This window comes from Saccostrea echinata, unplaced genomic scaffold, assembly GCF_033153115.1.
Source record: "Saccostrea echinata isolate AGI-Se365-2 ecotype Australia unplaced genomic scaffold, CSIRO_AGI_Sech_v1 ptg000029l, whole genome shotgun sequence".
Classification (NCBI taxonomy): Eukaryota; Metazoa; Mollusca; class Bivalvia; order Ostreida; family Ostreidae; genus Saccostrea; species Saccostrea echinata.
The window spans coordinates 9,641,680-9,713,768 of record NW_026889778.1 but is presented as its reverse complement, the minus strand read 5'-3'; the positions used below and the strand labels follow the sequence as shown (position 1 = coordinate 9,713,768).

Genomic DNA, 72,089 nt, shown 5'->3' with positions numbered 1-72,089 from the left:
ATTATCAATGTACACATCGTTGAATGTTATGTTTCTTCTTCAATAAAATAAATCATGCTAATTAACCTTGTCATTTCACTTGCATTAAAATAGAAATTCATTTAAAAAAACAGTTGCTTTGGCAACCACGTTAAGATAGTTCAGGAACAGTCCCTATTATATTGATATTATCAAAATACAAAACTAGTGACTCAGTGCTTGATCAACTTCTAATCATGTACTTACACTCACATACACATGCAAACACTTAAATTAATAAAATACAAATATATCAAAATTACTGCAACAGGAGTGGTTTTGCACTATGTTGTTTCCATGGAAACAAACAATAAATGGATTTATAAGCAATAACTGCCAATATAAAATTCAATGGAAATTCCCTTCCCCTTCCTTTTTTTTGTATGCTTGGATGGAGGGCAGAAAGGAGAATGGAACAACAAAAGATGCACATGACAAGTTATATAATTTGTCATGTGCATCTGTGGTTGTTCCATTCTCCTTTTTTTTGATGGAAGGCAGTAAGGAGAATGGAACAACCAAAGATTCACATGACAAATTACTGTAAACCAACTATTATTCGCGTCATCTTTTATTTGCGACTCTTCAGTTTGAAAACAATCTGCGACGATTATTTTTCGCGCAAGGAAATGTCATTTACAAATATATAGCAAGATAAATGGTTTGCGGCGATTAATATTGGGGAGTTAAAATAGGTCATGAAAATCGCAGATATTTTTCGCACGTGAATAGAAATTGGTTTACAGTATATAATTTGTCATGTTCATCTTTGTTGTTCCATTCTCCTTTCTGTCCTCCATCAGTTTACATTTTTGCTCATGTTAAAAGAAACTTTCGAAGATATAATTGTCTATCATCATACACTGATTAGATTAATTTTGATAATCACAATTCAAACATTATAAGATTTTGTGATGTTACCCCTCCCTATTCATTGCATTGCTATTACATTTCCTAATGTTGATTATACTCATTGACTCTGACATTGACCTTGACCTGATTTTGCATTGACCTTGCTACATGTACCTTGAATTTCATACAACTTGAAGACAGAACTTCAACCATGCTAATGTTCGACTCTGAAATCATTATTCGTGACTTTGACCTAACCTGATCTATTTTTCTACTGGCCAGAGACTACCCTCCCTGCAGGTTTAGTCAGACTTCAATATCACTTGGTACATAAGTAAACTAAATCAAGAATCATTTTATTCATAAGAATAAAATTTTGAGTCAAGGAGCTTATTTTCTATTGTTTTATTATAATAACAAACTAGTAGTCTTGTTAAAGACATTTGTACAAGTCATGTATTTTGATTTTAGGCCAAAAAATAATAGTCTTGTTTCCTGCTACCAGCCTGAAAAAAAAATAGGGTAGGTAGGAAAATTATTTTATTTTTTTCTGACGGCTTTTTTTTGGATATGAACTAATACAAGATCAAATTAAACATGTCACAGGTCAATATTGTCTTTTAAAATTAAATTTCATGTCTTTTGATGCACAACTCAAGTGGTATTTTATGAAAGTCCATTTTGAAACATAGAATTTCATGAAATGCTTATTTTGTGTTAACACGGAAACCAATTACAGCGATAGAACAATGAAATTCTGGAAATTCCCTATTTTTTCTTCCAAAACTAAAACTTTAGGGTTGGGCGCAAAAGAAAGGGTCGGACGGGTAGCAGGAAACAAGACTAATTATTTTTTTGGCCTTAGTTAAAATTATTAAAGTTATGTTAAAGAATACTACATTATCTTGCTGGCATGCCAAGAAACAAGAAACAGAACAATATGAAATTCTGACTTTAATGAAAAATTACTCTCATGAACTAGAGGGTACTCTGTCTACCCAAACATTTTTTAACTTATCATACTCAAGATCAACAACAACAAAAACCTGTATTAACATACTTGATAAATCTGACAAAATTATAAATTCATATTTTGCTCTAGATGACAAATCATGAAATTTCACAGAATAAAGATTTTGTTTATTTGACCACTTAATACCAATATGTATTTACTAAATAATACAACTAAAACAATCCTTCACTTCTAATTAGGCATCAAGTAGCATCCCTATTATGCTTATTGTCAATAATGGTTGCATAATTTCATGAAAAATTTATTTTGTGAATCTTCAATATAAAAAAATCTCTCTTTTCATCTTTCCTGATTCTGCATTTTAGATGATTTTTTCTTGGTTTTGATTATTTCTTTGTAAAATCACCATATTAAGCATACATTTCTCAGTTCCAATTAGTATTCCAGCAATTTTGTGCACTGTTTCCTAAAAAAAAAAAAAAAAAAAAAAAAAAAAAAAAACAACAACAACATATGGATCAATTTAGCATTTACATACATCATGTACATAAACACTTTAAAAAAAAAAGAAGAAAAAAACAAGAGCCATTAAATGCAAATATTGCATGAGATATGATTAAGTCCCCCAATCCCACCCCCTCATATAAAAATAATATGCAGTGAGATTTCTTCTGTTCTCCCAAAACAAAGTCGGGGGCAACAGTCGCAGCAAACATTGCCAACTGCATGCCTCAATCTGATTGCATAAAAATATAGCTTCAACCATTCCCCTTTCTTCTCCATATTTTAAACATTTGAAGTTAAAATGAACATTTCAGCTTTTGCATTGCTGAGATACAAAAATTTATATTTTGATTCCTTATATCAAATTTTATAAGGATATTTCAATAATTACAGAATTCTATTAAGTGTGAAGTAGTACTGTTTTAAAAATGAAAATTTCTTTCTATATTTTAAACTTTCTTACATAGTTGCAATTATATAATGTAATTAGAGATTATAAAACAAATTTCAAAGTTTTTCTAATTTTATATAATTAGTTCTTAAATGAAATAGCACATGACACTACCCCCACCCCTCCAAAAATAATCCAAACAAACAAATGAAATTAAGCCCTGGACACACTGAAACCTAAAAAACCTGCAATGTTGTGTTTTGTATAGCAATGTGATGGTTTTACATGTGTTTACATTCTACCTGGATCAACATGTAAAAACAGTTAATGATTGAATGAATGCAAGACAGCAACTATATATTGTTACCCTCTCCCACCCCCCCTTTATGCAAACACACGTTGAAATTTGATACAACTTTAAAACCAATGCAGATTTTATCATATACATGTATGCTGTACGGATAACATAATTTTCAACAACAGATTTTTATTATTATATGCAGTTTGAAAACTTGACGATTATTAATTAATTTTTTTAATAATTGAATTCAAATGTCATTGATGTTTTTTGGATACTTTGATGTTTCTTTCTTATAGATATTCATACACTGTTATTAATTAATTTACTTATAATTCACAAACATGCATGAGTTAAGAGTAAATATTGACGAAGGTAAATAATTTTTAAAGGTTTTTGTACTTTGATACTTACCTAGTGATCTTATTACTGCCAGGTACATGTATCTTTCACGGCCTTATCACCAAACGCAACATAACTGTAGCTCTGGAATCCATGTAACTGCTGTTGCTTTCTTATAAATATTTTGTTTCCAATGCTTCTATTGTTCATGCAGAGCATCGGTACGTATCACACTTGGAATTTCAAAAAGGTGAAATCCATTTCAGGCTTTTCACGACCAGACACATATATTTCTCAGGCACAGCAAGGCTTGACCAAACATTTAAATTCTAGTAATACGAAATACTATACAAAGTAGGTTTAAATGACTGAAAATATCCAAAACAGTGAGAATTAACTCCTCTGAATCAAGTCCTGCTCTCTACTTTCACTTTCATTTTCTTGAAATTTGGCTGAAGATTTCCGAAAAGGGAAACTACTCTTGGTGAAAAGTATGTAATTTCAGAGATTTTTACAAATTTTACAATTGATTTATTTTCTTAAATCAAATATTACCACTCCAATTTTTTGATATGTTCATAATAATTGTTTAGGGTAAAATTAGGAGCATCAAAATATTCAACCAGTGCCTGCGTTTTTTAGGTACACTGTTATGTTTTCCCCACCTTTTTAATAGCATTTTTTGACATTACTTTGCATTTCTTGGCAGGTTCAAAACTTTTTTTTGCAGTTTTCTTGTTTAGAAAATACAATTCACAAATAATTTTAAAGATAAAAATTAATAATAGTCATTTAAATTCATCAAATAAATATTAATGGGGTGAAATGACCTTTGTTGTTATTTCCCACATATGTGCAAAAATAGGTAACCCGTTACCATGAAACAATGCCAATTGATCATTTGCAATACTATTTTTTTTTAAATGGGCTTATAGTGTAATTATGTCACCAAGTTTAAACAAAATCGGTGAGAGTCTATTTCCAGACCATTTTGATGCTTACAGAGAATGACTCTTAAATTGCAAATGTTGACAAATAATACTTGTTTTATGTAATAAATATTTCAGATAGCAAATGCATACATGTATATTAAGATCTGTTTAAATGTTAAAATAGTGATTCAATATTGAATTCTTTTCTGAAGTATATAAATAGTTGAGCATTCTTAATAGTATTTAATAAATCACCTCTAATGGTCATATCTTTGAATTTGACCAAAGCATGGTATAAAATTATATAAAACTTTGGAGGGTTGTTTTGATTACAGTTGGGAGTTGAAGCGGCAACAAGGCAGGACTTAATGACAAATTAAATTTTTTTCTATTGTTTTTTTGAAAATCAAACCACAAAAAATTGAAATGTTTTCATGTCTATTCCAATCCGATGTAGAACAAAATTTTTGATAAACATTACAAACAAGTATCAATTCTTTATGTGCATTATAATTATAAAACAAACTAACATTTCTATAAACAAGCCAATATATAAAATTCATTTATTGAGCTAAAAAAAAAAAGGTTTGAGATTTTGAAAAACAAAAGAGCTTCTTTGAATAAACTTAAAATATCTGTAAAATGTGACTGTGTTGTAAATATTTTCCTATTAAATACACATAATATGTATTATGTAAAGTAATTGAAATGTAATTGAAAAGTAATTGAAAATACAGGGGATTTTTTCAATGTAATTAATTACATTCAATTACAAGTAATTGAAAAAAAATGGTCAATTACAAATTACTTCCAATTACTTTGAACAATGTAATTAATTACACTCAATTAGAATTACTTTTTTCAATTGCCCCACCACAGGTTGCAACCACTAATGAAAATTAATAATGTTCACTATAGAAACAATGATTTCAATGGAGGTTTTGAATGCTTTTCCAAACCTAAACCAGGTTGCAACTACAACTGAAATAATGTTCACCACTGAAATAATTATTTCAATAGTGATTGAAATAATGATTTCAATAGTGATTGAAATAATTATTTCAATAGTTGCTGACAATGATTTCAATATCAAAACCACATTGCAAGCCTCATTGAAATTACCCCTATTATATTGGGAAAAAAATATAAGGATAAATTCTTCATTATGTTTTCCAACATAAAAAATTAATTTATTGAGTTTCAAGTATGATACCGGTATGTAATTTTATGTTTTATTTTCTGTCTAGAAATGCTATTAATACTCGGATATCTGTGATTTAACTGATCTAGTAATTTCATGTAATTTTGTTATATAAGTTTCATCTTTTTTTATTAATTAGGGAAAGTAAAAGATTATATACACAGATAGTTGTAAAAATTGAGTATCTACATCAAAAAGAAGAAAGAAAGACATCTATGTGATATCTAATATTTCTGCAAATTTTCTCATAAAAATATGGTTATTTTTAATCAAAAGAATATAGAATAGAAGTAAATTCTCACTTATATTCATGGGCTTGCCTACACTACTAATATGGATAGTAAATCCAACGTTTCTACTCGTCAATACATGAAAATCAACTATCTGGGAAATGTAGGTACAAGTTTTATAACATTGGAGGTTGTAATTTCAATAGTAGTTACACGTATAAAACCGCTATTGTAATAATATCCACTATTGAAATAATTATTTCATGTAGCGAACATTATTTCAGTAGCTGTTTTATACGTGTGACCACTATTAAAATAACACCTACTATTGTAATATTGCTTATACTACTGTGTAACTTCCCTTTAAGTTTTGATTTTCAAATGTATTAACGAGTAGACCTTGGATTATTCATATTAGAAATGTAGGCAAGCCCATGAATATAAGAGAGAATTTATTCTTTATTCTTTTTGTCAAAAATAACCATAGTTTCAACAGAAAGTTCGTACACATAGATATCAGTCTTCTTTGTTCTTTTTCATGTAGAAATTCTAATTTCTACAGCTATCTGTATTTATGATCCTTTCCTTTCCAAATTGATGGCAAAGATGAACCTTAAATAACAAATTACTTAAAACTTGCATATATTGATTGTTTGCCTTTTGGATTTCACCAAGTCGGCCAGATTCAGCTTAAGCTTGCATATAAAATTAGTTTGTTTGAATTTAAGGTACGTCAGTTAAAGATGTCCGTTTATTAATGGTAATTTCTAGAAAAGAAGGAAAACATTAATATACACATCATATTTGAAACTCAATGAATTAATTTATTATGTTGGAAAACGTAAGGAACAATTCATTTTCATTCATAATTTTCATCCTTATATATCTTTTTCAATAGTGGGGTATTTCAATAAGGCATGCAATGTGGTATTGCAATCATTGTCATCAACTACATTGTATTGAAATAATTATTTCAATCACTATTGAAATTTTTATTTCAATAGTGAACATTTACTTCAATAGTGGTTGCAACTTGGTTTAGGTTTTGAAATGCTTTCAAAACCTCTGTTGAAATCATTGTTTCAATAGTGAATGTTATTTCATTAGTAGTTGCAACCTGTGTTTGGTTTTGAAATGCACTTTCAACCATTATTGAAATAATTATTTTAATAGTGAACTTGTTTTAATAGTAGTTACAACCTGTGTTTGGTTTTGAAATGCACTCTCAACCACTATTGAAATAATTATTTCAATAGTGGTCGTTATTTCAATAGGGTTGCAACATACCTGGTATCTGTCTGGTACGTTTCCGTCCAATACGTAAGCAATCTCCTGAGCGTCTAATGTAAAATCCTCCTCTAGACCCCGAGTGTCACACAAGCGAATCTTCAGGTTATGACCCGAGTTCTGGTCCTTGATGGTGTATTTCCGAAACTAAGAAAATGTGTATAATAAATGTTTCAATTAAATTCGGAAATTACATGTATATTCCACCCATATTATAGAATTCCACTGAAAATTATATCAAAATATTCAATTCAATTCGCAAGACTATAATATCATTTCAAGCATCGGAATGACTTCACATCACCATAACTTATAATTATTAAAATATACATGTACATGTATTTGTTTCTGTAGCACCAACCTACAATCAGGCATAACTTACACTGACATAAAAGATTTGCCTTTTTCAGAGTCATCAAATACAAATCCGTTTCTTACCACTGTTGTGAGACTGTGTTCAAAGCTCCCACTCCGAGCCTTACTCGTGATTTTTCCCCGGAAAATGGAGTTGACGGAGTTAAAGTAGCTGGATTTTCCCGCCCCAATTTGGCCAATCAGAAGGAAGTTGACGGCAGACAAGTTAGCCTCACTTTCAGGTTCGAAATCAACAATAGATTCTTTCAGTTGTTGCACTGCCTTATGTTTGCAAAAATATGTATTACAATGAATGCAGTGAAGGAAAATGATGGAGAACAAAAATGTAAAGATGACGTTTATATTGACCAAATGAACTTCATCAAAATCCTACACAAATGATTTATGGTAGGAAATATGAAAAAATACGCATGTATGACATTGTATCTATTCACAGTAGATTTATATCCCTTTTCTCTATAAAATTAATTTGTTAAATTCTTTCGTATTTGAGTTGATTTACATGTATATGCAGAATACATGTGGATTCTTGATTTACAAAGTTATCCAAAGCACTTCTTCCTAATATTAAGTTTACTTAGTGTACACACATTAAACAAGTCCTGCTCTTTATTGTTTTTATATCTTAAATACAGAAATACTAGTATCCAGAAATATATAAACCTCTTCATTAAACTCTGGAAACTTTCTCCAAGGGTTGTCAAGAATTACAGAACCCACTGCCTTTCCTGTAGATTTGTTTGGGCCAGGGCCATCTAAAATATGAAATTTGCCTAAAAATGCTGATAACATCTGGTACACATAATAGTTTGCACAATTATAATCAAAAGATACCTTTAACTTGGTATACTTCCAGATCAGTCACTTGAAGATGACCATTTGCTATGGAATTCACGTTTTGTCCATTTAGATTGTAGGAGTATCCCATATTGAAAGAACCATTCAAAGGAAAGTAATTTCCAGACTTGTTGATGTTTCCACTAAAAGAATAAATGTCATACCCACCACCAAATGTTGGCCCATAATTTGGTTGTCCATTCCCAGCATAAGTTGTGTTGGAAATGGGAAACTTAAGTGGATTTGATGACCCATTATACTGCAGTCGAAACAAGAACGCATTAGGATCATTGATGTATCCGCTGTTAGAATGCCAGCTCTGTGCCAGGTATCCTCCGTAGATCGTATTGTCTGTGTTGTAGAAAACCGTCACTGTTGCTCCTTGTCCGTTGCACTGTTGGTGAAATGTTGTAGCTGAACATCCATCTCTGCTAATCTTTTACAATAACCGGAAGTGACATGTTTTTCCTATCCAGGTGGACAACTGCTCTCTGTATTTCTGATCCAGAAGTTCCGTCATTATTCTAAGATTTGTAACAGGGAAAAGTTAACAGTCGCAAAAAGTAAAAGAAAATATCAATTTTATAATTCAAATAAATAAATTTTAAAAATTACGAAATTTTGTAATTAGTTAAAACTTAATCTTAAGCGAGACCTAAAAACCGCAATATTTACCTTTCTGTCTAATAAATATGTAAATGAATCATTATATGTAGATTTCTTTAACGTATCCATGAACTTATGCTCCAAGTTTTCAGCATTTTGATAAGTTAAAGGCACAGTGTTTATGGTTTGAACTTCAAGTCTATCTCAGAAATTACAGTCTTGTTCTACTTGTTGAAGTTATTAATTTAATATTTGAACATATTTTTGTGTATGACAATGGATTATTACGTCGAAAGCCCTGAATGCTTATTATGATGATCAATGGGGAGCTAACCCAAAACACTTGCGGCAAAAATATAAAATCAAGTTTAAAATTACACAATTTTTGTTGTTTTGGGGTCAATATGACGATTTAGACACCTTGGGAGTAGAATATTCACCGAGCTCAAAGGGCAGAAAATTTTTAAAAAGAGGAAAGTAATGGTTGACTGCGTCTATTTTTTCGGTGCATTTGAAACATGAAGTGGTGGAATACAAGAACGAGCTTTTTCCCTTAAAGTTCGGCTCCGAATCGCGGCGAGGGAGTTAAAAAGTCGACGCATTCTTGTTGTATTTAGATATATACATGTATGTGGATTAATAACATTTTGATCAATCATATACTGTAATACACAATGTAACGACTTACTGATGGAAATCCATAGGCCTGTGTTACAATATTATTATAAATAGCAAACTGTAATGAACGTTTAATTTTTTTTTTTTTAACTGAAGAGTTTCACCTATCTGATTAGTTGTCTTTAATCAACATTTGCATATTTAACGACGATATTTCAGCAAGTTTGCCCACTGGTAATGAGTAAACGACGATACACATGTACGTCAACTAATTCTTCTTTACTTCCAATTTGCTTGTTTTACGCCCCTTTTATCATTTTCACTCATAGACTGGGACGCATGAGCTTACCTTATTTTTTGTCCACGTGTGCAGTAGCCTCTCTTCAGAAGGACTCAGTATGTTTAAAGACGCTGTAGCTCTACTGCACTTCCCCTGTCATTTGTTATATTCCACATTTGTTAATCACAATTCTCGGAAACTTAGAAAACAAAACTAATTTTCACAAAATGCACAAATTCAGTATATACTCTACTTTCTTTTTCATTTCTTTGAATTTTTTCGTTGGTCGCAGGAGCGGCTGGTCTATTTGTTGATGTCTCAGAATGTGCACAAGGGGAAATGAGGAGTTGTTTTTTTTTTTTTTTTTTTTTTTTTTTTTTTTGATGGAAAAAATCCTTACGTCTGACAAAAAACATTAAAAAGTCATAAATAGGAGATTTAAAAATTTGCTCAATACTAAGTAAAACTTTTAATTTGCTTAATACTAAGTCTAAATGATTGTCATCTTTTCAACTTGTTTTTCATTAAATAGGTATTTATTTCTGATTTTATAAAAAGTTATTCAATAAACTGCTCCTCAACATGTTTGTCCATAATCTATAAGAATAAAAGGAACTGAGTTTCCGGATATTAACTACAGTGCCTAAAATAAAAAAGTTAAAGTAAATTTTGTCTTGATTACACTACAATTGCAAATGGCATAATGATTTTTTTTTCTGCACTTTATATTTAATGAGGAACATATCTCACAACAGGTACTAATAGGCATTTAGATCGCTTTAATTTGACATACAAAAATTGGGTGTATAAAGTTTGGTAAAAGTGTTGAACTCAGTGTTGAACTCCTCACTTTTATTAGTAAACAATATGGTTGTCTAAGCAGACGTTTTTATAATTTTATTTATTTTCTTTTCGGGAGGAATTGTTACAAACATAAAAATTGTTACAAACATAAAATCGTGCGATCTGGAGTAAAACAAAAATCTACTTTGAAATGTTGATACATGTAGATTGTACAAATATTTTGAAGCTGTTCGCTGCAGTTCAAACACAGTCTGTATACAAGCTCGAGGGGGACGGGGTCAATTTTGGAATTGATTTCAGCATACTAGTATCTAGGGAAGTATACAGATTTTCGGAATAAACTTTTATGTACATGTAGAACAGTCAATGATTTATATTTGAATCGGTATGATTAGATATTAAAGAATAAGGAATAATGACAAATGATTTACTAAAATTAAGAATGAATTCGATAAGCTTGATTTAAGTTATCTCCTGTTACCAAATTTTTGATACTCATAGAGAGTATGTTATAGTTAAGCAAAGATTCTTTGATGTGTATGCCAAGAAATTCTTTACAATATTAAGATATCCACTAAGGGAAAGTTGTATCAATATATTTTAGACCATTTTTGTTTACAGTATTATTTATCAAAACCTACCAAACATGTATACCAAAAATGTATCACATGCTTTAGATTGTCTAGTCATAAATTACGGGTTGAATAAGGTAGATATGTTAATGAAAATAAAAATAACAGAATATGTTTATTATGTGACATGAATGATGTAGAAGATGAATTTAATTTTATCTTAAAATGTCCTGTATATCATGTTCTTAGAATACAATATATCAAACAATATTATGTTAAAAAAGTGGTTTTAAATTAATACAATTGTTAAGTTTTCAAAATGTCAAAGAAAAGTCAAAATTGGGAAGTTTTTGTTTAGCGCTTCACAACGAAGATTAAAACTACTAAATTGTCTGTAGCATATAATATGTATGTACATATTTAAAACATAATATATTATAACAATGAAAGAATCGAATAGTTTCATATATGTAGGTCTATATATGTATATATACAATGTATATAATGTAGCAAGTCTACTGAAATTATCATGCATTACTTCCATTTTGTATATTGTTGTGTCATAGTATCTGATGTGCCATATGGCATAAGAAAAATAAAGAATAAAATAGTTCCCTACCTTTATTTTTAATACCCCTTGCTTAAGTTTTGTCAATCGAATAATAGTGAACCAAATACCTGCAGCTGTGGCGTATTATCAAGTGACAAAAATCGTCTGAAGTTTGTACGTCCATTTTGTCAGCGTTCAGACATTTATAATTTATAATTTTTTCTTACAATTGTCTTTGAATCAAATCATTTGAATGTTTTAATATATAAAAATGATTTCTATTCTTTATGTTAGTCCAATTTTCATATCCTTAAATTTGCTTATTTTGATTAATATTTTTAATTAACAATTGATAACTGAATAATATATCAAATAGTTTTTTCTACTTTAATGTTTTCTTTGATTTTTTTTTTCTTGTGGAAATTCTTTTAAATGTTTAATATACCTTGGCAGCCGATTTGATGCTTTGCATCTTGTATTTGGTGTAACGTTGTGTTTTTTGTCCCATGTGCAACCAGGCGCGTAGCTTGGGAGCCAATTGTTGTTATATCTATACACACTCAAAAGAGCAATGCTTTCAAAATTTAATAATCAATACCAAAGAAAACTCATTTGTAACACGGTAAAAATAATACCTCGCAAGCTGATTAACGGAGTAAATACACTTGTTACAATAATACAGAGACATAAATGTGGATGGATACCAAATTATTCATCAATATAATCCAACTTCATTCTGAAAAGCTTGAATGCCTTTTCAAACTTCTTTATGATTCAATTAATATACAGATTATAACACAAAAAATAATATACATGTAGCACCTTTTTTTAATTGCGTTTTTTAATATCATCATGCGATTGCAATCACAAAGTGACGAAATTCAGCACAGAATCCACCGTGCGTAATATATACATGACTGTACATGTATAACTAGTACCCTATTCATATTTGAGCTACTTTAACGGATTTATAAAATTGTCAACTTCCTTATCACATATTTATATCATATTTGTACATCATTTCTTTAAGTTTTTATGAAGAAAAGAAATTACTGATATGATAGACTTTTCTATGGCCTAAAATATAAAAAATATTAGGTGACATACTACAGCGAATGGGAAAATGAAATAAAAAAAACATTGTGTATTTAATGTTTTATGACAGCAAAAGAGAAGCTTGATGCAATCAGAAGACCTATAACCGTACCGTCTTACAACTGATATATCCTTAATGGACAGAAAGTACAGATTGTTTTTTTTTATCCCTACTATTATTAGTCAGTCAGAAAGCAATCGAATGTTTCACGTATGGAACTGTAATACACCTAAGCATATGCATTTTTTTACTTCAGGATCTGAATGACTATACCCAGCATCCTTGATGTCCAAAATGCCTTTGATATCTTTCTTAAGAGCACTGGCTCCTTGCTTTGGTACAGAATTTTCAAAAAAAAATCTTAGAGCAGGTGTAATGGTACATGTACTAAACGTGTCATAATCTAGTACATTTAACCAAGCAAGCCGCCATTTCTTTTAAGATTTCGTGAAATTAATGTTCTTACAATTTTCAATGTAGTTCTTTGCAAAATATTGATAAAAGGGACCTTACTAATTTTTCACCATAAGATTTCTCCAAAATCCTTATATTTCATGCAGTTTATATATTATACATATTACTGTATCTTCATTTCCTATGATATCTAAATATTTTAGCTTAAAATGCAAAAATAGATACATTGTACATACACACACATATCTGCACTGCTCTTTATTTTGGAGTTGATTACCTTCGTATCTATTGCTATTCATAAAGGTAAATAAAGAAAAATTAGAACTGGTTCATTGTTTCCATTACATATATATCCTTTATACTGTGTTGAAATTGAATTGTCAGAAAAATATTGGCTTTTTTTTTGTTCACAGTTACCTTCACTTGACCTAGACAACTTTTCGAGATCAGCATCTCTCACATTTTTGTCCTTTCCTGAATAACTGTGGCCAATAACAATCTGTTGACTATCTGTCCCAAAAACATAGCATTTAACAAAGCCATTACCTGCTTTCTTTCTTCGTGTAGAGATGAATCTAGCCTTTCAAGGAAGCGCACCTACTTTAAGTTTACCTTAGTAACATAGGCTTTTTTGGTTTTCACCGCTTAGAGAATTCTACATGGGAGATGACTCTCAATGACTGTTTTATAAGTGAAAAAAGCTATGTCCTGAAACTTTTTTTTCTCCGAAAAGCCTTGCCTTTCCAATGTCCTTAAATATTTATGTAGTTTATTAAATCAATTGAAGATTTCTTATTTAATAGAAAACCCTTGAAGCTGAAAAGTTATCAGCAGAAACAAGCCAGGATGTTTTGTCTTTTGACGTCAAAATCACGGGCATAACAAATATCACTTCATCACCAAAAAAACTGAATTTTCGACTCGACCCACCACAGCAAGTAAAAGACACAGTGCAAAATAATAAAACAAACAAACCACAGTATGCCAAGGTACATGTATCATTTAAGTTAAACCTCTTCACAAATTATAAAATCTAAATAGATAACTACGGAAACCGATTGGTGCCAGGTAGAAAAAATATTTTATCTGGCGGCCGCCAGATATTTATCTGGCGACCGACAAATAATTATCTGGCGGCCGCCACATAAATAACTGGTGGCCGCCAAATAATTATCTGGCGACCGCCATATAATTTTTGGCGGCTGCCAGATAATTTTCTGGCGACCGCCAGATAAGTTATTTCGCGGCCGCCAGATCTTTTTATCTGGCTGCCGCCAGAAAATTATTTGGCGGCCGCCAGTAATTTATGTGGCGACCGCCAGATAAATATCTGGCGGCCGACAGATAAAATATTTTTCTTCCTGGCACCTACCGGCTTCCGTAGATAACAAAGACATCCTTCAATTTTCTTTCAATTATTTTTTTCTAAGCTGGTAAGAAAGCAGCAGAGCTTTTGCAATTGTAAAGTGTCAGTCTGTCCGTAAACAATTTTCCAAAATGCTACTCATACATGGTGGTTTAATTTCATTATTATTTGGTACAAAAATAAACTTCAGTAAGATACTGTAAGAGTAAGAGAGGTTTTTTTAGGAAATGATCAAATCCCTTCAAAAAAACTTCTTTTCCTACAGTTTCCTCTCGTCCCATTAAATTTCAAAATGGCCCCACTTAATGTTTGACCTTCCCAGGCACTGCACAACTGGACTGTACTCGCATAACTCTGCCTATTAATTCTTGGTTTTGATGAAGGGTGTTGCCATGGTTACCAAAAAAAGGACATTTCAAAGAATTTCTTTCAAAATGCATTTCCTCCTAAATCAAAACTGTTTACTATTATGGAAATTCCATGTTTTATCTCAGATTTTTTGTATTAAATACAGATTACCGATTGGCATCTCAAAGTTGCACCTCTGTGTTTTGTCCCATATTTTTTTATTCTTTCGATGTCATTTTGATAATTTATCAGTGATAGGGATATACTTAAAAACCTTATTTATACTGATGTATAGATATTCAGATTGCCATTAATGCTGATACATCCTAACAAAACAATTATTAAGTTAACAATAAAAATCAATTTCATCTCAAAATTTTCAAATATACATGAGAAAATAAAAACAATGTATTACCAGCAATAAATATGCCTGAAAAGCTCAAATTACAGAGGGATACCATTAAAATTACTGAAAACTGTAGAATATGGTAAAGAGCTCTGCTGAAGTTCTGGTTACTAAAAATAAAATTTCTGTAAACTCTCTCTAAACACAACTCTTACTACAGTTTATGTCGAACTGCAATTTAATTTGATGCGAAAGAGACTTAACCAAGGATCATAATTTTATTATGCCCCCCTTCGAAGAAGTGAAGGCATATTGCTTTGCTGCTGTCTGTCGTTCGGTCAGTCTGTCGTCGGTCCACCAACTGTTTCCGTTCATTTTCTTCGCAGAGGTTGCAATTTGGTATACAGATTTATCATAAGAATATCTATTTCAGGTTTTGTTTTGGGTACGACCGAGGAATTTTTTACAGAGTTATGCCCACTGGACTTAGAAAAATTCCATTTACTTGCAGTTTCCGTTCGTTTTCTTCGCAGAGGTTGCACATACTGAAGTGAAATTTTGTATACAGATTTATCATATCTAGTTCAAGTTCTGTTTTGGGTATGATCGAGGATTTTTGACAGAGTTATGCCCTTTGGACTTAGAAAAATTCCAATTACATGTATTTGCAGTTTCATTATCTCTGCAAAAGTTGAACTAATTAATAACTTATATATCATGAGAAACGTGTTTTTGCCAAAAATGTGATGTTGATGCACCTCAGATAGTACCAATAGATGACCCCTATTGATTTACGTTCAAAAGGTCAGTTTCATTTCCATGTACACTGCCCATAATGTACATTGTCCATAATAAAGGCTTGTGCACACTATAAGGGATGCATAAGTGTTTCACAAACATATCTTTTTTATTGCTGTTTTCCACAGTTTCAAGTCCAAGTGCTTCTGTTCTACGTACCTTCCAAAAAAAAAAAAAGAGTCACAGTCTGATCATGATCTGGTTATTTTCTTAATTCTACAATTCAACTTCATTTACTGGTCAAAGTAGCAGATGTGGGAGAAGAAAATGTCATAGAGGGCACGAAGAAGATTTCAAAGAAAATGGATTGTGTTGTTGCTGACAAAACAGACTCTATCAAATTGACAGCTTGGGAAGAACATACACAACAAATTGAGCTTGGAAAAAATTAAGTTTTCAAAATTATTACCGTACGTATGTGAAATGATACTAAGTTTATCACAACTTCCGTTGATGCCAATATAATACCAACTGCAGATATTGGCTCAGTGGCTAATGTATAGAAGTAGGATCTTGAGGAGAAGAAAGTGAAACTTAGAGTTGCGTCTGCTGCATGTAAAGCTCTCACCAGCTGCCCACTCTGCAACGCTACTGTGGATAGCAATGAAGATCTTCCCACATTTAATGCCAAAAAATGTTCAGTGAGGCAAAAAAACCCATAAATATGAAGAAGACTTTAAAATGCGATGTTTTTGTGGGGGGGGGGGGGGGGCTCGACAAAGAAATTTTCAATCCCACAGTCCAGTTTAAAAAACAATCATATCACAAAATCCTATACCACTGTAGATGCTTATGATGATGCTCTTTTGGCAGAAAATGTTAGTGTTGAAATATAGGATAATTTTGTTTCCGACATTACAAATACTTGACCTCAAAAAAATAAATAACGAGACTTGTCTGCACAATTATATGAAAATGGATTTCTTTTTTCATAAACAACTGTTGTGGCGTGCGTCAACAAACTTTTTTTTTTTAATTTCTGAATGCTTGTCTGTAATTATGATTATGAAGTTTTTTGTTTTCCTGAGGGAAGATTGTTCGTATTTGCAGTAGCCTGTGAACAGAAAGTTTAAATTTGTGTTGCATTTCATCTACTTGATTATGGGTGAATAAAAAAAAATGACCACCAAATTGAATTTTTTTGAAAAAATTCAACTACATGTACCCATTACATATTTTTCACTTATATCATCGTATTGTAAATGCATTCTAGTTAAAATTTTCGAAGTTGCATTAGAATAGACAAGTTTCAGAATTTTAAGTGGTAAAACTTTATTTGAAAAAAGAAAATATCACTATATCCTAAAAGACTCTCTAAATTACATAATCAAAAGAAATTATAGTGTTTTATGCTTCCAAATGGTATCAGGGATATAAATGATTAGATCTTACCCTTGAGTTTCTTCTCTTGTATATGTGGAAAAAACTTAGCGTTTTGATTGTTATTTTACATTATTTTTTTCAATTCTGGTTAGAAAAGTTTTAATATGAAAGAAATATGAAACAATAAAAAAAAAACCCAAAAAACTCCCAAATCATTTTTTTGTCCATTTTGGTCATTTCTTTGAATTTAAGCCAAAAGAGAATTTTGACATACAAGTTTTCTTACAAAAAATACAAGATTTTGAAGTAACTCTCTGTTACATTATTGTGTTGCACTCTTGACCTCTGATATTCGATTTTATTTAACATTGTTTTAAAAATTATAACACACAATAACCTATTCTTAGTTTGTAAATCAGTGCGTCGTTTTGATATTTATCATTAACGGCAAGTTTTTCATATTTTCAAGATTTCAAGACATGATAACTTGCAATGTGTAATATATATACATTGTATTTAAAAATATACATTAAGTGATGAAGACTATTCTCTGAATTGACTGTAAAATGTATGTAATTAGTTGATAGACATAGTGTTTTGAACATCAAATAGCATCAAACATTTTTTTCAATTTATTTTTAGTAAAGATATATGAAGATCATTGATAATTATAAAACAGTTTTGTTGCACTCCGGACTGCAGTAGAATTTAAAAGTAAAACCACAGAACACAAAAAATGTTGGCAACATCAAGTGGTAACGAAATTGTTCAATATTTAAAGTCCAATAATTGATGATTAAAACACATGAAAGTATAATAAACTTGACTTTATATCTTGGAGTATTCTCTACTTATGTCATAACACTAGCTAAAATATATATTTAGAGGATAAAATATATTTTATAGCATATTTTCCTTCACAGGACAAACACTGTAAGCAACTGAGTTCAACCAGAAACATTCTATCATCATTTTTTTCTTTATATTTATACATATTTGATCAGCAATAATTCTATCATATTTGTTGCACTCCTGACCAAGAGCATTGGAGTCTTTAAAGTAGAATTGTGAAGCAAAAATTATATCAGAACTTGTTCTGTTGTTTCAGTGAAGTTGAGGTGGAATTACTTGAACTTTATAACAATTTTCCAGTGTGTTTTTTTTTTTTCACATTCTTAATAAAATCAAAGAAAAGATAAAAACACATCTGAATTAATAAAATTGAAAAAGAGAAGGATTTTAATAATAAAATTGTCAATAATTTAGTCCTAAATTATTAAAATAGATCATTATTAATTAAAGAATATTTCTTAAATTAGCATGAGTAGAAATCTTCTCATCATATAACTTGAAACTTTAAAAAATATGTGTGCACTCCTGGCCATGGACATATAAATCTGAAACACAGACATACCCTGTAATTGATAAATCTATTCATTAAAGATGTTCTTTGTGTCTATATTTTCCAAAATAAAAATTGGAGAATCATATACTGATAAAAGATTGTTCATGCTGGGGAGCAAAACATCAAATATTGCACTCCTGACATTATTGGGTATGCGCAGATACTTGACTCTCACTAATGCTGCTAGTGATTTATATACCAGTTTTAAATTTTTAATTGTATATCAGCTACTGTTTTAGACTTTGGAAATTCTTTTTAGACTTAATTGTCTTTCAGATTTTTAAAATGGATTTTTTTTTTTTTTTGGCAACACTATATTTTTTCTCTTGCACTCCTGACATGGTATAACATTTTTTTCAACAACAGCCATGACCACAACTTGGTCAAACAAAAGTTGCTACAGTCTACATTTAAAGCTCAATACTTTGAATATTATCAGGAAAGTCTTTATTTCCACCATTAACTATTAAAGATTTCACAGATCTTTAAATATTGAATTTTCAATATATATACATGTATATATACGAGGGGTTATCAAAAAGTTCGTGGACTGACGCGATAAAATTAATAATATGTAGTCTTTGCTTACAAAATTTATGCGGAACATAAAACAACAGAAGTTTAAGAAATGTTGAAAATTTTAGCTTGATACGTTGATAATTTGCCAAATTATTCTAAAATTAAAAAGACTTTATGTGATCACCCGGCGCTGTCGCCGTTTAGTGTCATGACGTCCGCTTAACGTCATTGTTTCTTAATGTCCGCTCTCTCTACCTCATACAATTATCTTGATGAGATTACCTGGAGTTAAGTATGGACTTAAACCCGTCTTATTTATATGAATTTATAATGTCATGAGCAGCTGTTTTCAATGCATATAATTTTGTAAATGGATCTTTATATTGGGAAAGATCCTCACCTGATTATGCCAGAATACTTAGCTTGTTGGAGTTCAATTTCTACCACACATGATCAACGTCACTTTTCGATGTGACTGACTTTTGACACCCTGACTACAAATCGACACTAACTGTGCATATTTCATCTCTCTGAATCTTTTTGGGCATTAAAAACAAGTACTCTGGATGCATTTTATTTTTCTGTAGCCAGTTTAAACATTCCTTAGGTCAATACCAGTTTTTCCAGGAGCGAAACTCTATAGAGTGTTTGAAAAAGAAACCCCTCCCCCTTTTTGACGTTATTTTCAAGCCCATAATTGTTTGGACACTCCATATAAAATTTACGATAAAATTTCATAGAAATTACAGAATGGGGTAAAAATTGCAAAATTTTACTGAACAAATGTGTCGTACCACATGCCTGAATTAACGAGATTTTTTGATGACAAATACTCATATCTAAAGAGTTTTTCTCAGTTACACTCAGGTAGAAAAAAACGTCATATTAGAGGTTGCGCCGCCTGGACATACCTTTGCTTACAAAAACACTAACAATTTATTAAAAAATAAAAATTATGATTTATGGTTTATTCTGTAGATAGAAAAGATGATGCTAACTAAATGTGTAAAAATTCATTGATGTACCTAAAGCGGTTTTAATTTTATGACGCTAGTCCACGAACTTTTTGATAACCCCTCGTATATATATATATATATATATATATATATATATATATATATATATATATATATATATATATATATATATATATATATATATATATATATATATATATATATTGAAAATTCATATATATATATATATATATATATATAACTCTGATTTAAGGACTAGGGAGACCAGACCATTATATATGGCTTAAGGAGACAATATACAAATTTTTTAAATTTGCTTTTTTCTAAAAAGAAATACCAGATCAAAGATCTATAGAACACCATTTAGTCGACTCTTGGTTTATTTTTTCATAATAAATGCCTCCTAAAAATATATGAAAAAAATGGTCTCCTTAATATTTTATGTTTCTCTCATATGACTTAAGGAGACCAGTGTATATTTTTTATAAATATAACTTGTGGTTTAAGTAGACCATTTTTCTTTCATAGTAATTTCACTTATTATGCATTAATTAACATATTGTTTCCAACCAGAATAGTTGCGGATGGTCATTAGTCAAGGTCAGCAGAAAGATATTTGTGCTAATGTGACTCAACATGATCAGTACAAAACTTTGAATTAAACTAAAGTCATTGCACAAGTGACTTAAATAGAGAGTAGTTGCCCCAGTGGCGCAGTGGTTAGAGCGTCTGCTCTAGAGTAGCGAAGTAAGGAGTTGATCCTTACGTCGCAGGTTCAAATCCCACTGTGGGATGGGGAGACCGGTCCTTCAGATGAGACCGTATAAATCGAGGTCCTGTGTCACAGTAGGTGCTGGCACGAAAAAAATCCCTCGATGCTCAATGGCCGTAAGTGCCGATATAGGACAAAATTTGGAGATCTCCACCGGCATGTGGTGGTGTCTCCATTTGAGTGAAAAAATCTTGAGAGGAATGTTAAACAACATTCAATCAATCAATATATAGAGAGTATAAGCCCAGAGTAGCTTGTTCTGATATCCACATTTAACTCTCAATGCTGTCGGTGCAGTGGAAAGAGCCAATGCTCTAGAGTCGTGAAGTTAGTTGATCCTTTTCTCACATGTTTGAATCCCACTGTGGGATGTAGAGACCGGTCCTTCGTACAAACAGAGGTCCAGTGTCGCAGTAGATGCTGGCATGAAAAAGATCCCTCACTGCCCATTGGCCCTGAGTGCCGAGCATAGCTCATTTGCAGCTCTCCATCGGGAAGTGTTGGCATCTCCATATGAGTGAAAAATTCTCCAGAGGGACGTTAAACAACAAACAAACTCTCAATGCCCAAAACAGTTTAACCTAAAAGTGAATGCAGACATAGATTATTCTTAAGACCAAGTATAGTATAGTATACTCCATATTGTTTTGTTGAGGACACAAAGTTCACAGTGGACATCAAGTAGTTTTTCCTGCTATTTATACCAAGCTTCTTTTAAACCATATAGTCACTGAGTGCATTCACTTTCCAACTAATTGATGAAGTTCTGACCTATGCCTATATTTGTTTAAATTCTTTCTGATTTAAGAATACATTTGACCAGTTGAAACCAAGAGTACATGTACTACATAAAATTTCAAGGTTGTGATTAAGATTCAGTAAATGTTATGCCCCATCCAGTATAGCAATATGTGGATGCCATGTTCAATATACATATTTGCTATCATTAAACTTGCAGAGACCATGAATCAAAATAATTCAAATGCTTAAAAATCATTTTATTTTTACTGCTAGTCAAAATACAGTCACTCAAGCATATCCTTTGTTAATTTGAAAAAAAATGATAGTTTAACATTTATTATTAATACCATACCAAAGCACAAGATAGTGCACTTCTTACATAATCCAATGATTCATGCCGCGATTTTACCTATTTAGATGTTTCTTATTTACAGTTCAGTATACATGATATACCAGTACAATGTGACACTAACTTAGTATCAGTTAAATGGATCATTACTATTCTGTTTTTAAGAAGTTTGCAGGGTAAAAAGTATAATAAAATAAAAATGTTGATACATTTATTGATTGCATATGCTAAAAACTTTTATAAAATATCAAACATTGTATCATAACAGCTTTTACAAATGAATTCAATACATTCAAAGGTACAAAAATCAAATTATTTTCATCCACAATTTTATCATATTCAGTTGAACAACAGCTACATCTATTATATAAAATGTATGGTAGTTGGCACTGATGGTATATATATCCTGAGCAAAGAAAAAACATACCTAATCAAAGAATACAAAGCTCACTTCTATAAATGTTATCTACTAGTAAGGCAAAGTCTCACTCAACAAACACTCTGGTAATGTATATCACCTGGATCCAAAATCTATGCAAGTTGGTCTGGGTTAGATTTAACTGCTCAATAACCCTGAAAATGTATGTTACATCCAGCATCAGAAGCAGGATACATCATCTATGTTTACTGATCACCAAAGAGTATATTGTTACTTTGAATGAACCTTCTCTAAAAAACTTGTCATTAATCCAGAAAATCTAAGTCAAATCAAGGATTGGTACCCTGAAACATTTACATGTACATACGTCATCTTTGCAGGTTTGTTCAACATAGAGTTTATAATTACATGAGAATAGGACTGCTCAAAACACTTAATCTTGTGGAGTCCCCCATGTGGCGCAAAGGATAGAGTTTGTAATCTAGAGTCGCGAGTAAGGATTTAATCCTTAAGTCTCAGGTTCAAATCCACTGGGGATGTGGGGACCAGTCCTTCAGATTAGACCATATAAACCGAGGTCCCCCCTAGCAGTTGATGTGGGCACAAAAAAGATCCCTTACTGCTCAAGGCCCTGAGTGCAAAGTATAGGTCAAATTTTGCAGCTCTCCACCAGCAAGTAGTGGCATCTCCATATGGATGAAAAATTCTTGAGAGGGATGTTAAACAACAATCAAACAAAAACAAAAAAAAAAAACACATGAGGAAAATGTAGATCAGGTCAAGCATCTGAAGTAAATCTGTTAATGTGCTTTAATCCATACAAATTTGTCCAGGTAGAGCTTAGGAATGAACCTTGCTCCTTAAATTTTAACTGGGATGACAATGCTAGGTATATAATAAGAACTCATCTAGACTGTACAGAAAAGCTAAAAAATATTTAGCAATTTCTTACTTGCATGATTTAAAAAAATCTGCAATCTAACAATGTTTCAAAAAAAAATTCAACACATTTTCTAATTTTCAACAAATTCAATGCACTATGAAACGATTTAACATTTCTTAACCACATACACTGTACTTAAAGTGCAATATACATGCATTATACTGTATGTTAAATCTTTACAGTTTTCTTCAAGTACTCTAATAGTATATGAAATATGAAGATTACCAACAGTGATCAAGCTTTAAAGTCCATTGAAATAATACATAATTAGAGCAGAGCAAACACAGACCTCTAAAAACACCAGGTGCAATGGAGGAGAAAGCATTTCCTGCCATGTGCTCCTTGACATGACTGGGCAAATGGAAAAATCCACAAACAATTCAGTGTAAACAATTTTGATGAAAAACATTAGTCAACATTCAACTTAATGATCGATTGAATTTGCTATAACAATTAATTTACACGTAAGTGTACACACATGTATGCATACTAGATGAATTATTTCATAATATCCAAAATTGGACAATAATAGTTTCTAATCTAGCTAGACAACAGGAAATTTTCATTATTACTTACATTACATGAAACTATTGAAGTCTGTGAGCTACAAATTATATCTAAAAATTATACACATTTTAACAAGTGTTTACAGTTTAGTGTATTTATTATACACAAATGATGACTTAGTAATTATGACATACTAGTAAAGTCCACAGATTGACTTCCAGATTTCAGCTCAAAGGCTTGAAGATTTTTAGTGGCTCTTTCATCATTTTTTTTTTCACTGAATATTTTCATTTTTATTTTCAAGACGCTGTTTTTGTTGAGGTCTTTTAGCAGCTTGATGCAATCCAAGAACTCCAAGGGCAATTTAAGAACTCCTGAATTTCTTTCTTACCTGGAAAAAATAAAAATTTAAAAGTTTAAAATATATTCAACTTACATGAAGAAAACTAGTAAAACTAGTGATAATGTAATAGACCTTTCAGATGTTCCAAAGCAGCTACATGTATCTAATTAAAAAATATAAAGTTTGAAGTATTTAGAGTCACCTGTACTCTGAACATGGGATATATGTATTTGACAGACAGATGAATGAATAGACTGATCACTATAGAGCACCTTAGTCTTTTTTCAATAATCTTTATATTAGTGAAAATCAAATAGGAACTAGAGTGTTTCAAGGAATGTATATGTCACCTGCTAGGTATCCTCATTAAAGAGGTAAATAAATCTAAGAGTGGTCAGCTATTAATTTAATATTAGCATGGAGGTTCATGCATTTGCCTGCAAGGTAAAAAAGGATCCAAAGTAAAAGACTGGGATAGAATCTGGCAATCAAAGAAAATATGGTTCCCCAGTCCTCAAATGAATAATTTAATTGAAATTATGAGGAATAACTATTTATCATTTTATTAATACACATGTAGGTGCTTCCAACAATCCTCGGAGGAAAGGAATTTCAGACTGTCTTTACTTTAATTGTCACTTTGTCAGTCAACACGATTCATTGTGGAATACTGATCCCAATGTATTTTCATAGTATTTAAATATAAGTTTGTGTGGTAACTGAATTTCATACAGTTTCAAAGTATAGTATCATGAGCTCAAAAACATATATAAATGCTAATTATCAAAACCCTGCCTCTCAAAATTTTGGAGATATAAGGTGTGACAGACGGACAGACAGACACCAGGTAAAGTGATCTCTAAGTGTCGTTCTGCTCTGCAGTTGACACAAAAATGAAAGTTAGTCAATTTTTGACCATGTATATCACTTCAGTGATGAAAGGAATGCTGAAGTGGTAAGTCTATCCTAATTATTTGAAAATACGGCAACCCTATTGGTCAGAATATAATACATATCCTGTCCAGCCTCAATTTCATTGACATAAAGCAGCACAAAACACGATTTGATTGGATGGTGCAACTTGTTTTTCTAGGGGGCGCTGTTGCAACCCAGGAAAAGAAAACAGGACTGGGGCTTGCCCCTAGGGGGCACTTACTGACCGGAAGTAAACAAACAACAGAAATAGCAATACACTAGAAATATGTCCATAGGACATGTATGCCTGCTGAGTGTATAGTAATGCAACATGAAATTTTGTGTTAGTGTATGAAGTTTGATGAGAATATCTTGAAAAGTTTCTTTAAAATTGAAATTGAAATCTTAAAAAAATGGATATAGATGATAAATTCTCACCAAATTATGTATAGATGCATAGCCTTAGATATCAATATTTTAAATGGTTTTAAAACCATGCAAAATGCAAATTGAAGGAAAGTGAGGTCAAGGTCACAGGAAAGGTCAAAAGTTTTTGAAATAGTTGAATAGGTCTTACTAATTATATATGTATCAGCATATTAAGTTTGATAAAAAATATCTTGAATGATTTCTTTAAAACTGAGCTAGTCACAAGCGTGGCGCCATGGTTAGAGCGTCTGCTCTAGAGTCGCGAAGTAAGGAGTTGATCCTTATGTCGCAGGTTTGAATCCCACTGTGGGACGTGGAGACCAGTCCTTCTGATGAGACCTTATAAACCAAGGTCCCGTGTCACAGTAGGTGCTGGCATGAAAAAGATCCCTCACTGCTCAATGGCCATGAGTGCAGAGTATAGCACAGAATTTGCAGCTTTCCACTGGCAAGTGGTGGCGTCTCCATACGAGTGTAAAATTCTCGAGAGGGCCTGCAGATTACCTGTTATGATTGCGCAGCTATGTTTAGGCTTCCCGAAGCTTTAAAATGGGCTCAAAACATAATATGTCATTGCGAGGTTGGTTTTAGTTTTAATTTAAAAGTATTGAACTTAAGTATTAACATATTTGTTATGATATCACATGACTTTGCTGATCACGTGACGGTCATTTATAATTTTTTGAAGTGTTTCATATAAATCGCTTCGGCGCAGTTGATTTACACAATAATTATTAACATTTTGTTATAAAAATAAGCTCATCGTATCCTTGTGTATCCGAAATGTGCTTGGGAAAAGTCATAGTATTACTTAGATACAAAATATTTCCAGAGAAATTCAACTTACCTACAAATTTGAGGGTATTTTCCACACAATATCGTAATCTGTATTAAAACAAAGCCAACACACATTTTTCCCAAGCAAGATTCAGTTAGAGAACAACCTCTTCTTACAGATTTCAACAAAAATTCTCAGATTAATCCTCATTCTTCACCTGCGCCAGACTCTTTTATACACACTAAATAAATTCTACCTCCAACCACGGGTATAAAACAGAGTACATTTCAAAAGTATATTTTTCATAAGCATTTTGAACATGCTGATCGAATTTCAATCAAGGGTAGGTAAGCAGTGTATTTTTAAAATATTCTGACATATACGACTTAAAAAAAACCTTTAACGACCCGTGAATTTTGCAATAGCTACCTAGCATTTTACATGCAGTTTCAAATAAAGTGTAAAGTTCATGACACTCTCCCCGTCATAACACCTCAAGATTTCAGTGACTTGACGTCATTTTCCATTATGACGTCATATTTTGGTAGTTCAGAGATGTGAAGGCACAGAGTGCACCTTGATATTCTACGGGAAGCCTAACCTACCTGCGTGACCAAAATCCCTACTAGGCTTTAAACTCTTCATTTTTGACCTGTATTTCGTCAAATAAGATTTTTCCAGTTAATTAAGGTAAAATTACTAATTGTTAAAACTGTAAATGATTTTTTTTTTTTTTAACCTGAGCCAGATTTTTACTTTTCTAAAAAGTGTCTGTATTTGACTGTTGGTTCCACCTATCTCAAGGAAATGATCTGTAAAAGCTGGTAAATGTTAGAAATCATAATCTGTTCTCTATCTACTATAATCATGAGAAAAGGTATTGAAAATTAACAGATGGAGATAAAATCAGCAGTCATATTAAAGGCTTTTTTCAATAATCAATTTATTAGTGAAAATCATAAAAGTATTAGGCAAAAAGGAAAAATAAATGTTGTCATTAATTAACCTTGCATATCTCTACAATTTTCTGATAAGAAAATTATACCCGATGGATGCAATATAATCACCCTTTGCCTGCCCCTAAATTAAATTATGAAATTTTGATAGATTTTGATCTAGTAAGCAATTATTTAAAACAAGGTTCTTTTAGAGGTGCCTAGGGTCGAAATTCATAGAAAAAAAACTACAAAAAACGTGAAAACCTATTTCTATCATACTGGTTTATATTTATTACAAATGTCCTCATAGTCAGCATAGCCCAGAACGATAGACCGCAGACTCTCACCATGAACATTTTTAGTGTCCTGGTTCGAAACCATTTGTTGGCACATTTTTATTTTTTCAAACTTTTTACCTGTATAAACACTAAAGAACGAGTGCACTTATGGGCCCCGGTAAAATGTGACAAAATGAAGAATTAAATTAAGCATAATTTTCCATCTCAGATCATTAATTGATATCTAAACCATAAGATTCTACAAATTTTATCGCTGAAATTCATGAATATACAAAGAGCATAGCCATACAATGTGGTAGGGGTCAGCCGACATTCGTGATTTTTTATGGTAAATCGAGGACGGTCATTCATTTCAAAGCTTTTGTTTATTGTCAGCCTAACATTGTACAAACTTGTGCGATTGACAAAAAATGAATTATACATTTATAAAACTTGTGTGAAAGTAGGAAATTTGTACATGATTAGGCTTGTACTTAAAATATTAAAAATGTATGAAAAGTTCAATGTTTTTCCTATAACAAGCAAGAGCTGTTTACCTGTATGACCTATGTTGAACCCATCCGTGGAATAAATTATTTAAAATACTGGTAGTCACGTGAGTTCTACCCAGGTAAACATTCCTCAAAGATGCTCACTGTAAAACATAACCACGTTTTGTATCATTATATCGAAGTCAAGCCGCATAGAGAAGTTTGTATGTATTTGGTTTTAGGAACACGGGATGGTTAGGAGAGTTTAGTGTCGTTAAAATGTCATCATAAATAAAAGTGTCAAACATTTTTAACATTCATGCAAGACAATGGTACTGGTATTGAAAGCCACCTAAATACACTTTTTTTCATTTTAAAATTTAAAGGAACTAATGTTAATAGTTATTGTATGATTTCAAACGCAAGCATGCAAATTTCTTAGTTTGATCACTATGGATACAGGTATCTATACAACTTCATTCGATTTTTTTCTCGGGTAAAATAGCACAAGAAGTATCATTCGGCAAAAGTGGATGCTCTTGTGTATCGAATCAACTGAGAGATATAAACCCCGTATGCAGGTGATGAAGGTATATTGCTGAATAAGTAAGGGAAGTTGACGATTGAAAAGTTAAAGTCATCACGTTTATCATAAAGCTTGGTTGTTAGATTACCATTAATGTAGAACTAAAGCAATACATGAGAAACAAGAAACTACACACATGTGACCTAAAGTCAGTGACCGGAACATATATCGGTAAGCTTTTTCTAAAGACTGAAACCAATATTGGTCCTATAGGTCATCTCATATTTTTAACTAGAAGTGTTCCTTTGATATACTATATTTTACTTAATTTCTATAGACATACTATACCCTGAAAAAAAGGAGGAAAACAGGAACTACCTGTTTAAATGACCCCGACCACCGAGGTTAATCTAAAGTTTGTCCCTGCCTACCTGAAAAACAGACTGCCTCGGGCAGTCTACTCTGGTTATGAGATGCTAAATGTTTAATATTTACAATTAAATGCTTATATTTACATTTTTAAATTCATGATAGATTGAGAAAGTCGATAAAATCATTTCTATATTAAGGCTGTATACTGTATAGGGGGAAAATAACTTGCGGTGTTAATATTTGCTATATTCACGGTGTGAATAAATCCGTGAATTCAAGAAACAGTGAATAAGTTTTCAATAACCTACATGTTATATTTGGAAATTTGAGAATAGACTACGATATCATAGGTAAATATACGTGCAGTGCATGGTCATTTCAGTAATTACGAATCGTACTTGTCATTCAATTATTTTAATTAAAATGCTTGAAATTAATTTAGATCACCCAGCAGATAATAACCTGTATTTGTTTAAAAAAAAAAAAACTGTTTTAATAGCCAACGCTACATGTTTCATCAATCAAAACACTAGGGTCATGGGTTTTGAATACCCGTACGTAACTATGTTACGACGTGTATTTGTTACCTGCATTATCATGTTTTTATCGACATTTTGGTTTTAAAAAATCATTCAAATAACTATTGAACTTGCTGATGTATATATAAATCTACCCTGTTGTTCGTGAAGTGAATACATAACGCAGATTAATGCCTTCTAGCTATGCTATGGATTAAACGGATATAGACATTGAAGGGAGGTACATGTAACCTTAGTTATATACCGATTCTGCGAATTCAACAAACCGCGATCGTGTCAGAGGAGAGAAAAACATGAAAATTACAACCCCTGAAATTAATCCCCTATACAGTACTTCAACCGAGAAATTAGTTGAAACTGGTTCCAGAAAAGAAGCTGAAAATGTTCAATAGTTTACAGACAATACTTGACACATGATGACTGAACAAGAACAGATAGCAATAAGTAATTTAAATGACTCAGGTGAATTATAACCTGTTCTTAGATCCATCTTTTTTCTAATACGAGGGTTGATCCAAAAGTTCATGGAATTTAATTATTTCTAAAATTTTATTGTGATTTGATGAAAGCAAACAATAGGCATATTTATAATATAGAGTCATTATGCAACAATACTGGAAAATTTCACCACGTTCCAATTACCAATAAGGTCACATGAGCTTTCTGAACACTGATAGTTGTAAAATCCGGGGAAGACTTCGACGTAACGTCAAGTATGTCATGTCATGTTATAGGAGCATCTCACCCTCATGTTCAATTCAACTAAGTAATTCTACAGAATATTCTGCCTTTTTCTCTTTTTTTCTCTCAAGAAAAGCTTGGGTATCCACCAATCGACTTATCTTTATATTACACTCATATTTCAAAAATACTCCCCATCTTTCCATATGATGTTCCAATTTCAGTAGCAAAGTCAAGCACAGTACGTCAGTGGTCAACATCCATCAACGCTTAATTTGTCTACGAGAAAAACAGACCCTCCAAAAGCAGCCACACCTTTAATCGACCTCCATGGAAGTTCTATTGTTCTTAAATTTCTCACACCACTGGAAAATCAGTTGCTAAATGCATTTTTCTCCAGCCTGTATCAGTAGTATACCCCTTTAAGTCAGAGTCTTCCTAAGATTTTAACAAAACTTATAACTTGACTGAAATGTGACGTTCTCTAACAATTAAAAGATGAACAAGAAATCATCAACTAATAATCTAAATATCAAGTTAAATCAGTAAAACTCTCACAGACAGGTATATTAGTGGCCAAGCAATCGTAATAATGACAAAATTCTCATTTTATTTGCCACTTAGTGCAGGTTTTTTCTTATATCACGTATTAAGAATTAAAATGATAATGAACAAGTAAATGTCTCCCCTGCATTTTAAAACATCCTTTGCTATGGCAACTGCCATAGAGTTACTATCATTAATATTTAAAATATTTTTTTATTAAAAAAATTCTACAACATGTACAAGTGTCTATATTTTTATTTGTAATTTTCAACCACTTTCACTAATAAATAAATAAAATAAGAAGAAATTCCACGAACTTTCGGATCAATCCTCGTACATGTCAGTCATTAAATTTATATTATATACAGTATGCATAAGGGAGACCAAATGTATTATTACTGCATTAAGGAGACCAACCACTATCCATATGTAAATCAGTATTCAACCACTTTCACTAATAAAAAAATAAAATATGAAGAAATTCCATAAGCATTTGGATCAACCCTCGTACATGTCAGTCATTAAATTTATATAATATACAGTATGCATAAGGGAGACCAAATGTATTATTACTGCATTAAGGTGACCAACTACTCTCCACATGTAAATCAGTATTCAACCGCTTTCACTAATAAATAAAAAAAAATATGAAGAAATTAGTGATGAGACATCGGTTAATTTTCATAATCGATCATCGGTTGGAATTAGTTACTGCTTCTGATGCGATTTCATGATTATAATTGGATTTCTTCATAGTTTTGTATACAAAAAGCAGACTATTACAATAATTTCATTTATTTCATTAACATGAATATATAAAATACATAATATATTATTTTCTTTGTTGTTTTGCTTCTTTTACACTTTCTAGACCTAAAAATATTTACAGTGGACACCCAACATGGCTGCCAAGAGGCAGAAAACGAACTTCAAAAAGTTGTGGGGGGAATTGATCACTCTATATTTAAGGTAAATGTTGACTAAGTTGCATATTTTATATCTCAAATAAAAGATACAATTAATATTTTCTGAATAAAAAGAATCAGCTGATTGATCAAACCAAAGAGCAAACACAGATTTGGCAGAAAAAAAATTCACCCGGGGGTAAATTGAATGGGTCGGTCGGGTTATTACAGGAAACAAAAATAATTTTATTTAGGCCCTATATATGCATCTTCGGTTCTTAATCACCTCTGCTTCGTGCTAGTTGGCTAGTATCAGATGCAGATGCCATTTTCTTTCATTAAGAAGAAATAAATTTTAAACCAGAAATGGATAATTCCGGAATGTATTGTATTAGAAGTATGTTTCCGATGATCGATTATGAAAAACTATAATCGATCATCGGAATCAGTAGCATTTTTTTTGTCGACAATCGATGTTTTCTGATTATCGGTACAACACTAGAAGAAATTCCACGAACTTTTGGATCAACCCTCGTACATGTCAGTCATTAAATTTATATAATATACAGTATGCATAAGGGAGACCAAATGTATTATTACTGCATTAAGGAGACCAACTACTATCCACATGTAAATCAGTATTCAACCACTTTCACTAATGAATAGATAAAATATGAAGAAATTCCATGAACTTTTGGATCAACCCTCGTACATGTCAGTCATTAAATTTATATAATATACAGTATGCATAAGGGAGACCAAATGTATTATTACTGCATTAAGGAGACCAACTACTCTCCACATGTAAATCAGTATTCAAAACTTGAGATTTTAATACCCTAATAATTTACATGTTTAGTTACATGAACTAAATCTATTTACCTTTGTCATAACGCAAGAACTGTTTTACATTCAGCCAACTTTAACATTACACATGCATACAGTGTATGCCATGCATTAGGAAGACCAGATGCATTACTTCAACATTAAAGAAACCAACTACAATGGAACAATTAGACAGTATTCCAAAAAGTTCATTCCAATACCATAGTAATTTCCCTTAATTTGTTTGTATTTAGATGACTTAAATCAATTTATCTCAGCCAGAATTGGAACAAAAAAACTAATCATAAAAGTGGCCAAACACATGAACAGACAGATGGACATGATGATTCCTATGCTTATATACTCCCAAAGTTGCCAAAGTAGAGCAGATGCAGTGGTTAGAGCGTCTACTCTAGAGTTGCGGAGAAAAAAGCTGATCCTTACATTGCGAGTTTGAATCCCGCTGTGGGACGTGGAGACCCGTTCTTCAGATGAGACAGAGGTATTAACCGAGGTCCCATGTCACAGTAGGTGCTGGCTCGATAAAGATCCCTCAATGCTCAATGGCCGTAAGTGCTGAGTATAGGACAAAAATTTGCAGCTCTCCACTGACAAGTGGTGGCGTCTCCATATGAGTGAAAAATTCTCAAGAGGGACGTTAAACAACAAACACTCTACACCCAAAACTTTGTTTGCAGAAGATTTTGTGATACATGCTTTACAAGTATACATATTGTTCATAAGGGAATAAAAATGCTATAATATATCATTAAGGAAAGCAACTGAAATTAAATGTGCACTTCTAATTGAACTAAACAAAATTACCCTTTGTCAGAATGTAGATTTATAAACAGAAAGGCTGTTTTTCTTCATTTTTTCCATGTCAGATTCAGACTGTTCTTGAAAAAATTCTGGCATTCACCCTGTAAAAGTGAACAGTGCAGATAATAAAGAGATTCTAAATAAACTGCATAATATTTAAATGATCCACTTAAAAGGGATAACAAATGCATTTAACTCCATCAAGGAGACCAACTGATATCCATATATATATATAAATCAGTACATGTATTTTAATTGTGATATTTTAATATCCTAGTAATTTACATGTTTAGTTTCATGAAATAAATCTAGTTACCTTTGTCCAATGACCAATGAGCACAAGCACTGATTTTTCCTCTTTTTTCTTAACGGAATCACCAGGGCCAGTCTGCGGTCCATATGATTCTGGCATATGTACACTCTGTAAAATGCATATTTGTACCATGTACAGGCATATGAACAATATTTCTATACTACATACAGGCATCATTAAACTTAATAATCTTTTTTTTCCAAAATTCATTATTCATAGTGTTTTGCTGTTAGCAAAATTCAACAAAAACTATACCGTATATATACTTGCCTATAAGGTGGTCCACCTATAAGTCAGTTGTATTTTTTGAGGTTATTTTGGAGGGATTTGCTATTGACCCGCTTATAAATTGGTACAACTTTTTGCCAGAATCAATTGACAATTTCAAATCAATGCTCTGATGTTTTAACCTGGTTTCAAAATACTAATCTTTTTATGACTCACCTATAAGCTGGACATAGAATATATACAGTACCTGCATTATACAAGCATTAGGAAGACCAAATGCATTATTGCAATATTAAAGAGACCATTGTGGCAAATGAAATCAATGTATGAATTGTATTCAAAACTACGGGTGTACTAATTTGTCTGAAGTATATCATGATATAATGTGATACACAAAGACTTTAACAGGATATGTACATATACATGTACCCACATGCCTAAATGTAACAACAGGAATTATCGTTCTACAATAATTTATTGAAATTGCCAATATGAATAAACAAAAGCAAACTTTGTTTCGATTGTATGAACTTTAAGTTTTCTTTTTCCACTACGGTCAGATAATCTAACTATCCCCCCTGGTTGGCTACCGGGTCCTTCGTTAGACTGCCTTATCGGACATGATATTTACTGAAGATTTGATTTTTGGTACTGACTTTTATACTCAAAATAATGTCTTTAATTGTTTAATTTCTTGAGGTCAATATCACTTTGATGTGTTCAGTGTTTACTTTGATATGTAATGATGTGTATAAGCGTGTATTTTCGATAATTTAAATTTCTAGTACAGTAATCGTCCCCAAGCTGCTGTTTCATTATCGTGTCATAGTATCTCTGAGAGTGCATTTTATTAACACCTCCAAATCACCTGGCCTGTGTAATTAAATTTAACTACCAAAAACAACAGCTTGGGACTAATAAGGTGTGATTATCAGCAATGGTCCCATGAAGCCTGTGCTAGACCTAACGGAAACGTTCAACAGACCGTAAAATTAGCATAATGGGATTATTGTGTACTAAGGTGTGAATTCAGTGGAGCGAGAATTTGTTGAATTTCGAGATAACGCATGTGTTTATAGCACTTGGGACCGTAAATCTACTTCGAGATAAGCGAGGTATTCGAGATTTCCGTGTTCGAGATACCGGGGTTTTAAAATCATAAATATAAAAAAAACGGCTGGGACCGTTGATTCACTTCGAGATATCCGTGGTATTCGACATACCGGTGTTCGAGATACCGAAGTTTACCTGTATATCGATACATATCTAGATTAATGAATATATCGTATCAAAAACAAGAGGCCCATGGGCAACAATGCTCACCTGAGCACATTGGCTAGGAAAAAGCACAAATCACTTCAGTATTGAAAAGTTTAAAGGGGAGGGGGCTTGGATTTTGAACTACCTGAGGATGCTTCCATATCAATATAACAAATGGCTTTACTGTTCTTGAGCAGAAGATTTTTAAAGATTTTTTTCCTATATATTCCCTTGTTAAAAATTTGATTCCCCACTGTGGACCCTCCCTAACCCCCCCCCCCCCCCCCCTCCATCATTTGAACAAACTTGAATCTACACTACCTGTGGATGCTTCCATATCAATATGACTAAACATGGCTTTTCTGTTGATGAAAAGATTTTTTCCTATATATTCCTATGTAAAAATTTGATCCCACATTGTGGCCCCACCCTACCCCTGGGGTTTATGATTTGAACAAACTTGAATCTACACTACCTGAAGATGCTTCCATATCAGTATGACAAAACATGACTTTGCTGTTCTTGAGAAGAAGATTTTTGAAGTTTTTTCCTATGTATTCCTATGGAAAACTATGATCCCCCATTGTGGTCCCACCCTACCCCCAGGGGTCATGATTTGAACAAACTTGAATCTACACTACCTGAGAAAGCTTCCATATCAATATGACAAAACATGGCTTTGCTGTTCCTGAGAAGAAGATTTTTCAAGTTTTTTTTCCCTATATATCTTTATGTAAAACTATGATCCCCCATTGTGGCCCCACCCTACCCCCAGGGGTCATGATTTGAAAAAACTTGAATCTACACTACCTGAGGAAGCTTCCATATCAGTATGACAAAACATGACTTTGCTGTTCTTGAGAAGAAGATTTTTGAAGTTTTTTCCTATGTATTCCAATGTAAAACTTTGATCCTCAATTGTGGCACCACCCTAACCCTGGGGGTCATGATTTGAACAAAGTTAAATCTACACTATCTGAGAATGCTTCCATATCAATATGACTTAACGAGGCTTTGCTGTTCTTGAGAAGAAGATTTTTCATTTTTTTTTTTCTGTATATTCCTATGTAAAATTTTGATCCCCCATTGTGGCCCCACCCTACCCCTGGGGGTCATGATTTGTATAAAATTTAATCTACACTACCTGAGAATGATTCCATAAAAAAATGACTAATTGTGGCTTTGTTGTTCTTGAGAGAAAGGTTTTTAAAGATTTTTTTCTATAAATTCCTATGTAAAATTTTGATCCCCCATTGTGCCCCCCCCCCCCCCCCCCCCCGCCCGGGGGTCATGATTTTGTACAAACTTGAATCTACACTACCTGAGGATGCTTCCATATAAATTATGACTAATTGTGGCTTTGTTGTTTTTAAGAAAAACAATTTCAAGATTTGTCCTACATATTTCTATGTAAAACTTTGATCCCCCATTGTGGCCCCACCCTACCCCTGGGGGTCATGATTTGAACAAACTTGAATCTGCACTACCTGAGGATAATTCCATATCAATATGCCTAATTGTGGCTTTGTTGTTCTTGAGAAAAAGATTTTTAAAGATTTTTTTCTATATATTCCTATGTAAAACTTTGATCCCCCCTTGTGGCCCCATCCTACCCCTGGGAGTCATGATTTGAACAAACTTGAATCTACACTACCTGAGGATGATTCCATATCAATATGACTAATCGTGGCTTTGTTTTTCTTGAGGAGAAGATTTTTAAAGATTTATTCCTATATATTCCTATGTAAAACTTTGATCCCCCATTGTGGCTCCACCCTACCCCAGGGGGTCATGATTTGAACAAACTTGAATCTACACTATGTAATGAAGGTCTCACCTAAGTTTCAACTTTTACAGCCCAGTGGTTCTTGAGAAGAAGATTTTTAAAAGATACCACTAAATTTTCACTTATTCTTAATTATCTCCCCTTGAAAGAGGGTGTGGCCCTTCATTTGAACAAACTTGAATCCCCTCTACCCAAGGATGCTTTGTGACAAGTTTGGTTGAAATTGGCCCGGTGGTTCTTGAGAAGAAGATGAAAATGTGAAAAGTTTACGACAACGACGACAGACAACGGACAAATTTTGATCAGAAAAGCTCACTTGAGCCTTTGGCTCAGGTGAGCTAAAAATAACTTAATTCCAATACATTTTGGGCAGGCAGTTTTTTTTATGTAATTCTGTGAAAAACTTGGGAATTTCAATCACCAAAGATGATCAAAAATGACATAATCATTAAGGAGGTAGCACATCTTAAATGATTATTACAAAATCATAAAAATACATAGACAACTTTACTTAACATGTTGATTTTACAGTCAAGAAAAGTTTGAAATTGAAGTGTAATTTTTAAAGACGGTGAGACAAAAATTAAAAATGAGAAAAAAACAATTATTATTTTTATAAAATTCATGCATAATGATTTATAAGACTTTTTTGATAGAATTGTTAAAGAATTCAATATATTGCATATCGCATTAAAAAATGTCTTTCTTTCTTTCTTTTTTTTTTGCTCAATACACAGCCCTAGCAAAAATGATATACAACAAGGACTTTGATTGGATTATTAACATTCATTCGATTGATCATAATTATTAACTGTTATTGCACTTTCATTTTCAAAATGTTGTTAGGTACATTGTTTGTTCACTCTTTTGCATTGATATTATAATTTTATAAAAGAGTATTTTAGCAGAAAAAATTATCAATTTACCTTTCTTGGAATAAAGACATGTTGACCCTTGAGCTGAGATTTTCTCTCTTTCCATAGATTTGTTACACTGGGGTCCACATGATTCTAGCAGAGACCCTGTAAAAAAGGACTTAACTATGGAAAAGCATGAAGAATATATGCCTATTATACATATCTTAAATTCTAATGAAAACAATGTTTTTTAATTAAGATCCATATATTTCTAATGATTGACATAATACAAATTCAAAATAAAATATGCATGTCTATATTATACACTGTACCTTAAGCAGACCAATTGCATTATTACATCCTTCAGGAGACCAACTTAAATCAATGTTTGAGAACTACTTGTGAGAACAATAAATTTGTCTACTTTACAGTACTAAATGTACATGGAATCTATAGGATCATGTTACTTTAATTCACCTGCCTTAGTTCAACACAGTAATCTAACAAAGAAATTGAGCCAAAACAACATTTTAAGACTTTTTGAACAGTGCATGTTCCTATCATTTCAAAACCATTACCAGTAAAAATGCTAATACATGTATAGGAAAATGATGACAATTAATTAATATTGTACTTTCAGGTATATTAGATGAATTAATCTGATTCGTTAAGAAACATTTGTTAAAAAGCACTATTATCCGCTGAATAATGAAGCCACGCCCAGTGTCGCAACAGTCAACATTGCTTGACGACGGGTGATATTCCAAAAAATAGTGACTGCGCAGATTTATGCGCTCAAGGTTCACTATTATTTGTATTTGTATAAAACATTCAGTATAATATAATAAATATTGCATGTAGTAAAATTTTCACCCCTCGAAAACCAAATACGTCAAAAAGGGGATGGGTTTCTTTTCCAACTTCTACATAGTTTCGCCCCTGCAAAAACTGGTATAGACCTTGGAAATGTTTAAACGGGCTAAGAGAAATCAAATGCATCAAGAGTACTTAATTGTTTTTACCCAAGTTACATGCCAAAAAAGATTCAGAGAGACGTCACATAAAGTTAACGTTGATTTGAACTGAAGTTAGGGTGTCAAAAGTCATTCACGTCCAAAAGTGACATTGATCATGTGTGGTAGATAATAAACTCCTACGGGCTAAATATGCTGCCATAATCAAGTGAGGATCTTTCCCTAATCCTATATATAAATCCATTTAGTACAATATTATATGCACTTAAGCAGCTGTTTATGACATTGTAAAATTATATAAACAAGACCGGTTTATATAATTTATATCAATTTATATAATTAATAATATAATTTATGTAATTTTATCAAGATAAGTGTATGGGGTAGAGGGAGCAGACATTGAGAATCAATGTTGTCGGACCTCATGAAACTAAACTAACAGTCTTCCAAATAACCCGGGAGTCCAATGCCAGGGACCTGTTAAATTTGCAGCCGGGCATGTAAAAATTGCCAAATTACATGTCCGAAGAGGGCATATGTGAATCTTCTTTCATTGTACGATCTTTACTTGCCATTTACTCTGTCCTACCCCCATTATTCGCTTAAACGTTGCTATATGTAATGTCGATGGATTGCCTGTCTACATTCTCGATACGACCTGTCAAATGATTGTCAATCTAATCATTGAAGTGTTTAGTTTAACCTATTTGTTTTCTCGAAGTTGCTTGCTAAATTATGAGATGTTCATCAATGCCACATACTGTGGCACTACTCATGATCCCATTTCTGAAATTCAGTTCAGCTAAACCGGCCAACAAATGACCAGCATGCAACTCAAAAGTTATTTATGAACAAAAACGCTTTAGAAAATGGCAATCACAGGCCATGGTTGGTTTACGACGCTGAAAAAATTAATACAAAACCTTTATACCTAATGGGTTTTTTTTGTTGCGCAATACTGGTAAATGTAAGAATTTTGAGTAGGACATGTACAAATTTGAATGGGCTGGGTAAAAATGATAGGTCTACATGCCCGAAGGGCATGTGCTGAAAAAGAATTGTTGTGAAGACTGAACTAAAGCGACAGCACCAGGTGATCATATAAAGTCCCCTTTATTACATAATAATTTTGGCAAATTATGAACACATCAAGCTAAAATTTCCAACATATCTTAACGGTGAGAATTTTTATTTTTTAAGTTGAAACCTCGTGACCTGTGAAAAAAATGAAATTTGTATCCCATCTAAAGTCTTAAAATGTGTCAAGGTAATTTTCGATACAAATTTGCGGTTGGGGTTATAAATGAAGGATAAAACCAGAGACCTCGGAATGGAATACTCGGAAGTCTCTGGTTTTATTCTACCCCCAACTGGAAGTTGTATCCCATCTAAAGTCTTAAAATGTATCGAGGTAATTTTCGTGGAATCAATGAGTGCTTTACAATAAAGAGACTCGACCAGAGATGTCTGAAACGATTTATTTGACAAGAAAAAAGTCTCTTGAAGCGAACGATGTCATTTTAAAGTAGGTTAATGATTGATAATGATACATGAACAAAATACGAGCTTGAAGCGGGGGTGCCTGAAATTGAGTTAGATACCTTGTGGTAAAAATAAGTAGGGGTGCACCGTATATGAAACAAGTGCCTGTGATTGATAGTCTGAAATTTCTCTTCACCTAAATATTAAAAGCTTGCAGTGATCGCTATAAATCTATACAACAGTCAAGTTACATATGGTAAACTAACATAAAAACAAGATTACAACAGCCATGATTACAGAAGGTATATTTTGAAGACTCCAGGTCAGTTGGTGAATGTAAACAGGTAAACACACGTGGGACAGTCACCGCAAATATGAACCACAAAACGACTTATAACATTAAAATGTAAATATTCATCTGCACACAGATTTTTGCATAATAATAATAATTTTTAAAAGTGTAAATTAAAATATAAAATAAACAAACCTCAAACCTTGTAACAAGGCTTGTTTCCCTACAATCTTATTCTGGTTCTCTGTGGTTAACTGAAAATGCAGGGAACCAGGCTGCGTTATTAGCTCGTACACAGATTTGTTGATACGAATAAACCTATAAACATATATACGAAATAAAATATTATCATAAAAAATGAAGAATTTCAAATTGCTTGAAAAATTATCTTTATGTAGTTTATAATAAATGGTTGTAATTGTTTATTAATTTCTATCTATCCATTAAAATTTGATACGTATATCAGCTTAATATGTATCCGTCTGAACAATTATTGTTATTAAACTCCCTGTCACATCTTCATACTTAAGCCTGTAAGCATGGTAAGTAAGAATCAATTTCAGTTGAAGGGGACCAAAACCAAACATTTTTCAGTTTCATTTGGTGGGGAGGGGGGATATAAACCTCAAATGATTATTTTATCTCTGTCACTGAACTGCTGAAAATAATGAAGGGAACTAGGCTGCGACAATGATTTGTTGACAGAATTAAAATACGAAATAAATTATGATCATACATACGAAATAAAATAATTTCATGAAAAAATGAAGAATTTCCAATTGCTTAAAAAAAAGAAGCTTTTCATGTATGTGATTTATAATAAATGGTTGTACTTTTATATTTTCTATATATCCATTAAAATTTCACAGTATCAGTATTTCACTATTTGTAAACATTAACAATAATATTAAATAAATGTTACACTCACTGTGGCCTTGACTGAGTTACTGTCACATATTCATAATTAAATGAGAATATTCCCTTCCGTAAATATTGCTATATATATCTGAACTGTTACCAATTCATCTTTCTTTGGTGAAAGAAAACCTCAGGGATGGAGAATAGGCCCGTACGTAATTTAGTTGGAAGGGGGGGGGGGAGCACAACCAAACAACATTTTTCAGTTTCAGGTTGGGGGAGGCTACAAACCAAAAAAATTTTTAATAAGCAAAAGAAAAATACATTATCAGAGGTTATTATTGAGGGGGCCCAAAAGCAAAAGAAAAATAGATCATCAGAGGTTATTATTGAGGGGGCCCAAGCATAAAGGAGCAATGTTTTCTATAGTATACCTAAATTTCAGCAAAATTACAGGGGGCCTGCCCCCCCCCCCCCCCGTTCCTTCAGCCATGTATTGTATCAAATCTGCTTCACCCTGATTCAGATTTTTTTTACAGCATATATATTCTATTAGCAGAGGACCACATTATATTAATAAACAATTATTAAATTACAGCTATTTTTTTCTTACAGGGTCTGTTTCATTTATACTATATCATGATGAACATGTCCTGCATGATGTTTACAGAAAGTTTAATTTAAATTTTTAAGCTCGAAATAGCTGCGTCAACTTGCGAGACTATTTTTTTCAACCTTCGGCCTAATCTTTAAATATTTAATTTGTTTGTGGACTTGCATAAAAGAATTAAAAAAATATAGGGGCCTATCATTTAACTTTATTTCGAATTTTCTTCAGGATTTTATATACCGAACTATAGTCTAACGATTATTTAAAATCATACCTTTTCTCTTGAAAGCTAAATTACTAGGCAAAAAAAAAAAACAACAAAAAAACCAAACGAATGTTTGTCTTGTGTATTCTTAATTACAACTTATTACTGTATCATTTTAGTTACTTACCCAAATTTCTCAACATCCATGGTGTTCAGAGGTCATTTTCTGAAAACTGAAGGGGCATTCCGATGGCATTCGGAACAAATGACGGAAAGCACTTGCTAAGAATTCAAAACATGGTTCATAAATTTACAATATTTTTCCTTTTTAGGTTTTTAACATAAAACATGGAAAAATAAGTTAAAGAAACACTCATTTGAACAAATCAAAAGCGGAAAAAATATATATGCTAGATTTTTTGTTTAATTGCATGTTTTTCATGGTCTCCAAAATGCAGAAAAATTATCCTTTGAAATTATACGTAGGTTATAAATTCTTTTCTTTTTTAGGGAAGATGACAGAAATTAGACAACTTTTGAATGTTAAATAACAGAGTTAAAGATTAATAATATTTAATGGCAGACTGTTTATTTATCTATAAAAAGACATTTGCAATACTGATGAGGTCAAAATAATAGGGAGACCGAAAAAGGTCGCCTTAATCCAGTGGTCTCCCTAAGCCAGAAAATATATCCTCCTTGGTCTCCTAAAGCCATATGTCATATATATATATATATATATATATATATATATATTTATATATATATATATATATATATATATATATATATATATATATATATATATATATATATATATCTCAAAGTGTACACATATTTTGCTTTCTATTCTGTCAAAAATGAAATATAAACTCAGAGGATCAATACATTATTGTATTAAGAAATATATACCAAATAGTCACCAGCCCACCAATTGATACGACACAACTTCATTATGAAATTACTACAATTGATGCATAAAAAAGAAAGGTGGACGATAAAAAGCATCTTATAGTAACATAATTGTCTATAGTCCAAAGACTGTGTACTAGTCAACACGGATTATATGCCGTGCAGATAATTTAAGTATATATACAAATATTAAATCAATTTAAGACAGAATATAATGTATAATTATATTTGTGTTCTTACCACGAACTTACTAGTAATTGCAAGGTGACAAAAGTCTGCAAATATTTCATGTACCTCTGAACTCGAATTTAGCCTATTGTACATAAAATAGTATTATCATTCTTTCATTCTTAGACTATTTGAAAAGATTGTGTAAAAAGAAACTCTCCCTCCTTATCACTTAACTGTTTAATTACTGATTTTCTGCAGAGAACCTCTAAAAAATATTCTTGACAAATTTCGTAAAAACAGATATTTTTTTTTCAAATAAATGTTTTTCTTTCAGATTCCGATCCTAAATAATTCAGTGCATAACACAACTGCCTTTCATGTAACATTTAAAGCTTAAATTTCACTCAAACTTTCCCAGTCCCCGTCAATCATTTTAGTCTTTTTCCTCTCGTCTTCCTTCGGCAGCCAATTTATCTACTTGTTCCTCCAAGTAGTCGTCTGCAAAATCTGCCGTCTGCTTCAAGGCCTTCAGGATTAAAACATCAATATTAGGATCCAAACTTGTTTCATTCTCGTAGTTTTTGATAGGCAAGATATGGCCACGTGGAAGTCCCATGACGTCAGCAACCTTGTTGACGGTGTCACGGACAGCTGGACTGTAGAACATATTGGATGCGTCCTCATTGACCTTTGGGCAGACTTTGTCCAGTTTAGTCAAATACACGACCTGAGGTATATCTGTTCAGTGAAACAAATAGTTTGCAGGTTTAAATTAAATCGAATAGTTTGAGGAAAATTTGACAGGATATATGATATAATTCACTTATCAAGAAATGAGAGTGTACTTCAGTGGATCGTTCAGTAATAGCCTAACAGTAGTATTATATTCATAATTTAGAAATTTTGAACACACTTACTTCTCTGATTCATCCTCCCCTGTAAATCTTTAAGCTGTTTGAGAATTTTTTGGGGCATAACATCAATTGTACTTCCGTCCACCACAAACGCCACACAGTGAATTTTGTCTCCAAGTCTTGGGTTCCGAATGAATCCAAACGTCTCCGAGGTAAACGGTGACGACGGATTAAACTGGAAACAAATTGCACTGCATAATGTAATCTTTACTTCGTAATCTTTACAAAGCAAATTTTTAACACGTCTGCTAATGTGAATTTTACAACCATAAAGACCAGAGTTCCCTTTGAAACAACTCTCACGTCGAGACAACATGCAGTTTATCTATCTGATTTACACGAAATCTTCGTACATGTATGTTTACATTTCTGTAGGCAGTGATTATAAGAAACTTTAAACTGTCATCTTGGCGGAAAATACAAAGGAAAATATAAATTACTTCGAATAGTAAAATATGATAAACCAGACTTTATGCAGATAACCATTTTACAGAAACAATCTATATTAGATCTCAGATATGCAAATCGTAGTTCTTTCTCGGTTATCCTATAAACTAACCTACAAGTAAACCTTCGGCATTTTTTACATTTAAGGAGACCACTTTAATGTAGCCAAGCGACCTGTGCAAAGCATACCGTTTTCTATTGACAATTAACGTGCATGTATGGAGGAAATATGAGGTGAAATTTAGGCAATGTTGAAGAATATTTTGAAGAGTGTGTGAAAAAAAACCTATTTGCATGCATGGCAATGACTTACTTTAAAGTTAAAAAAGAATGAAATAGAATCTCTTTAAAATATGGCAAAATACAGAATTTTTTTTACCCCTGTCATCTTCTGCCTGTCTGTCCGTCATTCTGCACTTACCGTACGTCTTTAACAATTTCATTTCCAGATGATAACTCTGAAAGTACTGAGGCTTTTACAGCGAAATTTCCCTCTATAACTTTTATGACTTTACAAGGATTTATTTTGATTTTGAGGTCATATGTTCAAAGGCAGAAATGTATACAAATTATGAGATAGTACACTTTAGTTACCGGACGATATCTCTAATAATATTTATTAAGCTTTTGCAGTGAAATTTCATACTAAAATTTCCAATGACATATATCAAAGGGGTTTCTGGAAAATTAAGTAATCAGTGTCACGGCATTAATGACAGTTGGTAGTGTGGGATTATTTGCATAATGAGCTAATTAATTTGTATTAATTAACCCATGTATGTTTCCAACTGTCGTTAATGTCCGTAGATATTCAACAAACTAGACAGTAATTCCTTATATTTACATTTAAATGTGAAAAAAATCAAAAGTGCTGTCTAATAGAATTGAAATATACCAACCATTCCATTCCCCACCCACTGAAGTCAGAAACATTGACAGTCCGGGGAATTGACACGCATATTAAGCACTTCACCTTTCACTTGGCGACATTTACATTCAGTTGTAAATATCGAGTAATTAACACAAATAACTTTAAAGAGTTATCAGAAAGAAAACTGTTGGAAATGTAACTTTATCTCCATATACTTCTATCCTTAAGTAGGAGACATCAATTCCTTGAATTTGCGTATTGCATTATTGGCAGAGATGACTGCACTCGCCCAAACCTTTCTGTCATAATGACATGTTACAGAATAATCAGTTACAGGTAAACAACCAACACACTTTAATTGAATTACATAAGAAAGAAATAAAAATTTCAGAAATAGCATCTTATACTTTTATTCTACCTGGTATCTGTCTGGTACGTTTCCGTCCAGTATGTAAACAATCTCCTGAGCGTCTATTGTAAAATCCTCCTCCAGACCCCGAGTGTCACACAGGCGAATCTTCAGGTTATGACCCGAGTTCTGGTCCTTTATGGTGTATCTTCGAAACTAAAACAATGTGTCATTTATATGCGGAAGTTATGTACCACAAATATTAAAGAATTCCATTGAAAATTATATCATCCAGTTCGCAAAACTATAACATTTCAAGTATGATATCTCATTGCCATAATTTATGATCAGTAAAACAAGCATGTATCTGTTGCATTAGCACCAAACTACAACCATGCTTATCATTACACTGACATAAGAGATTTGCAATTCTCATCAAATACAATTACGTTTCTTACCACTGTTGTTAGACTGTGCTCAAAACTCCCACTGCGAGCCTTACTGGTGATTTTTCCCCGGAAAATAGAGTTCACCGAGTTAAAGAAGCTGGATTTTCCCGCCCCAATCTGACCAATCAGAAGAACGTTGACGGCAGACAACTTAGCCTCATTCTCAGGTTCAAAATCAACAATTGATTCTTTCAGTTGTTGCACTACCTTATAATTATTTGCAAAATAAACTTCATCAAAATACATATATTTCAACGAATGCAGTAGAGGAAATATATAGAGAACAAATATGTAAAAATGACGTTTATTAATTGATCAAATAAATTTACATGAATGTAGTCTAAGAAAGTATGGAGAAAAAATATGCACGCATGACGATTAATCTTTTAGCAATTTAAATTCATTAAATGTACGTATAATGAGCAAATCATGCACTTGTTTTATCTCTTAGATAAAGAATTATTCAGAAATAAATATGTATGAACCTCCACATTAAACTCTGGAAACTTTCTCCAAGGGTTGTCCAGAAGTGCAGAACCCACTGCCTTTTCTGTTGATTTGTTTGGGTCAGGGCCATCTAGATCATTAAAATAGACTATTTGCATCAAAACGATTAAGCGAAATGATTAAGGCAAGTACTTAATTTAACAGCTTAAACTGTTTGTTTACAAAATCAAGTTACCTTTCACTTGGTATACTTCTAGATCCGTCACTTGAAGATGACCATTTGCTATGGAATTCACGTTTTGTCCATTTAAAGTGTATGAGTGTCCCATATTGAAAGAACCATTCAAAGGAAAGTAATTTCCAGACTTGTTGATGTTTCCACTAAAAGAATAAATGTCAAAGCCATCACCAAATGTTGGCCCATAATTTGATTGTCCATACCCAGCATAAGTTGTATCGGAAATGGGAAACTTAAGTGGATTTGATGACCCATTATACTGCAGTCGAAACAAAAACGCATTAGGATCAATGATGTTTTTGCCGTTAGAATTCCAGCTCTGTGACAGGTATCCCCCGTATATTGTATTGTTTGTGTTGTAGAAAACAGTCACCGTTTCTCCCTTACTGTTACATTTCTGGTGAAATGTTTTAGCTGAACATCCGTCTCTGCTAATCTTGTACAGCAACTGGAAATGAGAGGTCTTTCCTATCCAGGTGGCCAACTGCTGTCTGTATTTCTGATCTAGAAGTTCCGTCATTATTCTAAGATTTGTAACAGACAAAAGTTAACGGTCGCGAAAAGGATACGAAATTATCAATTTCATTATGCAATTATATGTAAAATTGTTAAATCTTATAATTAGTTTAAAAATCTTAATTAAGAGACCTAAAATTCTCAGTTACTTTTCTGTCAAATGTAGATGAATGAGTATATGTACATGATTGATTTCCTTTTGGTGTCCATGAACTGATGAAGTTCAATGATTTCAGCATTTTTACAAGGTATATTGATTTTGAATATCTCAGAAATTGTAGCCTTGCCCTACTTGCAGAAGTTATTTTAAGAATATTTCAATATATTTCTGTGTATAACAATAGGATATTAAGTCAAAAAGCCCTGAATGAACATGTATGATATGCAGTTGGTAACTAACCCAGGTCACCTGTGCCAAAAATGAAATCAAGTTTTACATTAAATTACCTTTTTCTAACCTAAATGAATCGTTTTAAAAAGTTAAAAAGGTAATATGCGAACCATCTATCCTTTCGTTTTCTCTTCGGAGGTGATAAAGGAATTATAAAGAGTACATGCACAATGTATTTTGGTTCCAGCAAGCGAGGCTTAAAACAATATCGTCTTTGTTTGTAAGGCTCATTATTATAAATGTTTTATAGAAGAACTTGGTTTTAATTTACATTTGAAAATCTTAACATATTCTCACACTCCACCTTCTAAGGATGAAATTCTTCAAAATCACATTACAATCTTTAATACTTTTACCATTCAAGTCAACGAAGGTGAGTTCGATCTACCCTACCTATTCTGGATTCCTTAATTTCATAAAACCGCACAAAGATACATTGCCGAGTCCAGCAAGAGCCCTACCAAACACCTATCTTTATACCTCACAAAAATATTAATTGCTGTAAAGGAGAAACTCCTGACTTACTGTGCTACAGCCTATACTAGAAGTTGTGTAAATCAAATGTGGATTCTCAAAAACACCGAAAAATCCAGAAAATATAAAATCATTTTTTTTAAAGTAGGTAACATGAAAAACGTGTCTTCTCTACCCTTTATACAACCATTTCTCATGATACATTAAAGAGCTGGATTTTGGACATCATAGACAACTGCTTCCTCAATAAAAATGAAATGTTCGTATCTTGTGATTGGTCTTCAACAAAATAACTTTGATAAAATTACTCTGATTCTACACGCAAGTACTAGTTGATACTAAAAGGATGCTGGACTTTCCCATTGACAACATCTATGTAGGCTTTGGAGACCAGTTCTTCCAACAAATTGTTGAAATTCCGATTGTCTCCCAACTTATTCAATACGCAAGAACATGCGCCGAGTAAGGAAAATTTTTAAAACCGAGACAGGCTACTGACAGAGAAGTTGATGTTACAGGAATTTCAACAACCTCGTTTAAAGTCAGCGTTTCGTAAATTCTATGGTATTTATAATGACCTTGCTAGCAAATATAACATACATTGGGTCGTATTTTTACTGACATATTTCATATCAATTGTTAAGCGTTTGTTCCTTCTAATTTTGACTACTGAATATTCCGTCTACCTGATCCATTCATAGGACTCGTAGTGGGTGTGTCCGGTCGACAGCGGATGCTTACTCCTCCTAAGCACCTGATCCCACCTCTGGAATTTCCAGGGGTCCGTTTTATGCCCTGTTCAAAGATTTGAAGTGTTTGTACTTTTTCTTAGAATCGGTCACTGTTCATTATCTTCATTTTTCACATATTGTATTGGGACATTACTGGAAAGCAATTAAGGATATCCGCTCCTCAGCCAGGAAGGATAACTCTTGAAAATACTTGTTTCATTTTAAAAGTCTCCAAATGAAGCTTGAAATTGAAATTTTTTTGTGTAACAATTTTCATTTCATTCATCTCAAAACGATTCAAGTTTCTCTGATGTCTTATAAACTGTATTGTAAAAAGTTGACATTTGTATCCCATAAAAATACAAAAATTAATACATTTTTATAGAAATAAATTTCCTTAAATCTAACCTTAGATACCGATGCGTATAAGCATGATATGAAATTAGAAGTGATCTTTGATGTATTCCAAAGATAGCACAAGCTTTTTACACGTGTTATAAAAGAATTCATGTAAATAAAAGAACTAAAGTACCATATAAAAACATGCAGTTTTCTCCGAATGCCTGGTAACCTATATTTTTTTATACTAAAATATATTTGTTGATCAATTTGCAATTAGAAAATGCATAGCTGGTGATTTCGTTCGCATTTCCTGAAAATATATTTGAATTTTCATAATTTCCACTATATGATATGATTGACTATAATGATGAACTTTGAAATACTATGGGTAAATCCTCATTACTTTGTGAATTTAGATACATTTTTTGACCGTTCACGGTAGCTCAGTCGGTAGAGCGCTCGCTTCGTGACGGGAGGTCGTGAGTTCGAATCTCGGCCGCTACTGACCTAAGTCGATAGAAAATGGGTAGCAAATGTTCCTTCGCTATGCGCTCAGTACTTTGAAGTGAAAGTTGCGGGTCCTTCGGATGCAACCTTAAAAACCGAGGCCCCGGGTCACGGCAGGTGTTGGCACGATAAAGATCCCTCACAGCTCAATGGCCCTGGGTGCCGAGTAAAGGTCAAAATTTGAAGCACTTCACCGGTATTTGGTGACGTCTCTATATGAGTGAAAAATTCTCGAATGGGTCGTAAAAACAATATACAACCAATCAATCATAGATACATTTTTTGAGAATTTTCAATTTCTTAACTGTTTATTTTCAGAACCTGAGGATCGGACTACCTTACAATGCATTAATATAAAGAAAGATAGAGAAAAATAGTTGATGAAAATTACTCTGTAGCAATTGTTTAATTATTCATCTTTTCTTTTGGGTGTTTCTTACATGTAAACATGAAAGGAAAATTAGAAAGAAAATGTGCAAAGTTGTATTTGACACATACATAGGGTCAGAGCCAATCAGAGACAAGAAGATATTTTTGTCCCTTTTATTTATTTATTATTTACAAGTCTATCTTACCATTAAAAACTATTAAAGTGCATTTTGCATTTTACCTTTAAAAACAAAATATATTGTATATTCTTTTATTAAATGACATTAATTACAGTGATAAATTATCATAGGTGAGTAGTAAAAGGAGCATAACGTCTATCAAAGTAGAGTAAAAATATCCGCACATGTTCACTGGATCCCTGTCGTAGCACCAGAACCCTTTACACAGTGGTCATGAATTTCGAAAAGCTGTAAAACACACCCTTGTTCTTTCAAGCTATATACTAGATGTCCCTTTTGGTTGCTCAATAGCAGAGAAAATTATTCGTTTTTACTGCATGATAAATAAAACCATATCCTAACAACAGAACCCCTGAGACTGGGGCCACCGATTTCACAATTTAGGTAGAAGCGACCCTACTTATCATAACCATGCATTTAGTGTGTCTGCTAGAGAAAAAGAATTTCCAAAAATAAAAGCATTTTCACATGAAGATCAATGGAGCCCCGTCCTAATACCATAGGCCATATACACTGTACAGGGCTATGAATTTCACAAGTATTGGCTAGGCATCCTCGCTTATCATTACTATTCACTAAGCTAAAAATCATGAGCAGAAAAAAATTTAAAAAATTAATACATTTTCAAATAAGATCAATAGAAATCGACTTACATGTAACACCAGAACCCTGACAAAGGGCCACAAATTTTACATTTTTAAACTGGTACCCCTGCACATCATAACAATACCCTAAGTTTGTTTGCTAAATATACAGGGACATCCTCAAAATGTCAAGGTTTTTCCAAACAAACCCTTGGTTTGTCATTATTTAAAAGTTGGGCTAGAAAGCTACTATTTCATTTGTTCCTGATCTAGGACTGGAAATAATCAGAAAACAGCTTTTATTGTAGGTAAGTTTTGTAACCAAATATGACCTGTCTTTAAAATGGAGTGTCAATATTGTAGGATTTGTGACTAGTTACTTTAAATAAAACATCGGAGATTAATTTTTTGAAGACGTCCTCCTTACAATCACAAAAGATATGCTCTGAAGTTGGGCAATTTGATAACGACGGATTTAAAAATATATTCTCATTGGTTAGTTAATTACGTCATGTGTAACCACAAGTCCAATTTTTAAATAACGACTTATGTCAAGGGTTTGTGTGGAGTTCCGAAATCACAAAACCTTGATATTGTAAAGATGATACAGGGGGAGAGAATATTGTTAAAGAACTGATAAATCTCACTGTATGATCATCATTATCAAAACCCCGTCCTAACACTAACCCCCCTGATCCTAAGGACATGAATTTTACACTTTTAATATAGGGCTAATAGCCTACCACAGTTTGATTTCTTTGTGTGTAGAAGTAAAAAAGGAAGATTTTCGAAGACTGTATTGATTTTGATGGTTCTGGTAATTTAATTGGTCTAGCGGTTCCAGAGAAGAAGCTGAATATATTCAAAAATTTACGACCGATGCACGATGGACGACGACGGAAAAAAACAGTTAACAATGGGTCACCTGAGTGACTCAGATTACCTAAAATCAAAAACTAATTTTCACAAAACTTACAGTTGGTGAGACTCAATACAGTCTACTTTCTTTTTCGTTTCTTTAATTAAATATACATTTCATGTATGTTTCCCTCATCGTTAACCAGGCGCCTAGGACAGCCAATTTGATGAGACGCCTCCGGGCTAAACTGACACTTGAAGGCAATATAAGGACATGAACCAATTTAATCACTTGAAGTTTACAAACATGTTCGAATTTTATTCCATTGAAAATCGTATTTTAATTATTGTGTTTAATTCTATGAACTTCTTACTAGGTGGTTATTATGGTCTGAGGTTGACCAGAGAATAACAATTATAATGTTCGAGATTATATGCTCTTGCGTCGTATATCCTTTACATACTTGTTTATGACATATGTCTTTCTTCAATCAATACTTCGTTAATTGGAGGAAATGAAACTGAAAAACACGCGTATTCATTTAATTTGTATGATTCTGATATTGTGATAAAACCGGTTGAAACTGAACCAAAGACTCTAGAGTGGAAATCTAACTTATGATATAAAATGTTACCTGGATAACTAAACAGAAAGACTCGGAATTTGTAAATTGATATTGTTCTACTACGCATATTATTCTTAATACAGCACGTTTCAAAGAAATGTTGAAATCAAAACTATATACGACACCCAAAAAACATGATATTCTTTTCACCTGCACCATACTAAATCTTCATTTATAACAGCAATCTCTTTTAAATAGACATGATGACTGAATAAATTTATCCTGACGTAATTTGCACGAATTGATGAGTGGATCAATCCGATTGTTTGATTTGTTTGTTTGCTTGCTTGACGTTCCTTCCAGAATTTTTCACTCATATCGGGACGCCATCAATTGCCGCTGGAATGCTGCTATTTTTTACTTTTGATCGGCACTTACTGACATTGAGCATTAAGGGATCTTTTTTTCCTGCCAGAACCTACTGCAAGACTGGACTAAATTTATATGGTCTCACTCGAAGGACCGACCGAGAGTTTAACAGGCAATAAATAAATTTTGACAGCAGTAGATATTCTAAAGCTTTCACAAAGTATAAAGTATCAGCGTGTATAAGCATACCTTATTTTGTCCTACGAGTATGTCAGTTTAACATACCTCCGACAGACTTAGACTTAGTTAAAAGATCTCCATCCTCTGTTACATGTCACATTTGATTACTCACGATTCAGGGAAATTAAGAAAACAAAACTAGTTTTCTCAAAACTAATTCTCTCAAAATCTACAGTAAAGTAAACAAATAATGTAGTGTTTCACTTTATACTTTCTTTTTTGATTCTTTGAATCTCATGTTTGGTGTAAACGCTGTGTCTTTTGTCCCATCTTCAACCAGGCGTGCAGCTCCTATCAATTTGGCCTTGTATCCAAAAATATTTTTTTTCGTTATTGTGCAGTTGATCTTTGACTTTAAAAAGACACATATTTTCACTCAGCATGAAATCTACATTGTTAAATATGAAATCCACATTAAAAAAAACGATGCATTCAAGAGTTATTAACCAAATACCATGGAGAACCCGTCTGTTAAAAAAAATATATACCACACCTCGGAAATAGGAGAATTACACTTTGTTTACGAACAGACAATGACAATAAAATAGAGACAGACAGGAGAACGGATATCAAACACTGTACCATAAGATCTGACTTCGATCTGAAAAGCCAAAAATACTAACAACGTTTTAATAGAGCACCAATATATTTGCGTTCCTTTCCTACATGCTTTCTAGCAATTCTGAACAGAATCAATGTACTTCTAAGCTCGCATTAAGATTATGCTTTTTAAAAGAGTATATTACCCTTTTCGGATTCGAACTATTTGTACAGATTTGTAAAGTCTCATAAGTGAACTGCCTACTGATTTTCTGCATATACCCTCTTGAAATATTACTACAAGTTAGTGTTAACAACTTCATGACGAAATTCTTCAACGGAATACTGTTTTATCTAAAAGAGCCATAGCTGCCTTACCGACAACACTGCCGACTCAAGAATTTAAAGGAAATCACCTGTTTCTATTTATAGATATACTGTACCTTTTCAATTCATGAGCAAACTATGTAATATGATTTGAGGACGAGTGTTATATTTTCATAATTGCAAGTATGTCAAATGACAATCATTTTACTTGTTCAATACTCTAATTCTGAAACAAAAGATTTACGCAGAAAATCAATAACAATAAAACAAGTTGCTATCAATTTGCAAACTTTAATAAAATAGTTGACTGTCTTTTTCCAAGATACTTTCAAAGTGTAATGTGTATATTATAACTTTCTGAAATTGTTTATATTATAAAACATAATTAAGAAAAACGTAGAAAAGATACACAAAGAAAAAAAAATTTAAAAAAAATATGAATGGAAAAATGTGGGGCTCGAACTCGCAATCACCATATTCACATTCCAGCAATCATACCGCTGAGCCAACGAAGTCAATGATGTCAAGTTGATAAATTTAAGACAGATTGCGAAATCTTACGATTACATGAGAAGAAAAATTTAATATACATTTTCATCATTTTCAATATGAAGACCACCTTTAACCAAAATTATCTAAAGGGAATGAAGTGCAGACATATCCAAATAAAATTATTCAAAAGTTGTTTTTCTGGTTAAGGGTGGTCTTTGGCAACAGTTTGTCATCGTTAGGTGGATACCTCAATATTAACTATATATTCTATATAAACTGGATAATTTTCAAATTTATCATATGAGGGAACTATTAACATTTCAATATCATTATTGTGTGATTTAGTTTAAAGCATGCATAAACTAAGACTGTATGACAAAATTTTGGTTAAAAAATGTATTTAAGAAATCACTAGTAGAGTAGGCGAAAATGCCTATCAAATGCGCTATGGCTCTTTCACCATCCACGCCCTTTCCTGATTAACTCAGTGCATATCTTTCTGTCCACTCATGTAATATTTTTCAGGCGTCTTTAAAAACTTTCCTCAACTTCTGATTTCTCCTTCAATCACTTTTAGTCTTTTTCCTCTCTTCTTCCTTCGGCAGCCATTTTATCCACTTGTTCCTCCATGTAGTCGTCTGCAAAATCTGCCGTCTGCTTCAAAGCGTTCAGTATCAAGATGTCAATGTTGGGTTCCAAACTCGTTTTTGATAGGCAAATTGTAGCCACGTGGAAGTCCCATGACGTCAGCAACCTTGTTGACATTGTCACGGATAGCTGAACTGTAAAACATTTTGGATGCGTCCTCATTTACCTTTGGGCAGATCATGTCCAGCTTAGTCAAATACACGACCAGGGGTATATCTGTTTAATGAAACAAAATCACAACTTTAGAGGAAGCTGAATAGCTTTAGTAAAAACTCTGAAAAAACGTCAAACACAAAGGTATATTATTACTTCACTAGTAATTGGGGTGCACTTCTCTGATTTGAACAGGGCATCACCTGTAACACTGTATTTCATATCTTTTTCATTTTGGTAAAGACGCTTATAGCCTTATATACAAAGGAGCACCCATAATCAAGAGGCCCATAGGCCCCAACATTCACCTGAGTAACTGTTCTGTTCTTCATCAGATTTTTTCCCCCTATATTTTCTTCTGTAAAACTTTGATCACATATTATGGCCCAACCCTATCCCAGGGGGTCGTGACTTTAACAAACTTGAATCTACACGGAACGAACTTGAATCTACACTACTTGAGGATGCTTCTGTATGAATATAACTAATTATGGCTTTGCTGTTCTTGAAAAGATTTTTTTAAAGTTTGTTTCCTATATAAGTATATTTTCTCACGTATAACTTTGATCCCATGTTGTGGCCCCGCCCTACCACTGGGGGTTATGATTTGAACACACTTCAAGCTACACTACCTGAGGATGCTTTTGTATGACTATTAATGGCTTTGCTGTTTATGAGAAGAAAATTTTAAAAGATGATTCCTATATATCCCTATAATAAATTTTGATTCCTTGTTGTGTCCCAATCCTACCCCGGGGTCATGATTTGAACAAATTTGAATCTACAGTACATAATGAAACTTGCACACGTTTCATCTTTTCTGGCCAAGTAGTTCTTGAGAAGAATTTTTAAAAGATGCCATCAAATTTTCAAGAATCTTAAATTACCTCCCCTTGAAAGAGGGTGTACATTTCCTGTGAACAAACTAAAATCCCCTTCAACCAAAGAGTTTGCTTGAAATTGGTGAAGATGAAATAATTATTGTAAAAAGTTTAGGACCACAACAAATCCAACAACAGACAAAGACAGAAAACGGACAAATTTTGATAAGAAAAGCTTATTTGCACCTTCGGCTCAGATGAGCTATAAATGTGGAGATTACATACAATGAATGATTTCATCAATCTTATAAACAATACAAATTGTGAACAGTACATAAAACATGGTCCCCTGGAAACTCCAGAGGTGGCATCAGATGTCTAGGAGGAGTAGGCCTCCCCTGTAGACCGGTCCCATCCGCCGTGAGCCCTATATATGTATTGCTCAGGTAAACCAAATATCCGTAGACAAATTTATAATCAAAACAATAGCCTTACAGTTGGTATAAAATATCTTAGTCAAAATATGACCCAACAATAGGCTGTGTTTGCAAACAAGGACATTATAAAGACCATAAAATTTAAGAAATTCTGTCTTTAAACGAAGTTTTTGAAATTCCTGTAACATCAACTTATTTGTCAGTAGCCTTCCTCGTATAATTGAATGTACTCAAAGCATGCTGTTGCGCAATGAGTCATTTGGGCCACATAAATACAATATGAGAATACTTATATCTACTACTGAGAATGGTTCCTTCTACACTTGTTGAAAGACAGCAATAATAAACATGGGAATTGTTGCTCAGTACGTTTCGCTAATTTCTGTAACTCCTATTTCACTACTTGATAACAAACTCTATGTTAACATCTTTTAAAGATATCAATAGCAATAAACAAGTGTTATAATATAGCCTGACCAAAATTTCACTAAAAGTCAAATAAATCTAGACTGAGAGTAAAGTTTAGCATCACAAAAATAATCAGAAACTTCTGTGGGTGATTACTGCTTTTTGAAACATCGTATATCATACGGTTATTGAACTTATATTGGTGAATATGGGCACGAGTTGGCTGTACAAATGCATGAGCTTGTGAGTTCCGATATTCACTAGTTTAAGTTCTATAACTCCTTTATGTAATTGCTAAACCGTTTTCTTGTAAGTGTTTAATATTGAAGAAGGCCATAAGTGTCGAGTACAGGTCTAAATTTGCAGCCCTCCACTGGCAAGTGGTGGCGTCTCAATATGAGTGAAATAATCTTGAAGGGAGAGTAAGCAAACAAACAAACAGACTATTAAAATGATTGATATGTAGATATTTGTTACTGTTGTTAAGATAGCAGCTACCCGGATAAAATGCCTGCAACATTTCACTCAAGTGATAGGATGTAAAGCCTCACCAGTCGTAGATGAGTAAAGACAACAGCTAAGGATGCCTAGAAATTAATACATGTAGTTGAAATCTTTTGAAATGATTAAATCAACATAAGGTCAAAAAGTTTTACTTAAACTTGTTTTCCAACAGCAGCATGCTAAGAAACCATGATGAACAATTACATGTACATGTATACACCTCAAGCATGTTTATAGATACAGGTATTTCAAAAAGGTGTTGAAACATAATTCCATTGACTTTTTCATCAATAATATTGTAAAGGTGTGTTATGTAGGACATGTATACCAAGAGTCTTTCCACATGAACTGATTATTTACTATTTAGTAGTATAGAAGGAGTGTTATTGTGGTCAATTTTCTGCCCAAAAAAACAATTTCATATAAAACTTAGCTTGATGAGTACACTTTCTGAAAATTGTATCAATGTTTACTTTAAAATGCAAAAAGGTCTGATTTTCATGTACAAAACCTATTATATAGCCTCTGTTTCCATGGAAACGGTGTTGGGGACATATATATATATATTAGTCCATTGTAATGAAAATTATCCATTGAACAATTGCTTGGATTTTTGTGGAATCGGTAGATATAGATAATGGTGATTTTTACTTGTTTGTTGCCTTGGCAACGGTTTCACTTTATTATGGAAAATTGAAAAAACCTCTTTTTTAACCCAAATTTTTACATTTTCAGTAACAGAAATAAAAAAAAATAAGATAAATTAAGCATAAAATAAAATAATTCATGCCATTTAAATTATTTTAATATGATAATATATTAAATTAAGCAATTTTTTTCATTGAAAATAATTAAACATGTAAAGCGTCAAATACCTCAAATTTGGCGTCTTTTACTCAAAAAACGGGACGGGCAATATCTTTTAAGATGGTGTTAAATGATGAAGCTATTCTTCCCAAACAAATTGATGTATGACATATGTACAATTTCAAAAAAAATAAAATTTGGAGGGGGTCGCAAACCTTACCTTAAATTAAAAAAAAAAAAAAATCATATTTCAAGTATCGGTATATACAGTAGAAGTGTGCAACATCGGCGTCTATTGTATATTGTAAATATTTTATGTCTTCTGAAAAATGCTTTCTTTTTTTCCAAGAAAAATGTTAAAAGATCATTATCCAAAAATGATAATATCAAGAACTTGAGATTAATGCACGTTACATATATTCAGAACCAAGCACGAAAAATATCTACAAGGCAATACTCAAAACTGACCACAGTCAGATAGGGATATGCTTCAGTCATACAGTGCCGTGTCTAAATATTTATAAATACTACCACCACTGTCGTTTAGTGCATTCTCCCATTTCCTCTCTCTCTGTATTTTCTCTATGTCTGATGACTCTATTTTTAACTATTGCTTTTTATTTTATGGTAAACTTAAAGAGACTGTAATGCGTTTGTGAGTAGTCATTTCTTGTTCAAAAAAAATATCAGGACAAAAACATGTCAGATAAACTAAATTTACCAAATTAAGCATTATCATGGTATTATCAAGGAGCAATTTTATTGTGTTATTTATTGTTCTTACCTGTTTTCGAGAAATTTTCAACAAAAGAGAAAAAAAGATTTTATAGAAACGTTCCTGTACTATGCACGTTTGTTTTTTTTCCAAGTCGATGTTTTGCATTCCAATTTTACAAACAAATGAAAAACATATAATGAACAATACTTCAGTGTGATTATCTTAAAGTTTATCTGTTAACTTTGTATAGGAACATCTTTACGTACTTCTCAAGTTCATCCTGCCCTGAAGTTCCTTTAGTTGTTTGAGGATATTTTTGGACATGACGTCAATTGTATTTCCGTCCACCACAAATGCCACACAGTGAATTTTATCACCAAGTCTTGGGTTCCGAATGAAGCCAAATGTCTCGGTTGTAAACGGTGCTGATGGATTAAACTGAGGACAAATTATACAAGTTACTAGCATCCTTTATAAATAGATATTAAAAAATTAATGATATCATTATTTAGCCAATTTATCTGACTCTGCCAGAAAAATTACATAATGGAAGTTAATGTCTCAAAAACCTCTTAAGAAGATCCAAAAACGTAATGCAGAAATACAGAAATTTAACTTCATCAAAGATGTGTCAAAACTATTCATCAAGAAATCGTTTAAAATGGAAAGCATCAATTTTAATTATGATTTATAAAGTGAGGCAGTTTACTCTCAATTTACGGTCGGTATGCTGCAAAAGATAATTCAGATATTAGGCGGTAAGTACCATATTTAACTCCCACACATCAGGCATAGCAAAACGAAATTCTGGCTCCAGGATCATGAAACAGACTTAGACTTAAGTCAAATTTTCAAACATCTGTAAAATGTTTATTTATTGTTGAATTAATCTCTAAATTTGCAGATAACAACACTTTTGTGAAGCAATATAGAACAATATTTTAATTTTGGTCTGTTTGGCTCCTACAAAATTTAAGCACAATATAAAAATTTTGACTTAAGCTTAAGATGTTTCATGATCCTTGGGCCTGGTCTTCGGAATCAATAGCTAATTTCCATTCCTTGGTTATCATTATAGGTGTTTCAACGGAAGCGTTATAGCATGTATGTTCTTTGCATTGTATTTAAATAAAAAAATGACAAGGTCAAAGCCAGTAAGATTTCGAATACCGTGGTTGCAGTAGCTATACCTGGTACCTGTCCGGTACATTACCGTCCAGTATGTAAGCAATCTCCTGAGCGTCTATTGTAAAATCCTTCTCCAGACCTCGAGTGTCACACAAGCGAATCTTCAGCTTATGACCCGAGTTCTGGTCCTTGATGGTGTATTTCCGAAACTTCAAATTAAAAAAGGTGATATTTTTACCTGTTGTCTTTCACACTAGTACTGTAAGGAACATATCTACTACCCTATATAACTTTCTAAAATCGTCAACCCCTCTTCTCCTTGGGGGTGGGGGAGGGGGCAATATGCCTATGTAAATATATATGGACTTGAATATTTAAATCTCAGTAATTCCTTGTGTATATATAGATGTTCGGCAAAGTTTCAGTTTCGTGTGTTACATGTAACTGTAGACAACAAAATCTTGTCTATCATGTAAAATTACAATGAATCTTACCACTGTTGTGAGACTGTGTTCAAAACTCCCACTGCGAGCCTTACTGGTGATTTTCCCGCGGAAAATGGAGTTGACCGAGTTAAAGAAGCTCGATTTACCTGCGCCAATCTGTCCAATCAAATGGATTTTTGCTGCAGTCACATTAGCCTCGCTTTCAGGTTCATATTCCACAACTGCTTCTTTAAGCTGCTGCATTGCCTATAAATCAAACAAGTAATAGATTTTCAAAAAGCTTGCCTGGCTAAAGCAATCAATATCTATAAAACATATAAGCATTGTTACAACGCAATTTGAAAAAAAAATTCAAAGAAAGTTAAATTTGGGACCAAGTTAACGCACTTTGCAAAAAAAATTTAAAGCGTGTTAATATCGACCACAGTAACGCACTTTGAAAAAAAAATGTGCACGACCACAGTAACGCACTTTGAAAAAAAATGTGCAAGACTTGGTAAATGATGACGTCACCAGGATTTTAAAGATTTTTAGAGGTTTATCTTGTTCCAAAAGGTTTCGTTAACATTATAAAAGGGAAATGAGTCTTTTAGAAATAATGGAGGAATGTTTGCATAATAGCACAATTTCGTTTCGTTTCTCCATTTTTTTTTTAATTTTATCCAGTCTGTAATAAGTTCCAAGTTTGTATTCTCATTGAAAATAAATTTCGCGCACAATATGATGGTGTTTTTATAGTCATTTGATTAGTATTGTAATGGCTATTGGAAACTGAAAAGACAAAGGAGACCCAGATGTAAGGTTAGAATGGAATAACCTGTCCTCCCTTAAGCTTAAAGTAGACTAGTCCAAAGGGCATATATAAGACTGCATTGAGAGTTTCAGTTAGTTCTGATGCTGAACAGCTGTTGGTAAACCGGAAGCATTAAAAAGTGTTAGAGAGAATTGGAGAAAGGGTAAATAGGTTTGCACAAGTGACAAGAATCCCGGGGAATTGAGGAGAGATACTGGGGGCTGTAGATCTGAATAAGAACGAGACACCTAGTATCCGCTATCAATAGGAACCTGGGGCAAGGTACACGGTGCCAAGTCCAAGAATTACCTAGTTATTAGAATTCAGCCCACCTCATATATTCTACAATTAAAGATAGTAGAAAAACCCAGATAGGTTTAAGAAAAATTATTATACTATACATAGTCCAAATTATAAGATCTTAAACTCGGGTAGGATAAGAGAAAAATTCATCCCCTGAGAACCCTACGCAGGGGTACACGTTACATTTTGGTGGCAGTCGGTCAGGGGATAGAAGTTAATAAGACAAAATTACTAAGTACCAGGTCCAGTTTACCAAGTGCTATTTACCAGGTTCAGTGGTACCAGGTACGCAGAGTCCGGTCTGGCGTTACCAAGGACATTTTATCAAGTAAAGTTTACTAGGTCCAGAATAACCAGGTAAGGAGAGCCAAGTGCGCTGTTACCAAGTACTACTTACCAGGTCCAGTGTTTCTGGGGGCAGAGCGCCAAGTATAGTGTAACAAGGTTATACTGAGTTCAGTGTACTTTTCATTCACAACAGAAGGAGGAATCCGTAGGTCCATTATAGAAAAATAGGATGTCTGATAAAGAAGCGGACCTTTTGGCCGACCTAAGTGCTATAGACGTCATGCGAGAGAAACTAAGAGATTCTCTAGACAGAATAAAGTCTACACCAAAGACATCTACAAATCCAGCAAGGATACCAGATTAGGGAGTAGATATTAGATTCAGGCCAATTGAATCCAGTTTAGATGAATTGATCTAAATACTCGAACACTTTGGACAGGGAAAAAGGTGCAACAGGTGGCAAAGAGGACTATAGGTACTTGATGTCCCCTAAGCCAAGTTATACATTGTATAAGGAAGAAGAAAATGAAGATAGAGGAACGTCTTCTTCTGGGAAACCAAATAAGTATAATGTATCAGGACAAGTTAAGCAAACAACTCTCCCTAGATTGATACCAACAACAGGATTGCCTTGGAATACTAGTGGATATTCTGCTCCATCAACAACGACAAATGTGACTTGGTCAGAGAGCCGGAAGGCGGGAACTGGCTCATAATCTGTTCAACAGCCAAAACCCAGTATAGAGAATGCAACAAATAAAAGCACGGAATATGCTATGGGTAAAACAGTGATGAAACCAGCAACATATGATGGAGTAGGATCTTAGATTGACTACAAGGCACACTTTGAGGCCTGTTGTGATATCAATATGTGGAGCGCTCAACAGAAAAGTTTGTACTTGGCAACTACGTTAAGAGGACAGGCTCAAACTGTCCTAGGAAATATAAGCCCAGGTACAGTGTGTACATATGAGGATTTGTGCGATGCCTTAGAGGCCCTGTTCGCACCGGCAAACCAAACTGAGTTGTATAGAGCAATGCTGAAGGAGAAAAGACTGAAACCAACAGAAACTTTGCCAGAGTTAGGTGAAAGTATTCGCCGATAAACTCACTTAGCCTACCGAACTTCTCCCCGTGAAGTAACAAAAATGATCGCCAAAGACCAGTTTGTCGATGCACTGACAGACTTTGACATGAGACTCCGAATTCAACAATCTCGACCAAAGTCACATAATGATGCGGTGAGGCTAGCAGTCGAAATTGCAGCATTTTGCAGAGCAGAAAGGCAGCGAAGACATGACGTTGGGTTTGCAAGAAATGTACAAGTGGATCATGGTGAAAATTGAATCAGAGAAGAATTTAAAAAGCTTAGGGATGAGTTGCATGTGTCATTAAGAAACATAGAAAGCAAAATTGAGAAACTGTCGAAAGAAGAGTCAAAGAACCAATCACATGCTTTTCCCTACAAGTGCCATCATTGTGGAAAACGTGGATATAAAATCAGAGATTGCTTTTTGAGAAACAGACCTAACTCAGTCCAGGTACCAAGAAGCAGACTTAAGGTCAAGACCAGTGGAAATAAGGAATGGTCACCGCAAGAGAAAGGTGGTGTAATCAAGTCTAGCACAGCCACTGTAAAACATGCAAAACCAAGTCTAGAATCAGGTCTCTTTATAAAAGGTCATGTAAACCTCATACCGTGTAATCTACTGGTTGATACCGAGACAAAGTTGACTATTTTTGCAAATAAATTGTTTGAGAAATTGACAAAGTCTGGTAATATTCCCTTAGAAACGGTATCGCAGAACATAGTAGCGGCGGATGGAACTCCCCTTAGAGTGAAAGGACAAGGTAGCTTTTCTGTTCGGTTAGGAGAGTATGATACTCAGTGTCAAGCTGTTGTGGCAAACATAAAAGCAGATGGAATCTTAGGTTTGGATTTCCTTCAATCAAATAAATGTTTGGTGAACATTTCTCAAGCTAAAATGTATGCTTTTGGAATTGAAACTGCATTGACAGGGGCACATAGGTTGCTTTAATGTCAGTCTTGAGGAAACTAAAACAATTCTCCCAAGAAGTGAAATGATTCATAATTGGCAACTTCTGTCACTCCCAGAAATAAAGAAAGAAGAATCTCTTTTTATAGAGCTAAACAATAAAATTGATTCCGGTGGTGTGGCTGATAATAACAAATGTAATTTCAAATGTTACCAGTGTAAACAGCTGTTTTGGAAAAAGACTATTTTAACAAGACACATGAAAAGAATTCATCACAAAGAAGATAGATCAGAATTTCCAGAGATGAAGCAGATAGTAAAGTCTTCTTATGAATCACCTGTAGACGAGGGTTGGCAAGAAAATGCAGGTAATCTTAACAATTTTGGGGAAACCAACTTCAAGTTGGGTAGAACTCAGCGAAAAAAAACAAACCCGCAATTGCGAGGTGTCAAACGAAAAGTAACAGTTAAAAGGAACCAAGTTGCTGAGGAAGTAATAATAACAGAGAAGAACACGAAGAATAAAGACAAAGGTAAATGTAATAGATTAGGCTAGCATGCGCCTATAGAGGATATACACTACTCCTGTAATGAGAAACAAGTTGAAACCGTCAAAATTACGACGTAGGCCAACATTCATGCTGAGAAGTCAAATAAGGGAAGGAATAAGAAAATCACTAGAGTGATAAGAAAATATCACAAGAATGAATAAACCATTGACAAATGTGAAGAGGACATTTGGTCTGGAATGATACGCGTTTAAATCATGTGGAATATGTGTTTGTGTTTCTTTTATTTTGTAACCAGGTGTTACTTATACCTTTAAATAAATAAAAAAAATTAATAAAACATATAAATATCTAAAATGACAACATGCGGGACGCATGTAATCAGAGGCGTGGGTAATGTAATGGTTATTGGAAACTGAAAACACAAAGAAGACCCAGATGTAAGGTAAGAATAGAATAACCGCTCATCTCTTAAGCTTAAAGTAGACTAGTCCAAAGGGTATATATTAGACTGCATTGAGAGTTTCAGTTAGTTCTAATGCTGAACGTTAAATTGATTTATGTAACAAGCCGTTCACAATAATTTTGTTTTCACTTGTGCAGATACGATTTTTGTGCAACATTTGAGAAAAATTATAAGTGTCCGTCACGTGATCAACACAGTCATGTGACATCACAAAAATTCTTTTTATAATACTTTATTCAACTCTCTTTACAACTTAAGGCCCTTTCACAATTGGCGCACGAGCAGACGCGACAAAATATTCGTGCAACCGAAAAAAAATTATTTGGATCGTAAACTGTTGCCGAAATAATCGCAAATGAAAAAGTGTTCGTACGAAATTCGCAAGATCTAAAGCGACCGTTGTGCGATGCAAACGCATTAAATCTCACGATATATCTTGCGTCTATATGCGATTGACATACAATGAAGGCGAGTGTTGTAAGATAATGCGATAGGATCGCGCGAGTGATCAGGTGATCAGACGATTGAACGTGCGCCAATGCGATTGGACGTGCGGCGCTCGTGCGATCATGCGTTCCATGGTACAAATGCTCGTTCGAGTGCATTTAGGCAACACCCATCAGCCACGCAATTCTAAATTTAGAGAACCCGACACAGTCCTGTGATATTTCTTATTTCTCCTAATATTGTTAGGTTTTAGAATGCGCTAATTAATCATTGACTGTATTATTATGACAGCAAAGTGCTTCGGCAGTTTGATATCGTATTGGTGTATAAATATAATATATATGGTGTATATATATAATATTTGCATGGCAAATTGAAGCCGATAAATCGTGCAATGATAGTAAAACGTTGCAAGATTACATGAGACACGTTGAGCAATAGTCTCATGGTCGCAAAACACTGCTGCGATTCATCTTATGAGCATTAAAAATCGTACATCACTCTTACGAGTACACAAAACGTTGTAGGACGTTCGTACTAATGTTCGTGCGTTGCAATGCGATAATTTGGATCGCATTTGGTCGCGTCTGAATAGTGTGCATGTCCATTATTTTGAGGAGACTTGATGCGACCACTAAAACGCATGCAACGAATGCGAGACATTGTGCAACGTATGCGAGAGCTCGTGCGAAGCTAAAAAATTCCGATCGCAAAGTGTTGTAAAGTGCTCGTGCGCCAATTGTGAAAGGGCCTTTAAATGTGTATGTATACAAAGATTACAAATTGAAACCAAAACATAGCTCAAAATAAAATAGTATATATCTAATGCACATTAAGCCTTCGGACAGCCTTAACATAGCTGCGATCGTAAGAACGATAAAAACACAATTAATGGCAAATGTACCTCGCACATCATTTTAAAAGATGTACTGTAGACAGCGTGCGTTAACATTTTTCAATATATAAAAATATGTCCAATAATCACGCTGTTGATGCAATATCCAGGAAATTCCATGGAGTCATTTCAGTTTAGTTGTTTCAAGTCAAATCTGTGCCACTAATAAGCAGAACAAATAATGAAACGAAATGCGTATGGAAAAATTAAGTTATTTAAAATAATAGTATTTTACTTTTTAAGACATCGCCACTAAATAATAACATTATGTATGTAATTATGTCTTGGTAATTTTAGATCTCAATAGCAAGGAAAACAATTTAATTCTGCATGCATTTAAAATAATACACATTTACTTTCTGACATTCTCTCCCTCCTTCTGTTACATTGTACTTCCATTTTATAAGACCAAAAATGTATATATATACACAAGTCATTCCAGGATTCGAACCTATTCTCAGGTAAAAGAATCTTTACATAGAGTCCAAACGCTTTACCACTAGACCAGCTCCGACACTGAAGTATCATGTGCTATTTTATGTGCACATTTTCCATTTCGGATGGATAATAATTTTTATTCGATTTTTGTGATTTTCAAAAATATGCCTCTTTAAAACAAAAATCAGAAATGACACTTTTTAAGAAAAATCATGTCTCTTTATGCGCATATCAAATTCATTCTGTTTCAATGAGGCAAGTTTTCAGAACAATAGGGATTCCCTATTTGAAAAATAGAAAACTTGACTTACTTTGCTATGTGACTAATTTACACTTCATTTAATGGCAAATTGGAAGTTGATATGCAGTTTCTAAATATTGTTCTACATTGTGCTGTATATACCTTTGTATGTGGAAAAATTTTAGTCCGTTTTCTGTTACTTAATTTTTTTTTTTTAAACTGCTACAACTTTAGGGGAAATAACAAAAGAACTGCAACACCCTCTTTAGACTTCGAGCAAGCATGGTAGTCTTGTAACTCACTCTCAAAACGAATCACCCTGTACAGCATGAGCATGACATTAATATTGTCATTCAGGTACACTGGACTTGTTAGTAGACGATGATTGTCATATTGAATCAAAACGCAGGACGAATGTCTCTTTTGTTTTTGTGTCTCACTTTTCCCTTATCTGTAATAAGGCTCAGCTGACATAAATAAGAAACACTTTACACTCTAACTGATTCACCTCCAAACAGATTTGTTTTAGCAATGTTTCATTTAATATATATCACCTGACAGCATTCGTTTACATGTATCTGAGATATGTTCTAAAATGCAACTTTCATCTGGTCACAGATGAATTCCTCGGAGTGCCAGATTGCAAAAACAGATAGGAAGATGCCTTTAGTCGAGTTGTTCTCCTTTGAAAGCAAACGTTGTAGTTTCCATTTTTCACAACGGAGTTCTCAGAAAAAAAACAAAGTTTTTTCCTAGCTGAAAGATGGACTTTATTCGAGGAGAGCAAACAATAACACAGAAGTTCACTGAGGAGCACAATCATACACAGTAACACAACAACACAGAAGTTCTGAATTAGTCATTAGAGGGCCCATAGATCTTTCAACATTCGCTGAGGAGCTGCCCATCTTCATATTCCTCCCATGTCTGGTGAAGCCGGCATTCAATCCTTCGTTGTTTTTGACGCTGGTCTCGGAGGATTTGATCTTCATTTACCAATTTGTGGGTAAGCTCGACATTAATTGTCCCTCCCCGTAGAGATGGAACCACGGTGTAATAGGATTTGTGGCCTCGTCCCATATCGGCATTGATCCTTGTGTGGTAGCCTAAAAGTCCGAGTTATTTATACATGTAGCCCGACTCTGTTAGAGTCCGACATCTCACATAATCCTATTATGTTATTCACAATGTTTTCTTTCATCTACAGACAAACAAACATTTTACAGGCTCATGGTTTCTTGACCAGTCTGTATCTATGAGACAAATATTTATAAAACTAGATAAATATTACTTAGAAAGAAATAAATCCTTGGACTCAGTTGTTTAAAAGATTTTCTGCTTTAATGTATACGACGATATTGCATGTTAATGTATAACAATTGAAATAAAACTTAGCTCAATAAATCGTAAAGAAAATCATGCGACAATTTTGATTTCACAATTGTTTAGAATGGTTTAAAGAAGTTTATGAAATAAATTGTAATGGAATCGTGCATTGCTATATTACCCAGGGTCCAGGGGACACACCGGAAATGATGAAATTATGTCCGCCACAGTCACCCCCACCCATGCAGGTAGTCAAGGTCAGTCAGTCAATAGTGACTAGTAGCCAGGGGAGTCCTTGGGTCCCTAGCTCACTATCCGGACATACATGTAATATGCCTGCAGTGACAACAGTAGTGACCGCACCTAGCGGAGGGTCTACACCTGTTTCTATGGGGGGACCGCGTGTTAGTTTGTCTCAGGGTCATTCCCTATCATCGATTGGCTGTGACAGTTTAGGCTCCGGACTCCCGAGTACTATTACTTTAATTGGGTTCATTCGCGTCAGAGGGGACTGCCGATTACCCAGTGCTTCCCAGCACGGGCACACCGATCCCGGGTCATGTTGCATGGTGCACCCTAGTGGGTACTTCCGCGACCGTGCCCTTAGCGTCCGCGCATCCTAGTGTGGCTATCTCGAGTGGTCAGGGCTCTGATCACTATGGGGGGTTGGCTTGGCAGTCAGCTGCATTAGAGGGTAGTCCGTCGCTCGTACCTAGCAATGGGGGTGGTCTGGTTCAGTTCAAGGTCACACGTTGATGACCACCGCAAATGGGAGTGAATTAACGAATTTGCTTCCCCCGGGAACTAGAAGATGTGTCAGTAAAAATATTCCAGTCGAAGTTGAAGGAGTTAGATATAACGGAGACGTAGAATGGGGTCCGTTTTATGCCGAATTCTCCACTATCGCAGAATACCATCAGTGGAGCGATCCCGACTCTGTTTGCCCTAAGTCTACACTCGAGGGGGCAGCCCTGAAGTACTTTGATATCCTCAGACGACGAGGCGCGATGTTAAGTTTCCGGAAGTCGTTTTCCGGATGGAGAGAAGGTTGGGCAGAACTCTGCGAGCCGCCTCACACCTAGAATTGAACTCTATTTACCATCGGTCGGACGACGCTATTCAACGATGGGGGGACCGAGTTATGGACACTGCCCAGAAAGCGTTTGGGGGAGGGACTTCGCCGGAAATTTTTCAGAAGCAAGTAGTTGTTTGTTTCGCTCTTGGGTGTACTAATGGCCAGACAGGGCAGCAACTGATAAATAATCCCCCGGGTAATCCCCCGGGGACTCTTGAAGAGGCGATTAAGCGAGTCAAAACATATCAGCCTAGTCGTAGAGCTGTATCCCGTCGTCCGCGAGCGGTAATGACCTCAGTTTTTCGCCATCTCGAGGTCATTTCCAAGAAAACTTAGACCCCGGGTCTCGGGAACCCTATGCTGAGTACAGGGAACGCACCTTTAGGAGAAAACCGTCATCCAATGCCGAAGGAGCGAAGATCCGTGCCGAGTCACAGGCCCGGCCTTTTGGAGGCAGCATCATTACTCCAGTGACTCGGGGGACAGTAGAAAGGGCTATAGTCCCAGACGCCGCTCATCCAAAGAGCAGTCAGAGGGTCGAAGTCGTCCTCGCGCTTAAAGGCCAGTGGTCTGCTTAGAGTGCCAAGAGCTTGGCCATTTGCGACGGGACTGTCCAATCCGCAAACGAAGGTGTAGACGGTGACTCCTCATCCCTGTTTTAAGAGTACCGACATGAAGAATACAGAAAAGCGTCGTGCGTCAGACTCGGACACCAGAGCCAAGTTCTACGAACCGAACGTGAATGTGACTTACGTAATACCGTCTGTCAGATCAGGTAGTCAGGGAATTGGTTCTAGGGCTTGGCGTATTCCCGTACAGTTGGGAGGCCAGCACGTGAAGGCAACTATTGATGCTGCAGCTGACATCACGATAATCTCGGGGGAGGTAAACAAGTCATTGAGGTCACAGCCCGAGATTGTTAGGGACACTAATGTTAGGCTCCCAGGCAAGGGGGCTAGAATGACCGCCCAGTACCTCGGAAGTTTAAATATTCGTATCGGGGAATATGATTTTGTTCACCCGATTTATGTTGGCCCCTTGCAAGACGAAATGTTTCTGGAGATTGATTTCATGCGTGTACATGGTGCAGATGTTTCATGCGAAGCAGGAAAGCTAAGGGTCAACTGCATAGATACGATTTTTGCCCTGAGTGCTGATGAGACAGTGCCAGTACTCGATGCGGTTTCAGTCCACAGAGTGCGGGTTCCTCTGCATACTGCCCAAGTTATCGAGTGCGCCCTTAGTGCGGACATGCCAGAGTTTGTACTGGAGCCTGCCAGTATTTTTCCGTCTGGTATAGTCGTACCACGGACGTAAAATGCCACAGGAAATAAGGTCAAACAAATATTATAACTGACTGACAGAAGTCATGTAATCAAGACTGGTACTAATGTAATGGAAGCGGCCCCTGCTATGTCTGTTAAGAGTACCGATCCCACATGTACAGTGCGCCGCATGTCAACAGAGGGGGAGAGTAATTATAAATATATAGCCCACTTCTAGACCAGTTAGGGAAGAGTGCGCATATGGAAGTAAAGTCTCGGGCTGTGGAGCTAGTTAAAGAATTTGCGGATGTCTTTGCTGTAGATAACCTTGACCTCGGAATTTATTTCTTAGTTAGGAAGAAGGATGGTAGTGTCCGCTGGTGCGTGGACTAAAGAGCCCTGAATAAGGTGGCAGTCAAGGACACGTACCCTCAACTGCTCATCGAAGAGTGCATGGTCACGCTAGCGGGAAACCGCTGGTTTTCTAAATTGGATGCCAATGCGGCCTATTGGCAAATTAAAATAGCTCCGGAAGACCAGAAAAAGACAGTCTTTATTACTAAATACGGACAATTAAAATTCATGAAAATGGCGTTCGGTCTGTGCAATGCCTTTGCGACCTTCGCTAGGGCCATCGATTTGGTATTACACAGACTTAAGTGGAAAATTGCATTAGCTTTTCTCGATGATGTATTAGTGCTGGGGCTTCAGCACATGCTCACCTTGATAACCTGAGACAAGTGTTCGAGCGATTCCGAGCATATAGTCTTAAGTTAGCCTCGGAAATGTGAGTTATTTAAAACTAAAGCTGAGTTCCTAGGTAGAACCGAGAGCGAGCACGGAGTCGAGATGGGGGACCAGTACATTGAGGCAGTACGTGACTGGCCTGTTCCTTGCGACGTGAAGGGCGTTGAGCGTTTCTTAGGATTCGCCAACTATTACTGTAGTCTCATTCCCCAGCTCTTGAGAATTGCGGCCCCGCTGTACACTCCTGTTACCGGAAAGAGCTGGTTTCCGGTGGGGGGCTGAACAACAAAGCACCTTCGAGGAACTCCTCAAATTAATGACCAAACCCCCAGTACTTGCTATTCCGAACAGTGCAGGTCACTTCATTCTGGATACTGACGTCTCGGATCATGCCGTGGGCGGGGATTGCGAGATGAAAGAGAGAAAACAATTGTGTATGGCAGCGCAGTGCTGTCTTCTGAACAGCGCAGGTATTGCACTACCAGAAAGAAGTTATTGGCGTAATCAAATTTACTAGACAATGCCGCCATTACCTGCTGGGCAGGGAGTTCACAGTCCGGACATACCTCCATAGCCTGGTCTTGTTGATGAACTTTAAGCATCTGCATGATTGCTCGCTGGTTAGAAGAGATGAGCCAGTACAATATGCGGATAGTCTATCGCCCAGGTAAGAAGCATGTGAATGCCGATGCGCTGTCCAGGGACATATCAGACACATG

General features: G+C 33.9%; 1 protein-coding gene, 1 long non-coding RNA gene and 2 pseudogenes across 2 annotated transcripts; all 4 read right to left on the bottom strand.

The window, feature by feature from the left end:
* Positions 1–8,778, bottom strand: part of LOC133195580 (interferon-induced protein 44-like) — a 12,577-nt pseudogene extending 3,799 nt beyond the window's left edge.
* Positions 8,779–23,543: 14,765 nt separating this feature from the next.
* On the bottom strand, positions 23,544–40,820 carry LOC133195584 (uncharacterized). Its single transcript, XR_009722220.1, has 5 exons — positions 40,729–40,820; positions 37,855–37,950; positions 33,658–33,762; positions 33,345–33,442; positions 23,544–24,344 (listed from the first exon to the last, which is right to left on the bottom strand). It is a non-coding gene; the product is annotated as an uncharacterized LOC133195584 (long non-coding RNA).
* Positions 40,821–43,717: 2,897 nt separating this feature from the next.
* LOC133195579 (interferon-induced protein 44-like) lies at positions 43,718–47,524 on the bottom strand. The gene is made up of 6 exons (XM_061331464.1): positions 47,002–47,524; positions 46,805–46,896; positions 46,329–46,526; positions 45,940–46,086; positions 44,207–44,378; positions 43,718–44,027 (listed from the first exon to the last, which is right to left on the bottom strand). The coding sequence occupies exons 1-6, from the start codon at positions 47,522–47,524 to the stop codon at positions 43,723–43,725; spliced, it is 1,437 nt and encodes a 478-aa protein (XP_061187448.1). The 3' UTR covers positions 43,718–43,722.
* A 7,538-nt stretch (positions 47,525–55,062) lies between these two features.
* LOC133195582 (interferon-induced protein 44-like) lies at positions 55,063–60,832 on the bottom strand (annotated as a pseudogene).
* Between the last annotated feature and the right edge of the window lie 11,257 nt (positions 60,833–72,089).

Coding starts and splice junctions, on each gene's coding strand:
- LOC133195579 (XM_061331464.1), bottom strand. CDS start 47,524: ATGACGGAACTTCTAGATCAGAAATACAGACAGCAGTTGGCCACCTGG. Junction 46,087..46,328: donor AGCACAGTCTAACAACAGTG/GTAAGAAACGTA, acceptor ACATTGTTTTAG/TTTCGAAGATACACCATAAA. Junction 44,028..44,206: donor GGGGAGGATGAATCAGAGAA/GTAAGTGTGTTC, acceptor TTCACTGAACAG/ATATACCTCAGGTCGTGTAT.